The following is a 69,880-nucleotide window of genomic DNA, read 5'->3' on the forward strand; positions in this document are numbered from 1 at the left end:
AGAACTCAAAAATCCAATTCAAAAAATTTCAAAACCTGTATCCTCTATGTCAAAATCTCAGGGTTCTACTTTAGATCCCGTAAATCCAATTCAAACTAAACCAAAAGACATAGATCTATCTCAAATAGATTCTACACAAGAACCTTTAGATCTATCCATAAATCTGCCTCAAACAACCCATACACTACAATCCTCTCATAAACTCTCAGAATCCATAGATCCACCAAAATCAAACTATATAAACCCAGCAGATATAGATCTACCAGATTCTCCCGTAGATCTATCAAACCCAGTAGATTTACCAAACCAAGAGTCTATTAAAACTTCAAAACTCTTGATTTTCGGACAATCAATTGATAATTCTGTTAGTTCTACTAGTATTGATATTAGAAAAGACATAGAAAATTCCTTAGACGTAGGATATTCCTCAATAAATGTCTTAACTAAGAATCAACCTAGTATCAAACCTATAACTGATAAAAATGTTCAAACAAAAATTGATTTCTTCAAATCAATTATAAAACAAGAAACTGCTGAAATTCCCTCTCAACCTTTTTCCAAACCAATGGTTATTAGAAATTCACCAACAAATATTATTTCTTTTAAACAAGAAAACCAGTTAGTTGAAACCCAGTCAATTAAAGATATAATTCAAAATTCTTTACAAATATTTATTTCAAACTTATTCCGTGATTTTAATATCCCTTCCAATAATGAACATATTTTTCGAAAAAATTCAAAGAAAATTCCAGCAAACGATAATCAGGAAGGAATTCCTAAATTATTTATGTATTCTTTTATAACTAACAAACAGTTGCAGCTTGATGAGTTGGAGGTACTTAATATTAAGTACCCGAGTCTCAAGGTGGAATCTTACACAGGGGAGACATGGATCTTCAACAAATTAAAGGAACAACCTCAAAAACAAGGAGTATCTGAAAAATCAGATCTGACAAATCTGGCTAGATCTCGAATCAATATTCCAAGATCCATCAGACCCATCAAATGGAGTCAGAAAATCCAGAAGTTCAAGAAGAAATATATCCAGCCTTTATATTCTTGGAAGAATAGAATTGATCATCCTTCTATTCAAACAAGAAATAAATGGCAACCTATCAGACGAATCAAACGAAAAATTCATACAGGGTCTTCCTCGGCAAAATCAGTTGCCAAACAAGAAATTCAGGCTGAGCCTTCACTGGCAAAATTGGTAATTCATGAGATTGAGATCAGAATTGACCAAGAAACAGCATATGCCAAGAAGATTCTTACAATCTATCCAGAAAAATACCTCTTCAATCTCTTTATCCAATTTATCCCAAAAACTCCTCTTCCAAAACCCTATTTCTCAAACTTACTTTTCAAACCTTTAGAAGACCAAAAATTTTGGATTGAACAAAACTTTCCAATTTCTTTACCCAAACAAGAGTCCAAAATTCAAAAAACCTCCTTGATCAATGCCATACAAAACTTTCAAGGGTCTTCTACCCTAAATAAATCATATTCAAACTCTTTTTTACAAAATTATACTCCTAACCAAAAAAAATCCAAATGATTCATTCTGATATTTTCAGAATAAAACCCAATATCCTTCAACACTCATACAATAAGGGAGACATCTATGAATAGAGCATAGATGAAATGTTCAGATACAATCTTCCTATGACATCTCAACAGATGACAACCACAGCTATGTTTAATCAAACATTACATGGCTGCAATCAACTGATTGCTCATGTCCTATTCATATGATTTATTAGGCAATTCGAAGGATGGTGGGAAGAACATCTCATCATTGAAGACAGAAATATTATTCACGACATTCTAGTCACAACCAACAGGGATGAATCTGATCTACAAGATGGGAACATCCTGCCAGAAACAATGTTATTCAATATCACATCTGATGATGATTTTGGAGTAGTCCAAGAGGATTCATCAAAACTATTCCCAAGCTCCAGAAGATATCAATACATATTCCTGATAAAATCAGACAGAGACAAAGTTCACAACAGAGATTTCTCCAAAAGCCTTATTGGTTCGCAATATATGAACGATAAGCCTTCGGAAGAAACAACTTGTGAACAGGACCAACAAACAGGATGGTTTCCCAGACAACCTGCAGAAAAACAGTCCCAGGAGAGAAATCTTGAACCCCTTTACAAACAGATTGGGCTATCAAGCTACCATACAAGGCCCAATAAAAAGTCCAAACCTATGAGTCTTAAAACCCTTTCTTCTCCCACAAAACAGCTAACCTTATCTATTCCCAAAACTCATCCACCCAGAAACACAACCCAACATTTCCAATACAATCAAAATTCCAATATTTTGAGACTAGCAGCCCAATTGTCAAATCCTCTAATCGAATCAGATATTATCAAATCTGAACGAAAGGAAGATTATGACAATTACATATCAATATCTTCTTTCCCAATCATTAGTGATGAAAATGAAAAAGAAGGACATATGATGACCAAAAATCAGAACCTTCTTTTCAACATCATTAAAGATATTCTTAAACCAAATTTCGAATCATTCTTAAACCAGATTCCGGATCCTTTGAAAGGTCTTTTCTTTGACATTCTAGAAAAAATTCGTAGACAAAATCCTGATGGTTTCCAAGATATTCTTGACAAATTCTTCATTCAACCCATGACCTTACAAAAAGAAACCATTAACCCTGAGAACCTGAATAACAATTCTCAGTTATTTCAGGAATATTCGATCCAAATACGATTACTAATTATTGATAATTATGTAATCGAAACAAAAGCCCTAGTTGATACAGGGTCAGACCAAAACTCTATTTCTGAAAACCTTATTCCAATTCAACTTTTAGAATTCCTTACAATAGCCAATAATCCTAAACTTGATATCAAATTCGAATTCCCAAATATACAAAACCAATTCTCGAATACCTTCTTAGGAGCATCATTTCTCAATCAATTGGCTCCTTTCCAAAATTCCTGTAAAGGAATAATATCCCAACTTTTTAAACATATATTATTTAAACTAACTACTTTCTTGTGCAGAAACATGGCAGGAGAAGGAAGCTCATCATACAATTCAGAAGAGAAAAATACTCTCTTCGATGGATACTCTACTTGGGAACAAACATCCCACGAAGAAATGTCCAGCATTCAAACTAATGAGTGCCAAACATCATCAAATCAAAATCAAGCTAATTGGGAGTGGATCCCCGAGGAATTATCTTCAAACTGGATGCCTGCGGAATCTACTTCAAATTGGGTACCCAATGAAACAATCTCAAATCAATTCCAAGCAATTGATGAGACTTCAACAATAAACTGGATTCAGAAAACTGAAGAAGAAGAAAATCCATTTCTGGAGATCCAACTCAACCTTTTCAAATCAAACTCAGGGATGATGCCTTCTCACATCTCTGGATGGAGTATCATTATCTCGAGAATGAAAGAAAAGAATCCAGAATCAAAAACTTTGATATTATATATTTCAACAGGGATACTGGTGAAAGAATCCCTTGCTACAACATTCACAGGTATAATCACATCGGATCAGTAAACTCAAACTATTCAGTACAATGTTTCATACAAAGGAGAAACATTCAAAGAATGATTCTCAACAAATATCTGCTTGAAAAACAAGGGATCAATGCACGATATTACAAGCAATGGATCAAAGAAGCATCAGAGGAATTATCAGCAATAATTTGCTGAACAAATGCTTCAGAAATATTCAAGCTGGCTCAATCGGATATTCAAGCTGGCTCAAACAAAATAAAATACAGAAAAAAATCATTTTTACTGTAGCACTGGAAACACTATAGCAATCCGACAAGTTACTGTGCAAACACGGCAACAAAAGACAAACGTTGCACTGTAGCGCGCACTGTAGCGGTCTGTAGCGACACTGTAGCAAATCACTATAGCGGGTACTGTAGCACTACGGAAATTTTGCTATAAATACCCCTCAAATCCAACACATTCCACACACCATTTCTACACCATTCTTACACCATTTCTTCAAGACTACTTCTCTCTCTAGTTTGAAGAAACTCTCCTCTCTCTCTCTACAAACTAGTTTTTAGATTTTTAGTTTAGAATCAAACAAAGGAGCTTGAAACTTCATATCCTTGTAAGTCTTCTTTACATTCTGTAATTCTTACATTCAATCAAATGGTTGGCTGAGCCACCTACATTCATATTCATTTACTTTGTTTTTATTTGTTTTGATTATACTAACCATACATGGCTGGTTATACCGTCTGATCTAACACTCTAACTTGTTTTTACATTTTATTTACATTCTGTTTATACATGGCTGGTTCAACCGCCTATACTAACTAGTGGCAGTCCGGCTGCGACCCACTTCATAACTTTTATGCTTTCCTCCTCTTAATTCTTTACTTGTTCCTGGTTTAAGGGGCTAACCCCTCGTCCAATTTTTCTTTCCAATAGGCCTTGTTGCCATTCGTCATATATATATATATATATATATATATATATATATATATATATATATACATATTAAAAAAAATGCTGGCAGCCCGACAGCATCATGAGAAAGTAAAAAAAAAAAAGGTAGGGTCAGATTCTAACTTTGATTGGAATCTTTTCCAGAATCTCATAAATAAATGTGGCTTTGGAATCTAGCAGTTGAAATGATTTGACCTTGTGTGGAACCCAAGTTTTTTGCCAAGTTTGTCTGCTACAAATTTTTTAAAAACTTTAGCTACAATAACCTCAAATTTTTTTTTAAAGTTTTTAAACTATACATTTCAAAATATTCAAAAATCTACACATTTCAAAAATTTTTTAAAAATTTCTACAATAAGCTACAGTAAAGTTTTAGACAAACTCCCAAAGAACTCACATTCCAAACAGGTTTCACCAAAACTTTATTCTCGTCTATATAAACAGGCGGTGAGCATTTTTAATGGAGTAAATAAAGTCATTTATGAGTATTTTTGTTAACAAAAAGTGCAAAAGTGTAGTTTATCTCCTATAGATTTTTTGTGAAATTTTTTGGATTGTACAATAACTTGTTTAATTCTGCCATGATAACTTGTTTTCTTTTACTTGGCTTGCTGCAAGTTTCTGATCACTTGACCAAGCCAGAGCCAGAAAAAGGCAGGCAAGCTAAATTACAATTTTTCTCATCAATTTCTCTACTACTTCTACCATGATCAAATAATGTAGAAAATAGGAATTGGCATATAAGCAAATTAGTTTCTAATATCTTTTCTCTTTAAAGTGTTCTGATTCATTCGACCAGGTTAGAGTCAGATAAAATACAAAAAACCAGGCATTCACCAAGCTATAGTTTCTTTTTTGTTTGATCATTTTTCTGTTTACTTTTACGATGATGGAATGATCGAGTAGGAAGTAGAAGGGTGCACATGACGGTGTAATCTATGCTTGTATCACATGGGATTTTTAAAATATTCATGAAAATATCTAAAAGTCACATATGGAAGTGTATAAAATATAAGAATAAAGGGATTGAATAACATAAATTTAGAAAAATTAACATGATTAAGGTCCTGTTTGATAATCCAATTCAATATTTAAATTTAATAGGTTCAGATTTTAATATGTTTAGATGTGTTTGATAGTGAAAAATAGAACGTTATTAGTTAAGTAGATTTGAATTATTTAGGCAAAATTTACTTAAAATAATGAGTAATAAGGTATTCACTTATTACCTAATACAGAGTACTCTCGAATGTTAAAATTTTAGTACTTAATAATTCGGTAATTTAGCATATTCAGATTTGAGTTTTTATCAAACTCTCGTTTTTATAATTTTTTAAAAGTCTAAAAAGTTGTTATCATTTTTGAATAAATAATAAAAACATCTTCAATTTTTATATTGTTTTTAGACCCAAAGATTAGATCCAATTTCGTTCCGGTCTTATTGAACCAAAACATTAGCTAAAAAGAAATCTTGTTTAAGAGTTGCAACAATGAGATCAACTTCTAAAACGTGCAATTACAATGAGCACATTTATTCAACAAAAGTTTTTTTAAATATCTTTTTAATTGTATCACATACACAGACTAAAAATTGAATAATTATATGTCAATAATCAATTTATCACTATTTAACACCAAATTAGATGAAGATTAAATTTATACCTGCAATCTAATAATATTTAAACCTGATCATTTGGTGTTTGATTAACTTTGACAATTACTCTTGAAAATTCTACAGAAACCAAACTAGAATGGTCTAGTGGATAGGGCCAGGGTTGGTTTTGTCTTTCGGCCCATTTTAATGAGTAAAACGAGCCAGCAAAATCCAGTGGGTCCTCTGTCCACATTACATCAACACGTGTCCCATGGCCCCACAAAGATTTTTTATTTAATAATAAAACAACCACATTATCCACTAGACGTGCGCAATGAGCACCCTGCGCACGTTAGCAACAACCCTACCTTACTATATATAGTGAGTCCCTTTCTTCTCCGCTGCTACACTCGCGCTGCCGCCCACTCCTGTTTTTCAATAATGGGAAAAAAATATTTTTTATTCCATTGCACAAATTAAAAAAAAAATTAAGATTAAGAATTTTCGTGTGTGAGTGCGTGAGAGAGAGAGAGAGAGAGTTGAGGATGGTTGTGGAGCGGTGGGTTGAAACGGCCGTCGGCGATGTGTTGAAGGACGGCGCTCGGATGCTACAGATTAAGTTGAAAAACCGGTTCAGAGTCGCCGTCGATCACCATCGGAGAATGGCGGGTTTCTACTCCACCGACGGCGATGGATACTTCTCGTCGACAATGCAGCGGTTGATTCAGCGATTCAGCGAGTTCCGTAGGGATTCTCTGCCTTCGTCCACTATGTTCTACCGCAAACGAGGTTAATCTCTTATAATAGAACTCTTTTCCTTTTTTTTAAGTATATGCTGTTTTGACGTTATAAATAATATCTACATCTTTTTGTGCATTTTCTGGTTAGTTTTTAATTTAATGCTATTGAGTTTTGTTATGGATGGTGGTGAGGTGGACTTTTTCTTACATTAGGAGTTCCGGGAGTTGATTAAGATCGAGCTGCTTATAATTTGTATTCATGATCGCTAATGAAGTTTGAGACTTGGCTGTCGTAAAATTGGTGATTGTTTTTTGAAGTCTGAATTTTATGGAATGTAAGTTGTTGAAGCGTGCATTTTTGACTCATTGAAATATGGATATTAATTGAGGATTTGGTTGAATTTTTTGCATGGCAGTGGCAGTATCCCTTTTGGAGAAATGTGTTGATAGCTTATAAGTGGACAAAAATAAGTTAGAAGGATGAGAAATCATACTCCATAGATACCCAGGAAGAAACGCGAAAGTTCATGTTGAAGTCTAGCTATTTACACTAATCTGGGATAAAGACTTGATCAGGGAGTAAACTAGCCCAAGACTTGAAATTTAACAGGATGGGAAAAGGCCAAATTGTTTCGGCTTAATGAACCGGAATCTTCGCACAAATTTAATATGGATGCTCACTAACTCCTAGTGTCATTAAATGATTTATTCTTCTCATCATTATCTGTAAATGCTCTGAACAGGACAACTTATTCAATTAGATCAAGATTGTAGGTAATGATTAAACTTTAAGTATTGAAATTCTGATCTTCAATTTTATTGAAGTTTTCCTGAATTTTTCTTTTCTCTACTTTCTTTGTAAGAACCTGTATGTGGAAAAAGTCCTAGGTTTTCCCTTAGTATTGGAAAACAAAGCTTAAACTTTCCAGTATGAATTAAACCTTGATGCATATTTCTTGTGCTTCCACTTTCGTCAAATAGGATTCGGAATTTATGGTTGACACTCTGGATTTGATTCGTGACTAGTCATTTATTGCAAAATAACAATATAAGAATGACATGGAGGAAGTATCTTGATGTAATTTCATGTTATGGAATTGAGAAATGATGAACTTGGAATCTTCAGTTCTAGTAAGCAATTAATTTTTCAGACCTATTGTTTCTCAATTTTTTTTAGGGGGTGAAAGGGGTAGCAGAAAGATCTAGTATGGCAGAGTCGACATTGTGATCCTAACTTGTTTCTCTAATTGCTTTGGAAAATAACCATACAGATTCTACAATAATTGGGATTGAAGTTCTGTTCATTTATCTGAAAGAGATGTCAATTCGTGTTTTTTTTTCTTTAAACAATGTCCTTTTCATCCCAAAGAGGAAATGATATAAAAAAAAACTTGGTTAACTTTATTGATTTCAACTCATATGTGTGTGAAACGGCAAGCCAATAGTTGTATGAGTTGCTTGATTTCAAAGATCTTTGATGAAAGCAACTTGTAAAATGAACTACATTTCACTTGAGTCTTGCTAAATAGTAAAATGAAAAACAGACAAGTAGCATTCTCACTATACCTGCAAAGGATATTATGCTTTATATTTCTGGGAGCTGATGCTCATTTCTGGGTGAAGATGACAATACCCTGAGATTTAAAAGGAACTACTTCTGAAAATTTTCCTTTTTTTTTTTTTGAGATTTTATTTGCATTTTTACTGTCATTGGATCAAATATTGGTGGATCATATTAAAAGTCAGTACTGAAATAATTTTATCATTGAGCTGTATACCTCTGGCCTTCTGCAAAGCAAATTTATTTTATCATCTCCAGACCTAGTTGATTAAACAAACTGAGACAAAAATATTGGAGATAGACTTAATTGTTCCAGGAATTCAACTCTGTCTTCAAAGGGAATTGTTTCCTTCTGTCTGTCTATTTTTTATCTTAAGGGTTAAATTGTAGATAGAGTCGTTCTGCGCTGTATGGAATCATCTTCTTTTAGAGCTGATTTTCCACATAAGATGATTTGCTTATGTACAGAGAAGAGTTTTTGCTTCTCAATTCTACTACTCTTCCCTCTATCCTCATCTTTTTGTACATGTACTCCGTGTCTCCTTAAGAAACTATTTCTAAGAAGAGGGGATGTGGTAGAGTACGTAGGGATGGGAAGCAGGCATGAATCGTAGCTGGCAGTTTATCAACTAACTCCACTAGCTAATGTGATCTGAAAGTTATTTAGAGACTTTGAGAAATTTTTCTAGTTGTATTAGTTGGATTTATAATATGTGAACTTTATAATTGCAGTTAGTAAAGACATTGATCTCGAAGCAGATTCAGTCCTGACCCGAGCGCTTCAGGCTGTGGCTGTTCCTGTTTTTGGAAATGTTTGTCATGTTTTCATGCATGGCCTGAATCGAGTGCAGGCATGAAAATTTTTTCTGGTGATACAATTTAATATTCTCTCTCTCTGTGTTTTTGGCATGTTACAAACAATTAAATGACTTGCATCACAGATATATGGTGCAGAAAAACTTCACCAGGCTGTCTTAGGTAGACCAGAAAATAAGCCCTTAGTTACAGTAAGTACACCAATTCATTGTTGTATTTTAGTAATATCAATTGGTTTACATTTTCCCTTGCCCATAAAAATAATCATCTGATTGCGCTAAGCTGTTTAAATCATATGTAGGTTAGCAACCATGTTGCTGCCGTAGATGACCCCTTTGTTCTTGCTGCCTTACTTCCCCGAAATGTTCTGTTAGATGCTCATAACTTGAGGTGGACACTTTGTGCAACTGATCGATGCTTTCGTAACCCTTTGACATCTGCATTCTTTAAATATGTGAAAGTGCTTCCAGTTTCTCGTGGTGATGGTATTTATCAGAAGGTACTTCATTGTTTGAACTTGCAACTTTTTTAAAGATATTATGTATACATGGGATCATATTTTCATCTCCACTTTTCAGACTTCATTTCTTTAAGGTGTAAAACTATGTGCTTAGTGAGCTTGTGCTAAGGAAGCAGATATTTTGTTTAATTATCCAAACTCTGTGTAGCTGTCAAGTTTTCAGATGCTTTAATTTGGGCTCAATTGAGGGTGCTCTCGTTTTTAAACTGTGGCTGATATTAAAGCTGGTGCAGCTTCTCCTAAGGACCTTTAATTCTTTGTAATTTTTATTTGCCTGTTCTGGTCTCAAGATGCTAATTTTGTCAACTAATCTGTAATAAAAATAGGTTAATTTAAAATTATTTCGGCATTCTTTTAATGCCTCGCTTTCAATTCGAACTTGTGAAAATAGTTTTCTCTTCCCCCTGTATTCGACCATTTGTCACTTCATAGGTCAAGCAATTGAACATGGTGAACATTTGTCAGTGGTGTAGCTTGTAGCGTACATGCAACTGTTTTTTCTTCACAGCTTAATAGCTTGAATGTCATCTATCTCTGCAAATTTCTCTACAATCTGATCATTTCAAAGTTGGCTTAATTTCTTCTTCATAACTTGATTCAGGGAATGGATGTTGCTATATCCAAATTGAATCGTGGTGAGTGGGTTCACATATTCCCCGAAGGCAGCCGTTCTCGAGATGGAGGGAAAACCATAGGTCCTATTAAGAGAGGTGTCGGCAGGTGAGAAATCTCTTAAGCAATCTTGTTCGTGAATGAAATTCATCCCCTTTTAAAAGGTTAAAGAATTGTGGTTTATTCCTATATGCTTTTTGGTACATGGTTTGCTGATTCAAGCCTAGTGACTTTCCCCCCGCCCCCAAACACCCCCCCCCCAACACAAAAAAAACCATTGTTTTCCTGTTGGAGGGTGGCCTCGGGGGGACTGGGCTAAGTTACTGAGGGAAATTGGCAAAACAATTGTCCTTTTATTTAGATGTTGCTTCTTGATTATGGGATGAGATTGACTGAGCAAGGTGGACAAGATTGTATTGCAACATGATGTCTGTCTTTTCTTTAATGTCTCAATTATTGTGACATTGTGAGGATTTGAAATTGTGCAAATTATCTAAATGACTTTTGATATGATAGTGATAACTTCTTACAGTACCATATTTGTCCCCGTTTCTGCAAACGAGATGAGCTGTGAAACTATTCACATAAGCTTTTATAGCTTGAATAAGCTGTCAAAAAAAGTCTTTATTCTGCAATTGGTTCTACTTGCTTTTGCAGTAAGAACTAAAAGCTGTTACCAGGCTAGAAAATGCATCAGGTGATATGTCTTGTATATATTTTTCAATCTGGCCTGTAAGTAGATATGTGTTATGATCTGTTTAGAACTAAGTACTGCAGCTCAGAGTGAACCAAGAGCTCAATAACTTGAGAGGAACGCAATCTAGTTTAGACACCATGACAAAGTATTTTGAGTAGGTTCTTTTTTATATGCATCTGTTATGGTTATTATGCTTGATGGAGGGGATGGGTGTCTAGTTATCTGATATGGTAGTTTATAGTTGACGTTGCATTTGTTTTGCTTAATGTTGCACCCTGGATTTTTCATGCTTTGTGCCAAATTTATCCTATTGACTGGATCATGTCTGCACTTTGACAATAACTGTAACAGGTTGATCTTAGATGCTGACAATGTACCAATAGTTCTCCCATTTGTGCACACTGGCATGCAAGATATAATGCCAATAGGAGCCAAGCTTCCCAGGATTGGTAAGACGGTAAGTACTTTTTGTTTCACCAAGTGGTGCTATTTATTTTGGAAAGTTGTGATAGTTTCAAAGCATCATCTTGAGCTTTCTGTTTTCGGATAGTCAATTTTGGAACACTCATCCGATAAGCTATCTTTCTGTGATCTGGCCTGATCGATCATCAACTACAGGTTACTGTACTTATCGGTGACCCCATTCAATTTGATGATATACTCAATTTGGAAGAAAACCAGAATATGTCCAGAGGGAAGCTGTATGATGCCGTGATTGCTAGAATACGCGATCGACTGCAGAGGTTAAAAGCTCAAGTTGAAAGATTAGTGATTGAACAATCACTTCAACTTCAGAATTACCCTACAAAGGTCACTGAACAATCAGCTGGAATTTTGCGCCAGGTTGATTGGGGTTCGCTTGGCAAGGAAACTTATACACGACTTGAAGACCATCTATCCCCGAGGAAAAATTTAACAACTGAAAAAGTAGAAGTAGACCAAACCCAGTTACAAGAAAGAAGCTTACAGAGTCGGAATTCTAAAATGTGTTTGTTCTGGGAAGGTGGAATTGGCTCTAGGAATCATGGTTACATGGAATCCGCCGAGTTAATGGGTTTTGCAGCTAGAGTTTTATTAATGAATAATACTCCTCGGGTTAATGACGGCTTTGTTGATAGTCAAGGAGTTAATCCATTGAAGGCTTTGAATGACTTTAGGAAATCAATGTATGAAAGCTTCTATAGTCCTGCTAACCCCAGTTTTTGCTGACAACTGTGTAATTTAAGGTTAAAATAGATTTTTTTTAAAAAACAATTTTCTGTTTTCTTGTCTTGTCTAGCCAATTGGAGTCATTAGCACCTGGAGTAGATTGATTTCTGGGAAACAACTAATAAACCTTTATTAAAGTTATGGTCTGTCTAACGAGTGCTTTTTTGGCATTCGTTAAAATATATTTTAGGTGTTAAATTTTTAAAAATATAAGATTAATTTAAAAAAAAAAGTATACAAATGTAAAAAGAATAATTAGAAAAAATGTATAAATGTAAAAGAAAATAATAATTGTTAATATGTGTATATATATATATATAAGTGATAGGTTAAATGGAATTTAGAAAAAGATCCTTAAAGCTGTATCTGAAATTTGAACTTTTACCCTGTGAGTTGCACATGACTAAAAGGCACAAAGCAGGGGTCTCATTTGCATCTTCTGTATGATCATCGGGAATCAAACCATTTGGATATGAAGTAATCTGCCAAAATTTTTTTGATTGTATCATGATGCACTTCTTAATTGTTGTTTTATATTTTAATCACTTTTTAAAAATCTCACATACATTATTTATTGTTCCGAAAATCATTTTCAAATAACTCTTGTGCAAACATGCAGTATTTGTCATTTCTAATTCTCATAGTGGACGCAAAGTGGATTTCAAATGGTCTCCACACCAACCATTTGAGTCCAAAGAAGTATGATTAGTTAAAGCTGAAATGGTGCTTGAGAATTAGCCAAAATAATAATAATAATAATTCAATTTCTGCCGGCCCTATTGGCATATCGGAGCATTGTATTCCCCCCCCCCTTTTCTTTGCTACGTGAAATATCTAAACTTGATCAGTTATTAATCGAGTTGATTTGGAATAATAATAAGTCAAAAAACGCAATGATATTAATCTGAAAATTATCTTATCAATATATTTCCTCTTTGTAAGATTTGAAATTTCCAATGTATTATCGTCAGGGTGATTAACAAGATTATATTTAATTGTTAATATTTGCTACAATTCAATTTTTTTTTAAAAACTAAATGAGTTTCGATACATGATATGTAACTTATATTTAAACCGGAAATAAAGTGCAGGGTAAAAAGAATGAATTCAGAAAATTAAAATTACTGTGATACTTACCTATTTACAGCAAAAGTGGAGATAAAAAAAATATCACATTTCCATTTAAAATAAAATGAGAAACAAAACGGAAACCGTAACCCCACGGCACGGCAGGTCTAGTTACAGTACAGATCATCACAAAATATTAGAATCTGGTAATAAATTCGGGATCTGCACACACAGTGGAAGGTGTGACTGTGTGTGAAAATTTACTACCCGAAAAAAAAGAAAGAAACAAAAATGTCAGACGACGATGAAGAAACGAGTACAGAGCCGGAAGAGCTGAGTCACAAGCAAAAACTAGAAATTGCAAAATGGTTCCTCATCAATTCTCCCCCTGGCGAAATCCAATACGTAGCCAAAGGTATGTTTATTTATTTTGGGTACAATAATCTAATCGCCTAACAACTTTGTGGTTTTTTTTTTTTTTTGGGGAATTTTTGTTGACAATTATCATGTTTGGGGGGGCCGCCGGCTGCAGATGTTAAAGCGGTTTTGAAAGATGAAAATGTATATGAAGCAGCGGCAGCGGAGGCATTTCCTCTGTACAACAAATCTCACATGATTTGCCTACAACTTCCTGACCGAAGTGGCGATGTAATTTTCGCTTCCTTCCTTTTTCCAATGCCGTTTTCTATTTTGTTTTGAATTTTTTTTCCGGCCAGTATTGTGTTGGATTTTTAGGCTGAATCATTTTTTGGACTACTGAAATAAATGCTTCTATAATTTATGCACAGTTATTGGCATGCGAGTTTAATAATTCTCTTTCTATTGAAGTCCTGCAAGTTTAAGAATTTTACCATTAAATGCATACTTCTTAATTTGCCATTGCATTTGTCAGTTTTCTTAATTTAACTTGAACTTCTCCAAGAAACTGACAATCCCCATTTAATTAATGCTTACTGGGCAGCTGGTGGATAAACCCCACTTATAAACATAAGGTTATAGCCTTCTTTAGGAAGAGATAGTCAGTGCATCCTGTGTACCCTGTCTTGATGGAGCAGCAACCCGATTATGAGTAAAGAGATAGGTTTTATATATCCACTGCCTCATAATTTTTAGCCGAGTTTTAGGAGCTTTATCGGTCAGTATACTTGGAGGAGGAGGAGCTTAATTGGTTAGCTAAACACTGGACTTCCAGTTCTCACGTTGATCAGTTCAAAAGGCTGGTTTTTGCTGCTATGGTACGTGAATTGTGCAGAGCTAGGGATGGAGGTGTTTTTTAGTGTAGGCATGTTTCTGCTGGTAGTGTATTTCTGCTATCGTGGAGAGCGTGGTTTATGTTGTGCTTGCCTGGGGGAACTTTCCTACAACTAGAGAGACATTTGCATGGGCAGTTGATCTTGTTAGAAGTTTTTGTTTATTTAGGTTCCTTAATTTTTGAAATTTATGGTGTTAGGTTCATGTGATTAGTTTACTCCTGTATATAAAAATCAAATTTTTTTTCCTTTAGGAAGGATTTATTGTTCCTAAAATTTGGAATTGCTTGTAGTGTTGTACATGAAGTATTGAGTGTTTTAATTTTGCTTTGATGTTATATGTACAGGTGATGGTGACATCGTTTAGTGAGATTACTGAAGATGAATATCTTGATCCTAGGACTGCCCAAGTGGCTGTGGTTAACCATGTTAAGCAAGTAATTTGCTCTTTATCATCCAGTTCATTATGGATTTGAATTATTCTCTGCTCTTCCTTTGGATTAATTTATGGTTTGTTTTCTTTTCGTGATGAAACGCATAATGATCAAGAAGCGCCACTAGAGGATGAAAGAGTTGGTCTAGTAGGAAACACTTGTGCTTTTTACCAGTCAAATTTGCTATTTTAATACACGTAGTATAAAGTTTTTTTCCATTTATCAGCCCAACTGATATTGACTTTTTGAAAAAAAAAATTTGGCTATATGTGCCCGTGATTTTGCCCCATCAAGCTGAAAAAGCAAGCAATAAAGTTAAGATGCTGACGAGGTGGAAGCAAGGGTACCTGTTTGGTTTGTCTTGAACTAATGGGAAGGTCCAATAGAATATGCTTTCTGAGGCCTTTTATATTGTTTAGAGATGCAATGTAGCCTTAATGTCAATAAGGGAAATTCTATTACAGGTATTCACTCGTCCCCCCTCAGCTACAAGACTGAGTAAATTGCTCTTCATTTCCTCATTCCAGGGATCATTAAGTGGGATTGCATTAGGTTTTGTAGGTTTGCTAAGTGAACTCTGTCGATTGAAAAACTTAGTGTGTTAGAGCCCTAATTTTGCTAATTTGGTAAGGTGTCTGTTTATTTTGTACTGCCTTGAGTCTTGGAGTCTGTAAATGAGATACCTGAATACGTCTTGACAATGAACTTAGGCTTTTCTACTGCTGTTTCCTTTCAGCAGGTGTACCTTAGTTTTTCACTTTTTTGAGAAATAAGCTTATTGGCTTGTGTATTCTTAGATATGACAAAGTGCACTGCTTATTCAGGCTTGCACAGAAGTTAGACCGGCAAGTGATGAAGAACTGCCATCTGCATATGTAGAGGAATATCGGTATGTTTTTGGATCTCTTTTTGGTAAAAAAACTTCATGCTAATTTTTTTCTAAGAACATGTTACATTGGTTTAGGTGCTTGTAAGTGCTTCTATATAGGACAGTTTACCACCTCAAATGTTCTTGAAGTTTATTTAGGAGGGTTGAACTTATTATTTGGCTATCATCTGCAGGATTGAAGTAGTTGGTTCGTTTTTTTTAAAACATCCTAGAGGCTTGGAAAAACTTTTGAGTTACATATGTTTAATAGAAACACAAATGAGGGTTCTCTGTAATGATTAAGCAGGCATATAAGTACGAGGACTAATTGCTTAAAGTTTGTTTGTGTTTACCTGAGTGAGTAATAGCATATGGAGGATGTGAGGGACATATAGCATTCTCAAACATTGATTTATTTGGAGGTTAACATTTCATTATATGTTGAGCAACAGTGAAAGCTGCATTATAGTTACCTTGCAGCATAAATGTTCTTCTATTGGTCTATTCTCCAAAGACCCTAATTCTTGAGCATCTGTGTTAATTGTGGTGCATTTTGTCAGTGTACACACTGTTTTGGTTATATGACTGCAATGAGCTAATTATTTTCAGCTCAGTCACAGAATTTTGATATTACTTCATGAAGTGCTGTTCTTTTGCTAAGTTACTGCTTTCCACGATTTCTAGCATGTTCCTTTTGATGGTGTTACTTTTCAGGTGCGCGGTGGATGCAGAAATTAGCAAGTATGTTGGCGAAGCTTATCCGAAAGGTGTATGCTCAGTCTACTCTACCAAAGGAAAGCATGTGGAAGAACCTGGATCTAATTTTGAGCTTGTTGTGGTGATTTTAGCTTCTAGACATAGTCCTCAAAATTTCTGGTATGCCAATGCCCATGTGCTGTGATTTCTCGGAATTAAGTAAGGAACTTTGAAATGGTTTAGGAAACTACCAATTAGAAGCTAATGCTTGTCTTTTGCTAGACAAAAACCAAAAATAGCTGTGTCATTCCAAATTTGAACTTGAGACTCCATCAAGGCATTTTAGTTTACTTTCCTATGTATTTTATGTGTTGCATAGTCTCGTCATTGTGGGGTATCCCAAACCTTTAATTTGCTATTTCTTATGAAATCTTGCAAGTGAGGCTACACTTTTGTGGTATTACTTCAAGAAAAAAATTTAATTACGCTTTCCTATGCCATGGAATGATGGACGTTTGGAAAGAAATTAATTACTGGTGAATTGCAATCTTTTCTGCATGGTTTATCATGAGTTGCTCCAAAGTTACAAAGAAAAGTATCACTACTTTTATTTGCATTTGAGCTTGGCCAAAGGAAGGTTCTGCAAAATTGTTTCAATGTCCTATATAGGCTTGAACATCTGCTATCATATGTGCATAATTATTGTGGTAAAGGATATCTATAATTTCTGAAATTATTGTGGTAAAAGATATCAAAATTGTTTCAATGGAGTTGATTCTCTCTCCCTCTCGTCCCCCACCTCCCCACCCACAAAAAAAAAAAAAACCTTGAACTGTCTGTGCATGGAATTCCAAGATAAAACAGTGGGAGGGGAATGCATAAATACAGAAAGTCTTGATCATCTTCAAGCCTCACTTTTCTGTTAAGAACTTGATGTCTGTGCCGGTTTTTCCATGTAATATGCACCTTGAGTGCTACAAGCATCCTATATGGTCGAATGCATTTGGAAAGAATTTATAACTTGATATTGGTGTCTGATTTCAGTCTGAAAGTGGAGAGTTTCGTTACCCTACTTTCAGTCTAAAAATGGACGATTGTACAATAAATAGTGTGAAAGACAAGGCCATGGTTGCCAGCACTCCTTATTGATGACAACATTGTGAAAATTTAAGAACTTATAAAATGAAATCTTGATGCTGAGACCTAGGAGTTGTTGCATTCACCAGATATGGTTAGCTATAATTAAGAGGAGTAAGATACAGCATTCTTCTATTTATGTTTTGCTGCTTAAATAGTTGTCTCGTTGTGTAATGGTGCAGCAATGGAAGTTGGCGGTCAATATGGAATGTTGTGTTTGAGGATGAGCTACAAATTGTGGAACTGAGAGGCAGAATGGAGGTGTGATTTGTTATTTTGTATTATGAGTGTCCAGTAAGATTTCTTTTGTTGAAGTTTTCTCCTTGTTTTACCTTGTACTGTTTACTATCCAAGATTATGTATACTCATGCCGAGAAAGATGTGTGTAATGTGGTAACATTTTATGTTTTCCTGTTAAGGTAGGGGCCCACTATTTTGAAGAGGGAAATGTCCAATTAGATGCAAAACATGAATGCAAGGATTCAACTGCATTTCAGGTCAAGAGTATGCTAATGTTTGTCCTGAAATTTCTTTATTATATCTAGTATAATTGTTGCATGTTTTAAATCTTCTTCTCTGTACATTTTGTTCTGGAATGGAATTATGTTTCTTTCTTTAGTTCACAAATCATGAACACTTCTATAGCTTATTCGGTGTTGCAGAATGGTACCTGAGATATAGATTCATAAGCAAAGTTTGGATGTCTAACATGATCACGTGTCTTGGATAGCTTTCTGTGACACTTAAAAGAATATGGGATAATAACTTTAGCAACCTTCTAAACTTTCTGGTAAAGTAAAATTCATTCGAGTGGTTTAGACTCAACATTTTTGGTGAATCGAAATCTTTTTAGGGGTTCAGAATTCCGGACTCTCTCTCTCTCTCTCTCAAATGAATTATGCGCTAATATGGGTTGTAAAAGATCTGATTCCAACAGTTATCTTCAATCATTATACTGGATATAGCTGCCTATTTCTTTTACGTATGACAAATGCTTTTTTTTTTTTTTAACGAGTTGCAATAACACTTCTGGAAGAAGAACTTTGGAGTCTGATAGGGCACTATAACAAGATATTATATACGTGTTGTGGAGGATTCTGAAGGTTAAGAGCAACTGTTGGTGTGATATTTTTATGTGTTTATTTATCTATTTAATCATGTACTTAGTTTTCGTAGGGGAGCGTTGAGCCCGTGGGTTTGGCTTATGGGGCTTTGAAAGTTCTGAATGATCAAAAAAACAGATTATTTGAATCTCTATCTGACATGTATGTTACATATCTTCAGTCGCCTGATGATTGTGCTGCTTCTGTGGTGAATATAATTCGCCATCATGAGACGGAGTACCTCAATTCTCTTCAGGTTCAGTACTCCTCCAAATCTTAATTTCTGATTTTTTTCCGAAGTGTTTGTACTTAGTAGTTTATGACTGACATTTGTTTATTGACAGACATCTTATTTGAATCTGCCTGATACAACTTTCAAGGTAAATCTAGGCTCTCATTTGGTCTGGGATCATCTTCATGAAATGAAGTTTCTGGTGGATCTGGTTTCTCTTTGTGCCTATTATGTGAATTTTATTCTATGCTCAGTAGTGTAGTGACATTTTGATAACTTGCTCTGCTGGTATTTGTTGTAAGCCTTAAGAGGACCTGTGTCTGTCAATTGTTCCGCCTGTCAGTTCTTGCACCACTATGTTTCTAACCATTTATATGTGATGCTTTTGAGATGGAGTGTTGGTCTAATTCTACCAGCAAGTGTAGGGGTTATATATGCTAGTAATATGTTTCACCCTCAATTCTCATGCTGATTTAGAGATGTTCACAAGGTTTCTTCTGCTTTCCTTTGCCTGCTGCAGGACCTTCGAAGAAAGCTTCCAGTTACTCGGACACTATTCCCGTGGCACAACACTATGCAGTTCAGCTTGACCAGAGATATATCAAAAGAACTTGGCATTGGAAAATAGGATATGGTATAATCAGCATCTATTTTTGAGATTTCATCCAGCAGTGTTTTTGCTCTGCGTATGTAGATCCAAAAATTTTCGTCCGAGACTGCATACAACATTCTTTATTCCGTTTTTACAACCTTCTAAAAATTTGAGATTATTGTGAGGATTTAAGGAAAGGGTGCGGGGGCAGAAATGCTGAAGAGCTAAATACAGTTATAGTTCCTTGAGCTGCAATGGAAAAATGCTGGAACCAGTCTGTTCTTCTTCCTGCAAAATCATCTTTGTCACATGGTGCTCGTAAATTTTTCTGCTTGTGTCTGATCGTACCTAATTCCAAATGATGATGGGCATCTTGTTGCCTCGAGTTTGTTTATGTTTTTTCTTCTGTGATGTGATGGAAGTGAAAATGGAACCATCTCTCATTTCTAGTTCTTTTTTTCTCTTGCCTGTTTGGGGGCACGGATGTGGTGAGAAAAGAGAGGGCTAAGAAAGAAAGTGAAATCTTTCTGGCATTTGGGAATTTTACCAGGAAAGAAATTGAAAGAAAAGGAGGGAGGGATTCCACACTCCTTTCACACTACAAAAATCGTCAGGCCAAAATTGGGTGGAAAGCGTGAGTTAAGTAAATGTTTTAATATATCAATTTTGCCCTTTCGAAGATTATAATATAATTGGAAAGTTTGGATTGTAAGTTATTTGCCCAAATATTTTTGCTTACATCACCATTACAATTTCCAATACACCTTCTTATCTTTTCAATTACCTTTTTATCTCACATACATCACATCACAAAAAGTGCTACAGTAAAAATATCTCAAATAACTTACAATCCAAACACATGTTTTTCTATGTTATGTGAATTTCAAGTTTCAAGGGTGCTTATGTAAAATTAAATCTTTTCCTTTCAATGCCCTTTACTCCCAAATAAAGAAAAATCTTTTCATTGTCTCTCTCCAAAAACTCCCAAGCAACATGAAGAGATAAAATAACCTCTTCTTGTATTTTATTTTCTTTTCTAACTTAGGCTTTCTCTTCTCTTTTTTTCTTTCCGGAACTCCCAAACTAGCTATAACGTGCTTATTCTTTTTTTTCCTTTTTACTAGTTAATTTGTTATATTTAACTTATGTCCCATTATTATAGTCATAAGTAAAATTCATCGTTGAATGAAGACTGAAGTGTTATTGAACCTTGAATTAAACATTGTAAAATATTTAAATTTAAACTATCAATTTTAATGAGAGATACAAGTCAAGAAAATGGTACCCAAAAGGGATTATAGAATTTTTTATCTTTTAATGGAATCATCTCCTTTCTCTATTGTTCTCTTACGAGGAGCGTGATAAAAAAAAAAGAAAAAAGGAAAGTGCGACATGGTATTTTGTGAGAAAAATCACACCTGTAATTGAGAAATTCGTCGGAAAGCCGAAAAAGATGCATTGCTATTTGCTACAAGATTCCATTGCCGGGATTCGGGCGGGGATTGGCTAAAAAGTGAAGATTCAAAAGAATGTTTGGGCGGGGATTGGCTAAAAAGTGAAGATTCAAAGAATGTTAAAAACATTCCGTTACCGGGAATCGAACCCGGGTCTCCTGGGTGAAAGCCAGACATCCTAACCGCTGGACGATAACGGCTTTTTTTGTTGAGTGCTGCGAGAAATAATCAATTTATCTATAATCACTCGTTATTATCCATGGGTTCAATGGCATTTTTACTGGCAAAATACCAAATCCAGGTTGGGATGTCTCAATTCTCAAATGTGAATTGGGAAACAGAATAGATAAGATAATAGGAAACAAACCGCCTCTAATTATATGTTTCACCAAAAAAAAAGGCTTGACTTACTTGTTTTACCAATTCTAATATACATAGTTAATTGTTCTTGAAAGTAAAATAAAATTATAGGTAAAAATTTGCCTTTTCTCTTATTAATGTCTTTCATTATTTTGTAAAATTATTTTAGAAAGTGGATAAACTCACATTGTACCCAATAACTATGTAAAACTTAAAATAATTGCTCCAAAAAAAAAAACTTAAAACAATTATGTAGACAAAATCAAGCTTGAAGAATATGGTTAAATCCCCATTGTTAAAGAAAAAATATCTCTTTCAATACTAATTTTCTTATTCCTTTTGAAAAATACACTATTAAATTTTGAGTGGAAGAACATTTTGTAGATCAAATCAACTTTTAATTTAACCATTTTCATAATAAACCCTTACGCTGAACACGGGCGAGTCCACTCAAGAATTTTATTGGAAGTTTAACAGCAAGACGGAAACTTGGAGGCAAAGTTGTGAAAAATGAAAACTACGGGGGTTAGATTTGCAAATAAAATAATATTCTACATTTCTACTGCCGACTACCAAATCACAAAACCCTTCTCCAGCCTCGTTTAAAAGTTTTAAAGTTCACTCCGGCCACCAACGAGCTCTGTCCGATCCCTTCTTCTCGTGGGGATCAATTCAAGTAATTCTTCTCTCCTTTTCTTCTATCTCTTTCGTCTTTGATTTCTTTTATTTGTTCAAGATTCCAACATGATTTTCCAAAACTTCTTTTGTTTTTCGTATGCTTAGTATACCAGAGGCTTTGACTCAATGTGCTAGTGTAGTTTAAATTTACGAGCTACCCAGAAACTGTATATTCGTGTTTGTTCAAGTAGTGGAACTTAATTCGGCTTTGATTTTGTTGATTCTTAATTGGGTTTCTTTTTTTATTTCCTCTTTGCAGGTAAATTGTTGTTGTTGTTGTAGGGTTTTTGGCATTGGAAGCAATGGTAAGTTCGGGCATTAGCTTTTAAAATTAGGGTTAAACGACTGCCCCTGGTGTTTCATTGTTCTTTTAGCTGATTTGGGTTTTTCTTTTTGTGACTGTTTTTCGTTGTTTCAGCTGCCACTTTCTCTGCTTAAGACTGCTCAAGGGCATCCCATGGTAACAATTTCATACACGTTATTCTTCTTTCTTTTTTTATTTTCCTTAATTGTTATGCAAGTTTATTTGTAGTGTTGTTGTTTTACGGGGCATTTCGCTATAATAAGTTTGTGTGGAGAGTTCAACTATGGGTGTGTTTGTGGCGTGCTTTTCAGATGTTTCTTGGTAGATTCGTGTTTTTAGAAGAAGTGCTGCAGTCATTCTTAGATTTGTTGTTTTTGTCGAGTGCTTTTTTGATTTTTCTTGATAGGTGAGTATTCTAGGGATTAGGGTTGTGAGTTGCTTAGTGTGCTTAGACTTGTTTTTATGCATTATCAGTGTGAGTTCATTTTGAAAAGTTCAAACATCTCAGAGATCCAAGCATAGGCTTGTTTTCTGTGTGCTTTTTTTAGAGTTTATCGATGAATGTTTTTGGAATTAAGGTTGTAATTTCTTGATTATAGTAATAATGATTGTTTTTATACATAAAACAGTATGAGCTACACTCATGCAGTAAGTACAACAGGAGAAATAAGTCAAAAGCAGTTGTCTCAGAGTGGGAAAGCATAATTAAGAGCTCAATGACACCTAGAAGGTTCTAGTTTGTTTCTGTGTTCTCTGACACATTTTCAGAGGAGCAGCCAGGAAAATTGCTGTAATTTTTTTTGGCTTGAAAATATATTTGGATGATCTGAAGAGCTGATCAATGGCACCTTGTTATTGTTTACGCTGTTTATCTCAAGATGAATGTTGAGATGGTACATGCTCTTGTTTAGTGGATTTGCTTGCTCATGTAAAATTTGTTTTCTTATTACAGTTGGTGGAGCTAAAAAATGGGGAAACATATAATGGACACCTTGTCAATTGTGACACTTGGATGAATATCCATCTTCGTGAAGTCATCTGCACATCAAAGGTGAATTTTTGCTACCATGACTTGTTTATCATCTCTCTGATTGTTATGCATTGGTGTTTCATGTATTACGGGTGTAGCTTAATGAAAAGTAAATGCAGGATGGAGACAGATTTTGGAGAATGCCAGAATGTTATATTCGTGGTAATACAATCAAGTATCTACGAGTTCCAGATGAGGTATGTTCACTTCATAGTCATAATATGCAGATTTGTTGTTTGCTTCAGTTCTCTTCCTTCTCTGTTTTGACATCTATATGCTTCTGCTTCTTCCTGGTTTGTGTTTGGCATCTGCTAACACTAATAAAAGCCAGGATTTTCTTTTAAGCGTATGTGCTATCTGTATTTTGCCACGCTTAGTTAAAACTTGATACCTAAATGTCATCCATCATAGATGAGGCCCTGGCATCACTTCTTTTCTTTATGTTAATGGTCCAATTGGGAAGACATCCACCTTGTTCTAGCTTGGTTTTGGCTGCAATGGTTTATCATTGAGCACATTGATTTTGGCAGACGTAAAATGCTCCTCCAAATGGAATGTTTTACATTCGTTGAATGGCTTTTGATTTTGCACACTGATTTTGGAGGACCACTTGCTAACTTGTTTTATTGGAATGTTTTACCTACTCAGATACAACTGTTTTGTATATAGGTTTATCCATTAAATTAGCTTTAGAGTGAAGCTTTCTGCTGTTTGGTAAGCCCTTAAAATATTGTCATGAGAGTATTCTAGGAACTAGAATTTTTCTTCTTCCTGCAACGAAATTCAAAAGGTATAGTTATACTTTTAGGCGTCAGATGTACACACACACACTCTCTCTCTCTCTCTCTCTCTCCCTCCCTCTCTGGAGTGATGCAGCTTAGCCAAATCAGACATTGATGTGCTCCTTAAAGTGTTTCTTTTGAAGTCTTTAGCAATGGTAATATCTGGAGGCATTTTATTGTTATGCTTCCATGCAGTTGTTTAAACTTTAATTGGGGCACATAAAGTGGAAGTGCATCTATGTGATGACAAAAGTACAGAGATGGGTTCCTTGCTGACCAGAGCCTCTTCTTTATGATCTTTTTCCTTGTCTCTCTCCAATCAACCCTGCCTTTATTTCTTGAACTATTTGTTATAAGATCCTAGGTAGTTGTTTAGCTCAACCATGAGTGAAGATCACATCCTTAAAAACATGATTTATACAACCCCTTGAAGGAACTTTATCACACTGTCAATTTCATCTACAGTTGATAGGGGCAGTAAAGGGTTGAAGAATGTGGCTAATCTGTTTTTCCTTTTTGTAGATTTTTATATGAACCTTGGTATGCTTTGAATCCTTTGATGACTCTTCAAAGATTGGTGATATGTCGACTGTGTTTTCTTTTAAAACTGGATCTTGTTTGGAACTAGGGAATTATAAAAACTAGGAAGTCAAGGTAATACATCATTGGTCTAGTCCCTTTGTATCCTGCAGTTGGCTCATATTTGGTTTGGATCATTAGAATGATGCTTATTTCTTGCATATCCAGTTACTCTATTCCAAGATAGCATCATTCTTTCCTCTATGCTGTGTGGAATTGTTGTCACTTGACATGTTTGGTAAAGACTTTTATGTTTCATTAAACCTTCTACCCCTAATTTAAGTTGGCTGGTCCTTATTCTAATTGTGCTTACATCATTTTCTTCTAACCAGTTCAAAAATGTTTATTGTAACAGAGTAGATTTTTGAAGATGTAGAAATTAGGTTTTGTCACTGTTCACTTCTCAGATTTTATGATGTCACTATTGTTGTAGATGGTCAACTTTGATCTTTTGACTGCAGGATTGAGACCTCTGTTTCCATAGGACAGAGCATTTTAAATGGTTATTTGCTATCTTTGTAATTGGACTGAAAACCTTTGTTTAGGAGTATGCCTGCAAAACAACTGACTGATTATCAATTTGCATAACCTGTTGGGTGGGACTTTATGGCTATACATTACATTGTTGGGTTCCATTGAAAATACATGTCAATTTTTCTTTGCCTTGCACGATATATTGGATTGATGAATTTTGATTTTCTCAGGATACTGATTATTTGTGTATCTTTTGCCTTTATCGTGTCATTCAATTATGTCAATGTGCTTAACTCTTTTAAATTGCTGAATAATTGTGCCTTTTTCAAATATTTTTTTTCCAGGTGATTGATAAGGTTCAAGAAGAAACAAAAACCCGTTCAGGTATTAATTATAGTATTGATTTACTTCTGTATATGATTGAGCCCAAAGAAGGATGTCTTCTGTGGATGCCTTCTCTAAATCATCTGAAATTCACAATAAAATTTGTTTTCTACTTCATTCATTGGATGGCGCACAAGTAATTGTAGGTTCCTCGTGGTATAGAAACTTGTATGTATGGGTTCTTTGATGTAGACAGAAATTTCCCTTTGTTACTTCTGCATCAGTCTTGTATTCTGAGTAAGTAATACATTTCAAAGCGGCAATCAACCAGGAGGAAGTAGCAAATCAGATAAGTACGAACAATCTTGTTGCAATAATTACAGCCTGTCCAAAGACATTTTGCCTTGTATATTACGATGTGTTTGAGAATGAAAGAGTACATTATAGATGTTGGATTGTTCCAAAAGCACAGTAATGCTTGTATAGAAATCATTTTATTGAGGGCAAAAATATCAAGGATAGAAGGAAAGAAAGTAATGGAAAATAGCATTTGAGCGAATGATATATTGTTGTTACCAAGCTATTGTTAAATCTCCAACTTCATTAATGTAATTGAACAGACTAAAGAACAAGAGATTTACTATATGTTTCATTACTTTTTGGAGATGCATTCCAGTATTTCTGATGAATTGAACAGATTAAAGTACAAGAGATGTACTGTATGTTTCATTACTTTTTGGATTCCAATATTTCTGATCAATGTAAAAAAAAAAAGAAGTTAAATAGCTTTTTCTCTGTGTACTGAATGTGGAATTCAGCACATTAAATTAGTTTATGGTCAAAAATGGTTTCTAATCCTGACCACTTTTACATACTTTTCAGATAGAAAGCCACCAGGCGTTGGGCGTGGAAGAGGAAGAGGTAGAGATGACAGTGCTGCTGGGAGACAGGGAAAACCAATTGGGCGTGGCATGGATGATGGAGCTGCCAAAGGTGCAGGCAGGGGCAAGGGAGGACCATCTGGCAGGTCTGGTGGTGGTAAAGGTATGAATTTGCAGTCTAAGTTGTTGGTTATTAAGAAGCAAGCATCAGAGAGCTGTGTCTTAAGAACTTTCAACATAGCATTTCTCATTTTAAGACTTCTGAATGATCCCAGATAAGACTTTTCCTTCACTCCTTACAGTCACAAACAACCTTTGCAAGTTTACACTTGCTTTTTCTCTGCCTCTGTTATGACTTGAATGATGAGGGAACAAAGAGTTGTCTTCTAAATACCTTAAAATTGTTCTCTCATTTTTGTTTGTAGGTCTGTCTAACAGGTGCCCATTGGGTACTCGTTCAGATATATTTCAGGTGTCATATTTTTGAAAATGTAAGATTAATTAGGAAAAGTAAATAAATATAAGGAAGGGTAGGTAAGATTAAATAGGAAAAGTATATAGATGCAAGGGAAGGTAATAATTGTTAGTATGTGTATGTATATGATTAGGTTAGGTGAATTTTAGGTGTGTTGACGAGTGTTCATTAGGCACCCGTTAGAAAAAAAATCCTTTGTTTGTTTATTGAAAGATTTTCCTGGTTGAATGTTGGTGGCAGGTGGTGGGCGTGGACGTGGCTTGTAATTCTTTAGCTAGCTGCAGAATCAACTTCCTTGGAGCAGAGTTGCCGATTTTATATGGCATTTTATAGTCTTTGTTAAGGTACAGGATTGAAGAAAAATGACTGCTTTCTTGTAAAAGGACCGAGGTGTAAGGAAACTGTTTCCGTCCAATCAACAAGCAAGCAATGTATTTTATAGTTCCATACATTATTTTGTTGGTACTTCTTTTGGCTGAACGAAATGTAAGTATTATGGAATCGTTATCTTTTCTTTCTATCTTTAGGAATTTTCAGTTTTTGATTGACTTCTAATCCTTATTAGAAATTACATCGGCAGAACTTCTTGACTGCAATTCTATCAATTACTCAGGTATCACATGGTTAGACTATGCAACAGTGCAAGCCTGCAACTTTCCTCTTGCTGGATTCTGCAGAATCTGGTGAGGTTTTTGCTTTGTGAGTATTCACCCGTTTGGTTTGGCTTTGAATCCTCTGTCCCCAAAGTAGTCTCTGTCCCCGCTGTCCCTTATTTGTACAGTTGTCACATATTTCTAGTCTTTTGTTAATCCAATCTCAAATAAAATTACAAGTTTACTCAAAATCAATTAAAACAGATAACTTAAAACTTTTTTTTATTTTATTTTTAACAAAAAGGAGTCTTGTTAGGGTTTAAGAAAAAGATTATTTGGAGTAAAAAATAAAGAAGAGTTTTAGTTGATTTCTATGTTTATGATCAACAAGACTCTTTTTTGTTAAAAAGAAAATAAAATAAAGTGTTGAGTTATCTATTTTAATTGATTTTGAGTAAACTTGTAATTTTATTTGAGTTTGGGTTAATAAAAGGCTAAAGACACGTGGTAGCTGTACAAATAAGGGATAGAGGGGGCAGAGGCTACTTTGGAGACAGAGGATTCGAAGCGGTTTGGTTTGGTTTGGACTCGGGAATGGCAATGGCACTGAGTATAAAAAGATCCTCGATGGTAATAGGTTCTGGCGAATCCTTTTCACTTGTTTGGTAGCAGGCTGAAATGGGAATCGATTGGATATTTTTTTGAATTACAACAAATAATTTCTTCTTCTTTTTTTTTTCCTTGTTTCCTAAAATGGCAGATCCTAGCTGCAAAACCGCCCCAATATCCAGCCCTACGAACCAATTGTCCCCAAAACATCAAAGTTTCATCTCAAACTCTTCAAATCCATTTTGCATGAAAAAGCAAAAATTCAATTGAATTTGAACAAAGTACTCTGCTTTGGATTTGTATAAAGCTAGAAGCCCACCACCAAGTGCTAGTCAAAGAATCAATTCATCATAAGCACCCAAGTCAGCCCAAAAAAAAAATCAGAAAAACCTCAACTATCCTATATGGATACAGTCATCAACCACCAAAAAGGGAAAAAAATTTTTAAGGGTTTTGGAGGAGGGCCGATGGGATAGCAAAGAGTGTAGGCCTTGATGTAGAATAAGGGAGAGATGGGTGGCAAGGATGGAGATGGAGCTGGGAAGCGTGGGTGGAGAGACAGTCGTGCAAACAAGTTGAAGGATTTCTTTTTCTATTTTTGTTGTGATTTGGTGGTAATCAAGCAAAGTGCCCAATTTACTCTAAAATGATGATTGAAGAGACTTTTTGGACTTCCATTGTCATTGAAGAGTACCAAATAATATCAAACACAATCATTAATGGTCATATTCATTCTCTATTTCCTAAACCCTCTAACCAAACCGGCGGTATTCTAGTATATATTGGGGGATCTCGAAAAACCCTCCTCGACTCTAGGATGTCAAGGAGTTTCTCCTCCAACTCTTTCTCTTTTTTGCAATTCGAAAAGTCAAATCTCTCCATAGTCTGGATGTGACGTTATAAAATTGACGAGATAAAAATCACTCGACGTGATTTTTTGCAGGCCTATTTGACATCCGTCGCCCTATAAGGATAGGTCGGCTCGCGTTAGGGGGTTCAGATACCAATGAACCTTATCATCTTTCCTCCTATAAATACTTCCATTCCATCGTTTGAAGGTAACTGAATAAGTCTAAAACTTGCTATTTGTTCACTGCCGAACCCCTTACATTCTATTTGGATTGCTAACTTAAGCATCAGATTTACAATGAGGGAATGTTGCCACGGCGTTTGCACCGGCTTAGGAAGGGCCGATCCCTGCCCGCACAAGTATTATACCAATTGAGAGCCGATTGAAAAGTGAAAACATCATCCCAAAATCATCTCGTTGAGCAGCAACCTAAATGGGCATATCCAAATAAAACAAACTCCTCTTTCGAGCTGCTCAAGCAAGTAGGTTAGTCTCTTTTAGTAATAGCGGGTCCAGATTCCAATTTGTCCAGGTTAGCAGTCGAATCCGACAAATGTCCACTTGCAAAGTTGCAATCAATCTGTTATTGTTTGTCGTTGCAACTTTTTGTAAATTCTCAAATAGCGATAGCTTAAAAAAAAAAAAAGCTAAATAACGAGAATTTTGCAATAACATGTTTTTTTTTCATTATTGGGTGGAGATGCTTGAAAAAATGCCGCCGAATTTAGAAAATTTTGGATTGCCATTTTTTGAATATTTTGTAGAAAAATGTCCTGCAGTGATTTGATGTATGTGAGATAAAAAAGTAATTAAAAATTTTGTTCACAGAAGACGTAGAAATTTATGATTTTTTTCTTTGTGCAAAAAAACATGCTTGTGAATCCACTTCATTGCAAGCAAATTGCATATTTGAACAATAAGCATATAACTATAAAAGATACGTGTAAAAATGTTCGAGAGTTATATGTTTCTCTTGTTATAGTCCCTATAGTAGTAATAAATAACAGTACACAGCGTATCAACGTTTGAAGAACTTTCAATGGCAGATATTGAAGAAGAAAGCAGTCAATCAATTACTCCTAGAGTAGCTAGCCATCAAAAAAATTTTAAGACTCTATTTGAGTAGAGGTCAAAGAATCAAATCTCTTATCGTGCATTCTAAAAATTCCAGAGCGGACAATTTCAGAGGCCTCACTGTTGGAGTATATTTCCTCGTCACTCTTCAATTTTTACTTGTCTTGTACGTTATAGGTACCGTCTTGTAATGTTTACTTCCTCAGCAATCAACGAGTTCCCATGAGTCAACTCGAAAGATTTGCGAATCAATTATACTTTCCAGGACAGATTTGAGGTGCAACAGGAAGTGTTTTCCTAACTTCAATGATTAAACAAAATACTGTAAAAAAATTGGAATGTCCACATCCAATTTTCGATGGTGCTAAAGAGTGTTGTTAATAAAATAATGCAAGCAGCTCAACATAAAATAATTGGATTTTCTTATTGTATTTGATCAATTGAAAAGGAGGTGTATTGTCAATTATTAGTGGTTTCTTGATGTATAAAGATGTATTATAACTCGCAACAACCAATAGTGGTGACGTGAAAGAATTTCCTATGTAATGCGATTGTGTTGGTGATCTTCCAGCGTCAGAATGTTGAAAAAAAGTCACAATATGGTTGCTGAACGTATCTGGATACTAATAAACAAAGCCCTCCTTTCAAAGTTTAAATCCCGAAGAAGTAGGCTAGCAAATCAACTAGGTAGTTGCTAGGGCAGTAAATTGAGTCGAGTCGATTCGAATTTTGATATAATCTAGTCGAGTCTCAAATTAAATTTACCAAACTCGAGTTCGAACTCTCAATATAAAGTTCGGCTTCGAACTCCACCTCGAATTCAAGTCGAATTAAGCTCGAGCTTGAGTTTAAAAAAAATAATTATTTACTTTTTAAAAATAAATAAAATAATAAATTTTTAATAAATAATAAAATATTAGGAATATATATGTAATTTCACTATTAAAATAAAAATAAAAATACATATATATAAAGTCGAACCGGCTCGCGAGCTAACGAGTTGAGTATTTTTGAATTTGAATTTGAACTCGAGCTCGACTCAAGTTTGGTGTTGATCAAGTTCGAGTCGAGTTTTGATTCAAACTGTCCACAATTAATTCGTAATTGGTTTGTGAACGGCTCGATTCGTACGTAACCCTAGTCATCAACCACAAGGCAACTATAGAATGCATTTCTTGATGGCATCTCTCTAGGATAGAAGTGAATTTCTTTCCCAGTAACCCTCTGCTGCATTTGAGGGATCGATCTTCTAGTATAAATTAACGTAAAAATAGTGTAAATTTTGCTGATTGATAAAGAAATAAATTCCGAAAAAAGGGCTAGTTTATTTTACTTTCAGTGGGTCCAGATTCCATTTTCTCCAAGTAAAAGAACAAAATAGCATTCAAATTTGACAATTATCTACTTGTGATGGATCAATCTGGTAATAACTAATCATTTTATGGATCAGTTTTTCTGGTACTTTATTAATCTATTAAACTCAGTGCTTCATCTCTGAAGTGTAAATGGAAACAAACAAAGAAAAAAATAGAGAAAGAAAAAAAGAAAGAAAAAAAAGAGGATAAACTATAAAGAAGAAGCATTTTCTTGGAATTGAGAAGAGGGATCTTGAAACAGAAAGTAAACTAAAGCAAGAAAAACTTTCTTAGTATTTTGTAGTGTAAGTTGTGTACTTCATTTGTTGTTCTTGCACGCTTACTTGGAACTTAGTTGTGAAACTAGTTATGATTACTTCAATAGATAAGGACACTCTTTTTTCTTTTTTTTTAAGGAAATACTTGAGGGCACTCTTGAATGGCATTTTTTATTAGGACTGAAATGCCACATTATAGTACTGAATACTAACCCAATCAAATGATTCATGAAACAAATGGTTGTATTAGTCAATTTCATAATGCTGGAAAACAGCCAAAGCAGCCAAACTGTTTTCATGGTACCACCTCATTGTGAAGTATTATTCACATCTTGTGTTGGCTACTAGCATTAGCATTAGGATTAACTGAATCTCTATCTTTCATATCTTCTTCTCTTTTGGTGGTAGTAGACTAGTAGAGTTGAAATACAGTAAATAGAACTTTGGTTTTCTGTAAATTGGCTTCAAATGGCAGACACCAAAGAAGGTATGACTCAAGAACAGCACCATGTCACCATAGAAGCTCCTCAAGCACTGCAAGACAAGGGAGAAGAAGTAAAAGAAGTTGAAGAGAAGCCTCAGAACAAGACAAAGACTAAACGAGTGGCTTCCTTGGATATTTTCAGAGGCCTCACTGTTGCGGTGCATATTTTTTCCATAATCCCTTTTCTCTCTAACTATTGAATTCGGATACTGTATTCTTTATGTATGCTAAAGGTATCTGAAACCTTGATATTTTGTTATCAGAGTTGCTAGAAAAAATCAGAGTTGTGAAGGAACTTCTTTTATCTGGTTGTTGAATACTTTTGCTTCCTCACTGGAAAGTTTTCGAAACTCTACTGGGAAGCTTTTAGGATTAATAATTTTCAGGAAAATCTTAGGTGCATTAACAAGTGTTTTCTTATGGTGCTTCATGAGCATACAAAACAAATTCTATTCCTTTATAAGCAGCTGCTGAACTTGGAACCGTTGGGTTTTCTTATTTATTGAAGGAAAGGTATGAGCTGAAAAAATATGAGCATATGATAAAATATAAATAAAGTGGTAATTCTATTCTAATAAGAATTACGTACAATAGGAATTACTTTGACAAGTTGCCTAATTTGAGTGCTAAAATGAAATTACAAATTTGCCTCTGAGTTCAGTATTGAATCTGTAGTTGACAGTGCATTCCACTCCTATAAACCAACTATTCATAAGTTACAGATGGTTGATATTTTCAAAAACGCAATATCAGAACTATGGTAACCTTACTAGTATCTGCAGTGGAATTCCTTCTTTATGACTGTTGTGACTGTATAAGAGTTTCTAAGTGCAAATACCTGTGGACAGTTGATGGTACTGGTTGATGATGCTGGAGGAGAATGGCCGGTAATTGGGCATGCACCATGGAATGGTTGCAATCTTGCTGATTTTGTGATGCCATTTTTTCTATTTATTGTTGGAGTGGCAATTGCACTTGCTCTCAAGGTTGATTTTCTGCCTTTGATAGAATGTATGCTTGGCTGAGACCAATATTGCATTGCTTTCTGATTAGTTCTACTGTTTCATCTGTAGAGAATACCAAAAAGGTTAATGGCTATTAGAAAGGTAATTTGGAGAACTATCAAACTTCTCTTCTGGGGTCTTCTTTTACAAGGTTTGTTTTACTGTTTTCTTCCCATTTAATGGATGTGTACTGCTTTGTTGGGGACCATGTCATTTAGTAATATAGTAGCACTTAAATTTAAGTGGTAGAAACTCGAGTTCATTTCAGAATCAATATTCAATAAGTAATTCTTGCAAAAGGATTATAGCTTTCTTTTATTGGCCTTTTGTGGTTAATGGTGGCCAAAAAGTATTGAACTCTACGAAACTTATTTATATGCTATTATAGATATTTGTAGCCTGACCCCCTTTTGAGTCCCACTAAGATATGTATATATGTATATATGTATATATATACATATATGTGTGTGTGTGTGCGTGTGTGAACCGAGTTGATACTGGAAGATTGCAGGGGGTGGCTTTGTCAAAATTTAACGTATTTATGTTGCTAAGACAATGACTTTGCAAGAAGATACTCACATGATTTGGAATTGTGTAAAAAGCATTTGAGTTTCAAGGGTGATATGGCAGCCATACTTTCAATGGATTAAGGTTTCCTTCAAGGTGGTAATCTTTCAATAGTTGGCCATATACTGACTCACCCCTTTTAACATTTGAAGGTGGTTACTCTCATGCACCAGATAAACTTACATATGGTGTCGATATGAAAAGAATAAGATGGTGTGGCATTCTCCAGGTGACCCAAATTACATTTTTCTTATTTGTTGAAGTTGACAAGTTTTTTTCTTAGTTCAACAAACTGTACACTGAGCCAATTTTGGTTTGCATTTCTAGAGAATTGCTCTTGCTTATCTGGTAGTGGCATTGTTTGAAATCTCAACAAGAAATGCTCAAGTTAAGGATCTTTCACATCAATGGTTCTCTATATTCAAGATGTATATTTGGCATTGGTTTGTACTCCACTCTTCTTCTGATCTTGTACAATCAATCATATTGTAAAGTATTCTGATTCTGGTATATTCTTCAGGGTGTTAGGAGCATCTGTTTTAATTATTTACCTGGCTGTGTTATACGGAACTCGTGTTCCTGATTGGCACTTCATCGTCCACAATGAAGATAGCACACTTTTGGGCAAGATGTTAACTGTATGTTCTTTGCTTCTGCCATATAAAGAATACAGTTACCGGGATGCACTGTTTTACAGTTGTAGATGTCATTGATGTTATGTTTACTTTTGCTGGAGATTCAGAAGCAGGGAAAAATAAGCTTTAGCTACTTAGTCGATGTTGGCCATTCATTCTAAGGACATTTAAGAAAATCTGAATTGTCTATGACCAGCTTCATATCCCCTAATTATAATACTTCACAAGATGAACATAATTCATTCATTCAATGCAATCTAAGCATATCATGCAAGTGTAATTGTTGCATTTCTCAACAAAGATCAATGTGCTTCTTAATCATTCTTGTGGTTGTCAAGTGGTGTTTGTTTCCCACTCGCTTCTTTCTCTCTGAGCACCTTCAGTCGAATAGGTAAAGATGCTTTGGTACTTGTATATGCATTCTAATTGGTTGATTGTGCAGGTAACCTGCAATGTCAGAGGAAAATTGGATCCTCCTTGTAATGCAGTGGGTTATGTTGACAGAAAAGTGCTTGGTATTAATCACATGTATCAACATCCAGCTTGGAAGAGATCCAAGGTCTGCAGGGCTGTTTTTGAATGCAAAAGTTCTTATCAATCACTACGTACATTGTTTGCTTCTGCTTTACGGCCCTCGGAAACTTTTCATGGGAATTCTGTCCTGCAGGCTTGCACTTACAGTTCTCCTCATGAGGGACCTTTTCGGGATGATGCTCCAGCATGGTGCGTAGCACCTTTTGAACCAGAAGGAATTCTGAGGTATGTATCATTAGTTCATTTCAATTTGAGAACTGGCACTAGTTTTAGTTGAAATATTAGCCTGGTCCTAGTTAACATGTTCCAACAGCTAACTAAATGTATAGCTAAGCCAAAATAGATGATGCTCAATGCGCCTCTTTCTTTTTATTATCTATGTTCAGGATACAGTTTGGAAATTCTAAACAAAAGTCTTTTGACTGCAGCTCAATTTCTGCAATCCTCTCTACAATCATTGGAGTTCATTTTGGACATGTTCTTATACATATGAAGGTTTGATAGATATATATATATATATCTTATGTTTGGGACAACTGTTATTCACTGAATGTCACTAAAAGTCCTTAGTTCCTGAATTTCAGGATCACTCATCCAGACTTTGGCACTGGACTGTCATGGGTTCAGCTCTTTTGATTTTTGGAATTACTCTTCATTTTACACATGGTGAGCTCTACTATTCTCTGTTTCCCTATGAGCAAATCAGGCAGCAAATCGTATTTCAAATCCTCGGACTTGGTTTTATTTGACATTAGGCAGCATCTGTAGAGCATGAGATGAAAAAATTACATCTCTCGCTCGTCTGGTCATATACATCAATTTACTCACTGATTTGGTTGGATGCAGCTATTCCCTTAAATAAGCAACTGTATACTCTCAGCTATGTTTGTGTAACGGCAGGAGCAGCAGCTCTAGTGTTCTCAGCATTCTATGTCCTGGTATGCTACTCGCAGAATAATCTTCTGGCCTGCATACATTCTAGTCACACTGGTTCCTTAGTGAAAGCTACAAAACTATGCTTTCTTGATTGTGCACCTGCCTGGTTTGACTTGGCACATAATGAGTTTATCTTCCTCTAGTGCTGACCCTAAAATGCCCTTGGCATTTCAAATGACATACTTTACTGAAACTACATGTCTTGTTTGAGACTTGTACCTCAACAGCTAAGGGTGCGTTTGATAAAACTGAAGTCTGAAGTCTGAAATCTGAAGTCTGAATCTATTAAATTATTGAATTGTTAAGTATTAAATCTATTAGATTTGAGTGCATATCATATTCAGTGATAAGTGAATAGCTTATCACTTAATTTTGAGAGCAAGTTTTGCCTAGGAATTTAGTGCCACTTAATTAATTTAGATGTTCAATTTTTGATTATCAAACAGTCTGTATATGTTAAGATTTGAATCCATTAAATTAAGTACCGAAATTTTATGTTTTCAAGCATAGGCATTGGTTGCACTCAGTATAAAATGAGTCTGACTTCCTGTGCTAGATAGACATACTCTTAAACTGAACTTAGATGAGAATTGCAGAAACATGGAAAAAAATGATTACCATGCCACCAGTGAACACACTGTCAAGTTTGCAAGAGAAATTATCATTTCAAACAAGATAATTAGAGCAGGCTTCAGGTAACAAAGGAGGCCATCTTTACATGCAATGGACAATCAAATGAAGCAAAAGAAAATTTCAAAGTTTTGGGTCTAGCGCCATTCTCTTGCACAAATCAAAACAGAAACTGGTAAATATCAAAGCTTCCTAAAGGCATACAATGACACAAATTCCATGTGCCCTTATTATCTGCATAGATGAATCTTCGAGCCCTCGTGGATACTAACTTAATAATGAATAGTATATCATTGGGGGTATCTGAAATGAGCAAACTCATACTTTTGCTTACTCAATCTTGATCTAATCAAGTATTTCTCACTCCATTCCAGGTTGACATTTGGAAATTGAGGTATCTGTTTCTGCCACTTGAATGGATTGGTATGAACGCCATGCTTGTATATGTCATGGCAGCTGCAGACATTTTCGCAGGATTCATTAACGGGTGGTATTACGACAACCCTCATAACACACTGGTATTCCACTCCTTTTAGCTGCCAAATATTCAGCCTTAATATGTTTATTTTTCACTGCTCAATAATTGCAATACTTGATGAGTGTCTGACTGTCAAAACATTCTCTATAGGTACATTGGATTCAGAAGCACATATTCATTGACGTTTGGCATTCAACAAAAGTAGGGATTCTACTTTATGTCATCTTCGCAGAGATACTGTTCTGGGCTATTGTTGCTGGCATTTTCCACCGGTTGGGAATTTACTGGAAGCTTTAAGTTTCTGTGCTTGATGCATTTCAGGCCTTTTCTAGCTTTGTTAATTATAGCACCATATTTCATCATAACTGATACCTTCTGCTACCTGTGTAAGGTTTTATAAGCTGATTTGTTACTGAACTCAACATTTTCAGTAGGTCTCCAAATCAGAAAAATGGGGCTTAAGATGCTCACTCGAATTAGCTGGGGTCCAATGCAGTCACTAGACATTAAGGAATTTACACTAAAAAAAAAAAAAACAGAGTTCCAACCAAAAATTAATTTCATAGGAATGAGGAATCCATATAATATTGTCTTCAAGAACATGTTGGGCTCTTATCAGTTTTTTTTCCCATTAATTGTGGTAGGACAAAATTACATTATCATATAGGAAGCAAAGTGTGCAAGAACGTCCACTGCAAAACTGATTGGTATCTTTTATTCGCCAAAAGTATATGAATTTGGCAAATAAACGTTTTTCATTTTTGTTGACTTGTTTTGCGTAGGGGGGAAACAAGAGAAAGAAGAAGAAGACAGAGAAAAAACTTGATTGTATATATTACCTTAAAAAGAAATTACTAAAAGCTATCACAATATCTGACTTTGTCTTCAATGTTCCTAAATTTTCAAATAGGTGCAAGGTAATGCCAGGCTATCAGATTTAGATTAGGGAGAACAAAGAGTAAAACGGAGCTTCCTTGTTTGGATTGAAGTTTTTCAAAGAAAAATGTTTATATTTTCCGTGATCATATTTTTCAATCATCTTTTTATCTCACATACATTAAATTATTACAGTATATTTTTCTACAGAAAATCCAAAAAATAGCAATCCCAGCGACCTATTTTTCCAAAAAAATAGCAATCGCTATATTTTTCCAAGAAAACTATTATCTTACTTATAGATACAACTAATATCCTGTGATTGCATTCTATTTTATATCTCTAGCTTATTTATAGTTTGCATACAATTTGAATTATTTCAAGTCAAATGACAAACATGTATAATAAGCTAAATACACAAAAAGAGTGCGCAACGTACTATTTTGAGGTAAATGAATATCTTTCCTTATTTCAATTAGGTCTCTTTTACAATTTTTTGTTTGTTGTGCTATGTGGTCATTTCCGTGCATCGCCTTTTTTTTTTCTTTTTGAATTGCTTTGATTAAAAGTAGCTCATTTATTTTAACAATTCTAAAAAAAATATAATTCAAGCGTGCTACATTGGTCCTCCTAAACTATTGTATACTTTAAAATAAAAAACAAAGGTTGGGATTTTCCTAATAGGTATCTATTGAGCACTCGTTAACACACATAGATTTCACCTAAATTATTATGTATATATATATATATATATACTAATAATTATTAATCTCCCGTACATTTAAACACTTTTCATAATTAATTTCATCTTTAAAAAATTTAATACCTGAGATATATTTTAACGAGTTTTCTATAGGTTACACAAACCAAAAAAAAAAAAAGGGTCAAAAAGCGTTCTATTCACCTTTTATAGGCAACCAATTCCCAAATGGGCTAGTCTAGACAAAAACTCAGTTAACTGTATAGGCAACCAATTCCCAAATGGGCTAGTCTAGACAAAAACTCCGTTAACTGTTACGGTTCCTGAATCTATATCTTCATTATGGGCTCGGAATCCAATATCTCCATTAATCCTCGGGAAAAAGCTTCTATCTCCCCTTTCATTTTCTTGAAGAAGAAGTTTTTCTCATTTATTCTCGTGAAAAGTCGGAGCTCACAAGTCTCTTTACTCTCTCAGAACAGATCCCTTTCTCTCTCACACACAACACACACGAGAGACACACACACAATCTGGGGACGGTGAATTGATCGGAGAACATTATGGCGGCGCCGATGGTAGAAGACAGCAACTTCGAAGACGACCAGCTCAACTCCATGTCCACTGACGACATTGTTAGGGCTTCTCGCCTTCTCGATAACGAGATTCGGATCCTCAAGGTTTTTTTTTTGCATAAATTATTAGTAATATGATTTTGGACTTCGTTTGTTTGCTATGAGAAGTTGATTTTTTTGGGGAAAATGATAAAATTAAATTATTGATGTTGATGGTGCAATTTTGGTGAAATTCAGGAAGAGTTGCAGAGAACGAATCTAGAATTGGATTCCTTCAAGGAGAAGATTAAGGAGAATCAAGAGAAAATTAAGCTCAATAAGCAGCTTCCTTACTTGGTCGGCAATATAGTAGAGGTGATTTTTACTTTTAGGGTATTTTAGTTTCAATGTTTCGTTTCTGACCTTTTATGCTGTAAATTTCACTTATAATTTTAGACCAAAAGGAAAGTTTTTTTTTTATGTTTTTGTGCATGTTGAGAGAAACTTTGCGTATAAGTTTATTTGATGGGCATTTCCATCGTTCATGCTTTTGACCATGGTTTTTTCATTTTGAACTTCTGAAACTTATTGGGATAAATAAAATTAAAAGAGAACGCTAATTGTGTGAAGGTTTCTGTGGTTCAGGATGCTAATTTGATAAAAGAAAACCTAAACTTTATCCAGATTTTCCCTGAGACATTCAGAGGAGAAAGAAGATAGGAGAAGAATTTAGTACCGCTTAAAATTTACTGTGAGATTTATAACTATTTTTCTGTATCCAAAATCTTTTAATCGTCTTCCATTAGCTTAAAGTTTTGGGTTGTTGGTGGAATCAGCATCAGCCTACACACCTATTACTGGCGCTTTTGATGTGGAGGGCCCTTTAATTGTATGCATTATTGCTTTTTTAGTTACTTCTTGCTTTTCTTTAACTTGAAACGTTTTGGCTTGAGCCTTGTTCTCTATTTTTACCCCCCCTCAGTGAATGCATTTGGTTTCATTTGACTTGGGTGGGGAAAACAAAATTAGGACCATAAGTCAAATTCGTTCTGGATTTTGTTGTGTTTCAATTTCTCTGGCAGTTATCTTCCATTATACTTTTGCTGGAGAGTCCATGCTGAGGTTCTAGGTGAAGGAGCAGGTGTTTTTCAAAGGATTTATTTTTCATCATGTGATTCCATGTTCTCATCAAAAGCCTCCTTTGGGGTCAGCATATCATATAATGTATGTTATTTATTTTTCTGGTGATTGCTATATTAGCTAATATGACTTTGCACTTTTCAGATTTTGGAAATGAACCCAGAGGAAGAGGCTGAGGAAGATGGTGCAAATATTGACCTTGACTCTCAAAGGAAGGGCAAATGTGTTGTATTGAAAACTTCCACTCGCCAAGTAAGTTGCCTTATAGAAAGCTTTAATGATTGTTTATGAGCTCACGCTTCTAGAATCATGTCTAGTTCATCATAAAGTCCATACATTTTTTGGTTTTTCTAAACATTTTGTATTTTGATTGTAGACAATTTTCCTTCCTGTTGTTGGCCTTGTTGACCCTGATAAATTAAAGCCTGGGGATTTGGTTGGAGTAAATAAAGATAGTTACTTGATCTTGGACACACTACCGTCTGAGTATGATTCTCGAGTCAAGGCGATGGAAGTTGATGAAAAACCAACTGAAGATTATAATGACATTGGTGGTCTGGAGAAACAGGTAAAGTTCTTACTTTTGGAATGCTTTCTGTTGTGGCATTCTTGGATTTACTTATTTAGTTGGCCATGCTTATGGAATTGTGTTCATTGTCATAGATCCAAGAACTTGTTGAAGCCATTGTTTTGCCTATGACCCACAAAGAACGGTTTCAGAAGTTGGGAATTCGTCCACCAAAAGGGGTCCTTTTGTACGGACCTCCTGGAACAGGGAAGACATTAATGGCTCGTGCATGTGCTGCCCAAACAAATGCTACTTTCCTTAAGCTGGCTGGACCCCAGCTTGTACAGGTGATTATGATCCCCATAGATATCCTGGATAATTTGTCAAGTGGTCCTCTAATTGTCATTTTTGGTCTCTTCTAAGTCTGTTTATTGGAACTTCCTGTGGTTTCTTCTGGGATACTCTATGGTGTAATTTCTAATGAAGCATGTCACATATTCACTCGTTTGTCTGCTAGTAGGAGTTTAGGTTGGATGCTCTGCTTGGAGTTTCTAGCAAAAATTATCTTTTTGCTTTCAAACTTAGGATACTCTTTCCATTCAACGTGCCTTTTTTTCAAATTTTTTTTTCGGTTAATGAGCATTAGCGAATGCCAGAGAACTAGTTACAAATTTGACTTTTAAGGGGCAAATAGAAGTCTCATCTTTATTTTTGAAGAATTACTAGTGTTTTCACTAATCAAAACAGAGGCTTAATTGCTGCACCTTATCATGGATTTTGGAGCACCATAAGAATTCAATAATTTGCCTAATCTTTAAATTTTAGGCCTTTTTGGAGGAAGTATTCAGATTTCTCTTTGGTGCTTTTGTTGCTAGATGGTTTTAACTTTTCCCTTCTATCCATATTCTTAATATGAGATTTAATTTATTCTTAAAAGAGAGGGTTGTGGTTAGCTTAGTTTTCCAGGTGACAAATGATTCTGCAATGTGGTGCATGAGCGCTGTAATTTGGTGTTCTTTAATAAAGTTGACAGGCAATTTGTATATAATATAACTAAATATACTTTGATGCAGATGTTCATTGGAGATGGAGCAAAGCTTGTCCGTGATGCTTTCCAGCTTGCAAAGGAAAAATCTCCTTGTATAATCTTTATTGATGAGATTGATGCCATTGGTACAAAGCGTTTTGATAGGTAAGCAAATCGCTTGGGGTACTGCTTGATTTTATTCAGCCTGGGGTTTTTTGTGCTTAATGGATTCTCATGGTTTATAAGACGTAATTTATTAAAAATTGGAAAGAAAAAAAGAGTAAAGCATTGCATAGCCCTATACAGATTGTGGCAGGTGTCCATCCTTCTCTGATCAAGTTATACTTTCATTTTGCAGTGAAGTCAGTGGGGATAGGGAGGTCCAGAGAACTATGTTAGAACTGCTTAATCAGCTTGATGGTTTTAGCAGCGATGATCGGATAAAGGTTTCTTTTTTTATTTTTTTTCACACCCCTTTTCCTTGTTCTCGTTTTGTTGGCATATGATTTTTGCGGTTAACTTGGGATAGGTTTTGACACACACGCAGTAGATGTTCTTCCTAGTGTAGTGCTATTTTGGTGCTTTTTGCAATGATATTAGATTTTAGTCATTTATGTTACTTAGTGGGCTTCTATGAAATTATGTCTAGTTTCTGACAGTTTTGTGCTTGTGTATCTTGGTTAGGTTGTTCTTATTTTTCTTTTGCTTTGGTAAAACATCTGCAGGTGATAGCGGCGACAAATCGAGCTGACATTCTAGACCCTGCCTTGATGAGATCTGGTCGACTTGATCGCAAAATCGAGTTCCCCCATCCGTCTGAGGAGGCCAGGGCTCGGATCTTGCAGGTACATCTCTTAACTTAGATTATCCTTTTCTTGCTGCTTAATCATCATGCTTTAGTATTGTCCATACCTTTCTGGGGTTTACTTATCATTTTTAATCATTTTATCTTGATGTGGTGGTATTGCAGATACACTCCAGAAAGATGAATGTTCACCCTGATGTGAACTTTGAGGAGCTGGCTCGTTCAACAGATGATTTCAATGGGGCACAACTGAAAGCCGTCTGCGTAGAAGCAGGCATGCTAGCACTGCGGCGCGATGCCACTGATGTCTGTCTCTCTCTCCGCATTGTTTTTTTCTTAATATTTTTTTTTTCCTGTTCCCGACGTCTTGGTTAGACACAATTTGTGAAAGTTATTTGCACATTTAGATACCAAAAGCAGGGATAGGGGTAGAAGATGGGGATTCAAAATAGTCGTCCTTGTTTTTTAAGAATATTTTGGGGATTACGTATTCTGCTGGGATTAATATGAGAAATTGATTAAGAAGCTGCACATGGAAGTTGGAATGTTTTTTCATGGAGGGGGTTTCAGACATCTGAGCTCATTTTTTAAAACAACTCTTTTCTTTTTCCAGGTGAACCATGAAGACTTTAATGAAGGTATCATCCAAGTTCAAGCAAAGAAGAAAGCCAGCTTAAATTACTATGCATAGAGATCATGTGGGTTCGGTGATTTCAAGCATTGTGGACGGCAAACGTAGGCTCACGTCATAACTCCATTTACTTGGCTGTGCTGCCATTCTCGTACCCACACTCATATTTTTTTCCCTTGGGAAAATCAAAAGAGAGAGAAAAGTGGAGGAAAGAAAAGAGTGTTCTAAAACTAAATCAGGAAAACAAGTTTCAGGCGGTAGATCTTTTTCTTGTACCAACACTAAGCCGTACTGGTTGACATTTTGATTTGTATGTATTTGAATGCACAACGCAGTGGAATATTTGGGTCGCTGGTGTAACTTCTTTGCTTGTCCCTCCAAGATTTTGAACCCGGCTTTTAATATTGTTCGACGCATTACTGGGTTGGACTTTCTTTGGTTGTGAATGTGCACTGTAGGATGTTTTAGCAACTAGCGTGAAGACAGTGTACTTAGATCTACCAAATTGCTTAGTTCCTCTTTTTATCTTTTTCGTCAGTTTCATATGATCATGTAGATGCACTCTTTTCTATAATTACTGTTTACTAGCAAAAGATAGGAAGCGGGTGCTACCAGCGTCGCACAATTACTGTGAAATTCAAATTGCCGCTGAGGAACGAATGTGAGTAGGTGCTATCATGAAGCAGACTTACGTGTCGTTATTGCTGGAGGTATACTGGTTCCGCATAATCTGCTGTAATGGGCATGGCAGCAACGGATTGCTGCTCTGATTAGCAGCAGCTACTGAAATGTCAAAGTCCCATGTTGACATGCAACGTTTACCACGTTGCTGTGTCTTATGGATTAATTCCAGAGCAAGTCTTTAAGAAGAAACGAAATTGTGTGATAGATGGTTTTTATGGTTACTTGGCATAGCACCTACTTCTGTTTCTTCTTGATTGCCACCTGAACATGGCATGAGGAAAAGTTTTGATTTTGCATACAGGGGAACAATGCCCAAGCTTGGTTTATGCAGGATACTAATCTGAGAAGGCATCCACTTCATGCAACTCAATGAACCAAAAATAACAACTCAAAACTACACTGATGTAAGTTGTTGGCAAAGTCATTAGGGAACTCATATTATTCTCAAAATCCTCTGTTAAAACATATAAGCATGTAAGAAAATGTAGCTATCAAAATTTAAAACGCCAAGGCAAGGCGTGTTCTACTGCCAAATACTAGCACAACTTGAACTTAATAAAGACCACTACACAAAACAGCTTCCTGATTATTGCACGCTTTATTTCTAGCATTTGACCTCCTTCAGCCCAGGTGCAAGGTAAAGAAAAGTTGGATCGGTGGCACCTTCTTTGTAGTATGCAAACACGATTGAGCCCTCATCATGCATGCTCTCACCAACAAAGCTGCAGAACACATAAAAAGATTCAGACAATCAATGAATGTTTTCATCCAAAAATTTCAAATGCGGAAGTAGAGAAAGAATCCTGTTTCATCAAATAGGGTCGACACAGAGACAGGGAAAAGATCGAGTGGACTTACAACTGAAGGTCGCTCAGCTTTGACAGGAGGTATTTAGTTGCTCCTTCAATGTTCTTTTTGAAGGCATCCAACTTCTCAGGCTCCAACTTTGGACTTAAATTCTTGATATATTTCTTGATGTATGCAACAAACTGCTTTTTGTCGAAAGGGGGTTGCTCCTACAAAGAGGCAAGATGCTCTTTATTGAATAACAAGAAAGAATAAAAGAGGAGGTCCAATTTGGAGTAGTTTTGCAGCAAAAGTATACCAACCTGAAGTCTGAAAGTATCAACAATATCGACAACCTTGACTGCTTGGTCGTCAACTCCTTCATCTTCTTCTCCACCTTCAGCAGAAGGATTGGCCCCAATATTCACCTCCACAGCACCTTGAACGACCCACTGATTGAACATTCCAATAATTGATGTCAAATTTGACTTGTCACAAATAAATTTTTCATGCTAATATGTGAAGCATGGCCTAAAATGTCTCTTTCCCTCCTGATACAGAACAATTCTACAAAACAAAAAATAGTTGAAATAAAAAAAAAGGGACGAAAGCCTTTACCTTCCCTTCTACTTCCCACAGCATTCCATTCTCAATTTCCTTATAGGGGAATGAGTCGGATAGAAGCTCATCGCCTGGAAATAATAAAAAATATCATAGTATTACTTTCTTGAAGCAATAAATAAAGACTAAAAGGAGGAGTTGATGCAGTTGACAGCTAAAAAAGGACCAGTACCCGATCACACAGGAAAGAGATTGCCACAAATCACAGCTTAAAAAAAGCTATCCGTGAGAAATAGTATAAAGTTTCAATCTTTACATTAGAAGGAAAACATAATTGCAAGAAACTCTGCAAGAATGCTACGATGAATCTGGTAGCCACAGAAGCAACTGCTAAGCTTATGTAAAAGGTATACCAATTAGCCATCTTTAAATATTTTTAGATCCCAATTAATCAGTATCAACAAACTTTTACTGACAATTTGGCAACTAGTGTACACCATAAAACTCAACATGCTCTGAGATTAGAAGATTCCCCAGCAACACAGGCAGTGCACTTGTGCTTTCTTAAATAATAGTGGCAATTAACAAGTCAATTGCTCCTAAATTGAAATTAAACATGCTTGATATCATTTTCCGACCAAGTTTCCCTTGAAGGGTTATCTAGAATTCCTTAGTTTTGTGCTCCTAAAATAATCTTCAGGGTAAACTCTAATCATTCTGGTATCAACGAAGGACAGAAGTAAAGACTCTGCACCGATACTATTCTCTTCCTTGAATTGAAATACATAACCGAAGAAACACACAGGTAGATCAGCCCCAACGTTAAACACGTAATTGGTATCCAATTATAGAAACCAAATAAATAACAAGTTTACATCCAACAATACAATCTAAAGGGTTTTTCTTCTTCTTTTCTTTTTCATGGTTTTCACACGTATGAACTCATGCGAGAAGACAACCAAAAAAAAAAGTACAAAAGAATTAAATTAAACTCTTAAGCAAACAAAACATAGGAACTGTTACAAGAAAAAGCAGCTAAGGTTGTATCATGCAACAAAGTTTTCAGACAGAAAAGGTTAAGAAAAGAAGTGTACCAGAAAGAAGATCCTGGTAAACCAACATGTTTGCAGACTTGAAGTTTCTTTGGTTGTCAGATTTTTTCTTTCTGCAGGCACTATGGAAGACGTACTATGCTATAATTGTACAGTAAGAGGTAACGAAAGAAAAGGTAGTCCTCCTAATAAAGCCGGGGTGGTGAGCTTTTATAGTGGAGAATTTGACGGTGTCCCTTCAGGAATAGGAAAATCCTAATTAAGAAAACCACTTCATATTAGGATTTACTTTCAAATTTAAATAATCTTTTGATTTGTTTTTAGGAAAAGAAAATCCTAATTTCAGAAACCTCCCCTAAGGTTTCTGACAATTTTATTGAGTTCTCTTGAGATTTAAAAAATTACACATACCTCCCTTGTCATTTAAAATAACAATTTTACCCTTAAATATTTTAATGAAATTCCCTTATTTGGTATGTTTATATTTAGAATGAGTTTTAAAATTATTTTTTCATTCTTTTTCCTTCTTATTCCTTTTTTTTAATTATTTACCAATAAAACTGTAGAATTATTACTATTGCTTCTAGTTTCTATTGTAACCAAACGTCGAACTAGTGTTTTTTTTGATGAATTAATTTTATATGTAATTCAATGTTTTTGCTGATTTTTGTTTTCTATTTTTTGGTACTAAAATTAACAATAACTAAAAAAAGGACCCAAAATCATTACCAAATTATGATAATTCCACTACCCGAAAAATTCATAAACTCTAAATAAATTATTTCAACATTTTCTTTTCTATTTTATAAATCTAAGTCCATAATAAAATACCATCAAAAGTACCCTATCATAATGATAAAATTATTATTATAGTTATTTATTAATAGTAGATATGGACACGAAAAATTTGACACATTTTCCTTATAATTATACTAGATAATCTTTTAATTATATAGAAAAATAAATTAAAACTCATTACACAAGGGCATTTTTGAGTATTCATTTAAAAAATTGACCAAGTCAATATCATTTTAAGATTTTGTTACTAAAACTATTAAATCAAGGGAGGTAAGTATAATTTTTCAAACTTTAGGAGCTTAGTGAAATTATCAAAAATTTCAGGGGAGGTTTCTGAAATTATCTCAAAGAAACTTGCAAATTAATGGGATTTTGGGAATTAGATTCTCCTCCTCTTTTGACTGATGGCCGACATGGGCCTTTCTTCTCCGGCCGGTTGTTTTCTTGACTAGTAGTGCCATTTGTACACTTCTATTCTACCTCACTAGACAAGTGGGATGCAAGTGATATACACTTATGTATGTTGTGTATGTCTGCTGGCGGTGCATTGAATTTGGATTGCCATCATTTACTTCTTCTGACTTTGGATCAACCCCAATAAAGATTGATATTATTATCAATTTCCGGAAAAAATATTATTTTAAAAAAATATAGAAGGGTCACTTTATGGTTCAAAATGAAAAAACGAGATAATAAGTGAAACCATAAAAAGGGCAGAGAATATCTGCTTTGAGTACGGTTACATGGTAAATGGTAAATCTTACTATTTTTTTTTCTTTTTTTTTTCTGACGGAGTGGGTGTCCGGACACGATAACCACGAAACTCGGATCCTTGCAGGCACTGAACACCAGCTCCTAAGGAGGTTTGCTGAGACCAACCGAGCTGCCCATGAGGGGCAGGCAATTTGGTGAGAGGCAAGGGTTGAACCCCTAACCTCCCACCCCACCAAGACAGGTGGTGGCCACTGAGCTAGAGCTCTATGGTTGGTAAATCTTACTATTAACTTGGTGGTATTGTAGTATTATCATAGACTTGTGAATTTTCTCATTAGTTAGTTGAAATATCAAATTTACCATTTTGGTTAGAATATATTGATTTTGAATTAGTTAAACTGAAGTGATGAGAGTTGGATATTACTCACAGACACTTAAAGAATGATAACTTCAATCAATAAGCCAACTCTTGCTATCGTTGGTTCACTCAAATTGGGTGAAAATTATTACATAGGGATGGCAACTATTAGACTAAAAATCTATGTTCACGAGAATTGAGTTAAATAAATAAATGATAATGATTAATAAGATTATGGATTATTCATTAAGTTTAGTTTTGATGATGGACTATCAACAGGTGATCCCATAAGTTTTATTTATGAAGGGTAATTGGGTAACCCAATAAGTTTGGTTTATTAAGGGTATCATTTGTTGGGTTTATTTCTTTCTCACTATTTAGACACCATCTTTGGTGCGATTCTTTTGTTTCAATTTGTATGTGATTGATTGTTGAGCAATGACTGTTTTTATTTTGATGTGCTAAACTGTTGGTTTAATAAAAGTTAAATTAGAGAGTTTTTAAACCATTTAGATGCATGTAATTTGGGGTTGTTTGGCAAATGAATTTTGCCAATTTTTTTTTAACAATTTTAACTACATTAATATATATAAAAAAAAACTCCCTAAAATTTTTAAAATTTACACCTCAAAATACCAAAAACACACGCAAAATTTTTTTTCTTTCATTCCTTTTTTTTTCTTCCTTCCCCCACCACAGCCTTCGCCGCAAATCAATACCAACTGACACCTCTGTTGATGTTAGCACCGATTTTCTTTTTTTCTTTCTTTCTCTTCTCCCTTTCCTCCTTCCTTCTCCTTTCTCCCTCCCTCTCCTCCTCCCATCCCCTCTTCCCTACCACTTCCTCTTGTTCTCTCCTTCTCCTCCTCTCGTCCTCTCTCCCTTTCCCATGTACAATCTAGTCGTGTGACCAGATCGCTAGTCATAGTGACTAGATCACGCGAAAGGGGAGGGGAAAGGTGGTGAAGAGAGGGAGAGGAGAGGGGAGGAGGGAGAAGGAGAAGGATGGGAGAGGAGTGAAAAGAAAGGAAAAGAAGGAGAGAGAGAAAAAAATATATTTAAAAAAAAAACTTCATCTATTGTCGGTGCTGGTCATCTGTCGAGGTTTTGGCAACCGGCAGTAGGGAGGGAATAAGATCAGTGGTGAGTGAGGGAGATGAAGAGGAGAGGAAAGAAAACGAAAACGAAAAGAAAAAAGAAAAAAATTTACTCACCCCAAAAAGTTTTTCTACAAATTTTATAATAAATTACAGTAAAATTTTAAACAAATACCCAAAAAACTCAACCAACTACCTCTGGAGTAGTTGGCCACCAGGGAGAGGTATAAGACTCTCCTTGAGTGTAGGTCAAATCTCTTGGCCTGCATTCTTTTTCAAGATTTTCAGAAAAAATTTATCAGCGGGTGCAAAGGTATCCATCTAATCCGATAGCAGTTGACCCCCTTGGATCCACCCCTTCCTCTTAGTGTAAAGTAAGAGTAGGAGTAGGTATAAAATTTATTCTGTCAAAAAAAAAGCCCAAAAAACTCATTTGGTTTCATGAAGAATTGGACTAATTCCACAATACACCCCCAAACTTGTACATTTTTCCACTTTGCGTCTTAAAATTTTGATTTTAGATACTTTGCACTTTAAACTCCTAGTTTTGAATATTTTGCACCTTAAACTCTCAAACTTGTCCAATTTAAGTCCAATCGATGACTACATTTGCAAAATTAATGAGATAAAGAGCGGTGAAAATCAATGACAATATACTGTTTTATTCTAACTATGATCTCTTAACTTTTTTGACTACTTTTAATACATTATCATTGATTTATAAGGTCCCAATTATTTATATTATTAATAAAATTTACGAGATAAAAAATGACACAAATTAACAACAATATATTGTTTTATTTTTGTCATGACATGTGGCACCTTTTGACAACTTTCAACATATTATCATTGATTTGTTGGGTCCTCTATATCATTAATTTTACTAAAGTTGTTATTGATTGAAATTAAATAGAACAAATTTATGGTGCAAAGTATTCAAAATTAAAGTTTAGGATGCAGAGTGAGAAAGTGTACAATTTCAAGAGTGCAAAATAGATTAGTACTAAAGAATTTGATAGGGTTAATCACGTTTAACAAGCGACTTAAGATGTGTCTGATAAAATTAAAGTCTAAAAACTGAATTTGAAATCGAAGTCTGAATTTATTAAGTTATTGAATGATTAAGTATTAAGACTCCGTTTGATAAACCTGAATCTAAATTCTGAAATCTAAATACCAAGTAATTTGCTGAATTTTAAATATTAAAAAGAAATATATGAATGTCTGAATCTTAATGTTGAACCTATTTATACTTTTTGATAAACATTTATAACTGAATACTTAATAAGCTAAATTGTACAATTTTGCTCTTCTATCTTTTCATCCAAAAAAGAAATAAAATGTATGATTTAATTAACTTAAAATTGTTAGGTACGAAACTGATAATATTTATTTTAAAATCAAATTAATATAAAAGATGAAATATATTATGGAAAACATTAAAAGAAACATTACAATCCAATAATTCATATAACATCTAATATTTTAAATAGAAAATTTATAATTAGATAAGGATTTTGAATAGAGAATATTAGATTGTTTAATTAGATAAGGATTTTAAATAGAGAATATCAGGTTGTTTAATTAGATAAGAATTTTGAACGTAATTAACAAACAAGAGTAGATTTAGTAGATAAAATAAGGTAGTTGAAGTAAATATGTTGATTCTTATCAGAATTAAGCATTCAGTTATGATTCTTATACTGAAAAAAAAAAAACACAAATTCAGCACCACTTAACAAATTTAGCAGATAAATTTTTATTTATCAAACAACCAAAACTTCTGAATGTCTGAAAAAGTTCAATTTTAGCACTTTTTTTTATGTTATCAAACAAATTCTAAATATAATATATATAAGTGTATATCATATAAAGTGACAAGTGAATAGTTTATAATTTATTTTTGAAAGTAGTTTTGGTTAGAAAATTCAGTGTATTTAGGTCCTGTTTGATAACCTAATTTAGCATTTAAATTTAATGGATTCAGATCTTAACATGTTCAGACATGTTTGATAATCAAATATTGAACATCTGAATTAATTAAATGGCACTGAATTTTCTAGGTAAAACTTGGTCTAAAAAATAAATGACAAGTTATTCACTTATCACTGAATGTGATATACGCTCAAATGTATTACATTTAATACTTAACAATTCAATAATTTAATGGATTCAGACTTTAGATTTCATATTTCAAATTTTAGTTTTATCAAACGCACCTTTAATTAATTCAGATGTAACATATTTTATTATCAAATACATCTAAATATGTTAAGCTTTCAATCCATTAAATTTACGTGCTGAATTGAATTATCAAATAGAACCTTACTTTGTCAACCTAAGTACCTAACCCGTGAGCAAATAGGTTTAGTAGACTTATCTAAGAAGTAATGAGCTTTTTCTTTAAATAAAATATTATAATTTTATTAAATCTTCACTCGCATCTAGTGGTATCCACATATACCAACAGATGTTAAATATGAAAGAATGGATGCTAAAAATTAATAAAAAATAAAAATAAAAATTGTGCCTTGAAATTTAGATATATTCAAGGGTAAATTATAAAAAAGTCCCCTGTGAAAAACTTAATACACAAAAAAGTCCTCTGTGGTTTTAAAATATACAACACGACACCTTGTACTTTGAACTAAATTGTAAAGGTGACGGAATCCGTTAAACTTAACGGAAATGACTTATTGAAACCTAAAAAAAAATTATACCTAATTTTTAACAAATATACTTGTTTTACCCCTTAACCCTCAATTCTCTCTATCTAAAGAATAAAACAAATGATTTTTTTGAACTGTCTTTTGCTTAATTATATCAAGGCATTTTGATCATTTCCTCCATTTCCGTTAAGTTTAACGGATTCCGTCACCTTTACAATTGAGTTCAAAGTACGGGGTGTCGTGTTGTATATTTTGAAATCACGAGAAATTTTTCTGTATATTAGGTTTACCACAGGGAGCTTTTTTATTTTTTACCCTATATATTCAAAGATAAAACAGTATAGGCTCGATATGTATTTTCAACCGCCTATGCCACATATGCTAATTAACTGCTTCAAACTCCGAATGTCATATCTGATAACTAAACTTAATAAAACTCAAAGCTAACAAAAGCAATTAAAAAACTAAAAACTCTTACTAAAAATCTCTCCATGGGAGAATAAAATTCTCATTAGAAAAGTTTAAAAGAGAAGAAACTCTCACTATGTAGTTTTATAAGAGAAGAAACTCTTATTAGATAACCTTAAGAGATACTTACTACACAAAAAGGAAAATAAAAATAATCATGAAGGAGAAGAAGACTACTCGAGATTGATACCCCTCTACCATATCTATCCTACAGTATATCTTTTAGATTCAACATCAACCATGCTTGATTAATTCAATATGAGTTGATTTCAAATAATAATTAAGAGAAAAAAAAAAAAAACCTTGTCACAGGTAATAAATAGGTGACTAGTAGAAACTCAATCTTAATTAAACAACCAAGTAGTCGCACGTGTCATGAATTAAAAGAAAAGGATAATGTAAATCATGTCAAGCAATTGCGACTAATTAAATAATAATAATAATATATATAAGCCATGATACCGACATGATAAAATAGGTATGTAAGCATAACTAGCATTACACATTTCAGGTTATAGTGTTCTCATGTGTAGGTGATAGGTGCATCTTGATGTAGTTGGGGTGATGTCTCTTGTTTAGGTGGTTCAACTAATCAAGAGGTGATGTTCTCAATAGTTTTGCTTTTTGTTATTTGCTTTTTTTTTTTATATAAAGTTCAAAAAAAAGAAAAGAGAGAAAATTTACCCCTAGAAACTTCCCTACTGACAAAGAAAATGTCACTAAGTTATATTATTTATATCCAAAACTTAGAAAAGGGAAAAAAAAAAAGAAAAAGAGGTGAAATAGTCAAGGGCAAGTTTTTTTTTTATAGATTATCAGTGTAAATTTTTTTTTTTACATTAGCAGATCTATATTGTATTACATAATATGAATTCGAATTTGAAATTCAAATCACGCATACGTATTATAAATTCATAGTTGTTAATATAAAAAAAAAATCACAACATTGCCGGTGATTAAAATTTAATCTAATATTTACAAATGGAGACTATGAAGAGGCATATGGTCCACATCTGCTGGTGTTAAAAGATTTGAAAGTATGGCACCCTTTACATGTACCTCATATGCGGCAAATAATGGACCGATGATGAATATGAGAATGTGATTAGATTGTAAGGTTTATAACGACAAAAGTAGATAACACTTTTTCTGTATGGCAGGAGAAGACATAAAAGGAGAGAATATTCGAAGGTGGGAGGGGAGCTATACATATTCGTTGGCTCGGAGCATAATTGGACGAAAAGCAAAGAATTCCCTGCTATGACGCTATAGGTTTTGAATGTCTTGGAGTAGATTTTTCTTTCAAGGAAGTCAATCTAGAGCAGCCGGCCGACCCAGCCATGCTTTTCTATTTTTAATTGGAGAAAATCATTCAAAACGTTTTTATCCTTTATTTTTAAAATAGTAACTTTTATTTTTTTTGTAAAATTAAGTCGATAAAATTTAGATTCAATTTTTATTTTTAATCACTTTTTATCCTGAATCCATCACGTAACCGTATATGGTCAGTTTTTTGAGGTAAAAAAGTTGTAGTATTTCAATTTAGGATTAATCTTTCCTATACTGATAACGTTGGATGAATGATAAATATGCAAAATTTGAATTTAAAATTCAACTTTTGCACATATGTCATAGATCCAACGGTAGTAATATATACACTATCAATGTATATAAAATTTACTTTTTGGTTTATAGATAAAAAAAAATGGCACGATTCATATTTATTTCTATCCTTAAAAAAATAAGATATGACTCGAATTACATTCTTTTTTTTTTTAAAGTGGATTTGATTCGATTCATATTCATTTTTAAAGTATGATGCAGATAGGTTTTGAATCTCAAGAGTAGATTTTCCTTTCAAGGAAGTCAAACTAAAACACCCGGCCGACCTAGCCTGGCTGTTCTATTTTTAATTTCCTAAGGGATACTTTGTACTTCGTCTTGTTTTTACTCTTCACGCAGAGCATATGATTTATGACCAATATTTCTAGCTCCAACCAAATTCTTGCTAGTCGAAATGAGTTAGTGTTCAAAATTAATATTTTAGGACAAATTCCACTTTGAACCCTTGAACTTATATCACTTTTTATTTTACACTCTAAACTTCAATTTTGAATACTTTACACCATAAACTCTTGATTTTAAACATTTTGCGTCATAAACTCTCAAGCTTATCGTATTTAAGTCCAATCAATGACAACTTTAGTAAAATTAACAACATAGAGGACCAAACAAATCAAATACTGATGTGTCAAAAGCAATCGAAAAATGCCAAAGTATCACAGCAAAAATAAAACAATACATTTTATCATTCATTTGTACTATCTTTTATCTTGTTAATTTTACTAATAATATTAGTAATTGAGACCTTATAAATCAATGACAATGTACTAAAAGTGGTCAAAAAGTTAAAAAAATTGTAGTTAAAATAAAACGGTACATTGTCACTAATTTTCACTGTTCTTTATCTCATTAATTTTGAGAATGTAGTCATTGATTGGACTTAATTAAATTGGACAAACTTAAAAGTTTAGAGTGTAAAATGTTCAAAATTAAGAGTTTAGGGTGCAAAGTATCCAAAATTGAAGCCTAGAAAAGTAATATAAATTCAGGGATGAAAGCAGAATTAATCCATTATTTCGTTACTACAAAGAGGCCTGGCTATGGAGACATCTTCATCCACAGTTCTATTCAGTTCAGAGATATATATATATGATAAAGCTGATTATGCAGGCCAACTTGGCCTGCAAGTTGTTAATGGAGGAATTTAAAATAGAAAATCACAAGAGCTGGCAAGGATTTGGACCAAATGCACATCCCATTTCCCAAAGGACGAGATAAAGGTTTTAATGAACCTAGTTTTCTACTCCAATATTGGTGAAAGAAAATTTGATTTTGAACTATGTCAAGATAATCTACGAAGGTCACTGTGTCTAATCATGAAACGTCCACTATTTTAATTAGATACAAGAGAGACAAGTGACAAATATCTGAATAGACAACTAGTCTAGAGGAGAATCCAACGAGCAAAAGATTTGGTGCACCTCTTGCTTTTGTCTCTGAATTACGAGGATTGACACAATGACAAACAATTTTCTTGGTTGGCCTAATTATGAGTATTTGGCATTTTACTTAACATATTTCGATTCCCCGTTACAAGCATTTTTGGTTCTTCATTTTCTCCTTCACCCTCTAAAATCATTAACCTGCATGGTAATGGATAGCTCGGCCACTTCGACCTAGAGGATATCTTGGCCGGTCTAACCCAGGAGGTACCTCGACCGATATTGAGCCTTCGTAAAGACTTGTCTTGGCATAGCTTACTTATATGGGGTCATCAGAAGCCTCAGCCCACCCTCGTACTCATATTGATTGATGATTGATATGATTGATGTGACAGTCAATCACCCTATTATTCAGTTTTACTATTGACACTGTCATCGTGTCTTATCCTATCCTACGAGATCAGACTACCTGCAGACTTCACCATTTTGCTTTCTAAGTCATCTAGTATAAATATTGATTCTTTACCCACTCAAAAGGTACGCGCTCCAACTCACCCGATATAACTTCCAACAATTACTGACTTAAATATCAAAATGACTCCGCGGGATTTAGTCCCAGCCACTTCCTGCTTTTGCAAGTGAGCTCGTCTTGTGTTTGACCTCAGCTCGACTTGATAGACCTCGCCTGCACACATGGCATGCAATATCTCCTTCTGCCATCACTTACTTACTCAATGGGTGGGCATAAACAAGTTTGTTTGCTCAATTCGAGGTCAAGTTGACGATTCTTTTAACTAGCATGAGCTTGATTGTATAAGCTTAAAATTTTGAAGGGTATTGAGTAATTGCTGCGGTAGAGCTTGAGTAAATACGGAATTATGACTTTGAGCTTCTTTAAAAAGGAAAAGCATTATGTGTATATGCATACAATTAATAGTCAATCAAACTCAGCAAGTTTTATTCGAATTCCTAATCAATATCTCAAACTTGAGTTATATTCAAGGAGCTGGTTCATTCATTTACATCTCTAAATCACTCGATTTCTTGACAACATTGTTCAATTGCAACGGAGCCGCTCGGTTTTTTGATGATTAATGTTTAGAATTTCAACATCTAATCTTCACCAATTTTGGAAATTTTAAGAAAGATTAAGAATTATAGCAGTGTGAAAATTTTATGTATGCGTAGAAAAGCTTGACCATGTAGTACGCCTTTGACTGCGTATGTTGGTTAGGACAACATATTATGTGCACGTGTTCAGGTGCATTTGACATGTGCGTCAATGGCTTCGACCCGTTGACTGGCCCTTGATATCGTTAACAAAATACAAATCTAATTTTGTGACAAGAGTTCTTTTTTTTTTCTTTCTTTTCAAAAAAAAAAAGTTCTTTTTTTTCCCTCCTATTATGCAATTCTCTAAAACTGGTTAGTTGGATGAGTACTTCAAAATGTGCATTTTTTTGTTTTTACCTAGTGTTGTCTAAAATCTAAATTACGTGAAGTTCATAGAAGTAATAAACAAATTGTGCGAATTTACTATTCTTTAACAGAATTTGATATTTTTTAAGTACAAATAATATCCTTGAAAGTTCAATTTGGCTCAACAACTTAAAAGGCCAGTATTGTTTGCATTTTTCATAAATCTAACCCTTGTTATATTTTTTCAAAGGAAACATTAGCTTCTTTTTTTTTAGTATAAGCGGGATGGTTCGAATTCAAAATCTGTCATTTACACTCCCTTCCACCAAACCATCCAACCTATTTTTTCCCCATATTAACTGTTATTTGAATTGACATATGTAAAAAATATTTATTTTTTTTCTACATTGACAGTATATGCAATAGTACGTGCAAATGTATAATAACTAATTACAATTTGGATTAAAACTTGAAATTTTGTATATGTGATATGCAAACACCCTGCTAGTACGTAAAATTTGCTCGTATACACATATACAACAGATTAATCCTTTAAACAATGTCTCGAAGATTCATCCTTTAAACCTTGTCTCTCATATACATTAATCACCTGGATCTACGAATGCCACTCGTTAAATGCGTGTATTATTTCTAGGTAAATTACAGCCTTCATCCTAGGTTTAAGGCCTTTATCCCACGTCTTTAACTTTCAACTCCTACAACTTAATTATATGTAAAAGTTCATTATTAAAAAAAAATTATATGTAAAAGTTTCATCCTACTCATTTTTCACGTAGATTATTACATTTATGAGTTACATCTCATACGACTGTTTTTGCCAATTGCCCGTTAAAATTCTATGCTAGCCTTCCACTTTCGCCAAATCGATAATAAATGTTTTGTGGTGAATTTACAAATTAATCAAAATTAGTAAAAAAGATCTGTTATATCAAAGTTTATAATACAGTAATATGCAGGACACGTAACATATGTATGTGCGAGTTTTCCTAAATGGGAATCTTATATGGTAAAATTCAGATCTTAAACAATAAAATAAGACGATTATTTTACTGATTTTGTTCTACCATTATCTTTTCTTAATATCATACTAGCTGGCAATTATTTGTTTTTGACTATATAATGCCGTGTGATACCGTTATTAGAAGTAGAAATCACTCGAATCAAACTTGAATAGTGCATCTTGAGTAGGGCTGCAAATGAGTAGACTCGAGTTGAACTTTAGTCTAATCGAGCCGAGTCTTAACTTAATTTTATCGAACTCGAATTCGAACTCAAATTCAACGAGCTGTCAATTTAAAATTCGAACTCAAAAAAAAAAAAAATAATTATTTTTAAAAATATATATATAATATAATATTTTTTTAATAAATAATAAAATATTAGGGATATTTATGTAATTTTATTATTAAAATAAAAAATAAAAAATATATATATACTCCAGCACGCGACGAACTTAATATTTTTGAACTTGAGTTCGATTTGACCATCTCGATCTCAAGTCGAGTTTTGACTCGATCCACTCGCGAACAGTTCAATTCATTTGCAGCCCTAATCTTGAGTTCGATTGTGGTTGATTCTAGCTAATATACTGGAGTTCGAGTTTAATTTGGTTTTAGCTTACTCGAACTACGTTTTGAGCTTGATTGTATATTAGCTAAACTTAAGTGATATAAATCAATATTTTTATATTATTATAAACAATGGATATGATAGATGTTTCACACTAAACAATATAAAAATTTACAATATATAATTATAATTGAAGATCGATTGAACTTGATTAAGGTCTACAAGCTTTCAAGTATCAAATACAAGGCTTAAACTCGAGTTTGTCAAGCAATTCGAATTGGTTGAAGTTAGCTCGAACCGGCCAATGTGAGCTTTGACCGAATAAACTCGTTAGTAGTTTGATTAAACTTGACTCATGTGCACCACCAACCATAACACATACTTATTTAGAAAGTAGCCTTTGAAAATATCTAAGCTTTAAAGCTATGTTTGCATTGAAAGATTTGATAAAAGATTTGAAATTCTCTTAAATAGGTCGTGTGGATGACTCAAGAGGTATCTAAATTTGTAATCTATCAACTTTAGGCATTGTTTATTATGAGTAAATGGGAGGGAAAGGAAAGGAAATAAAGGGACAAGATTTTTATTGTTTGGATTAGTTTTTGAGGAAGGAAAGAAAGGATTAGAAAGGAAAGGGAGGGATAGATTTAGTTATTTTTTTTAGTCAACTTTCTGTCCAAAAGTGGGTGGAAATGAAGGGAAAGGACATCAAGATTAATGAAAATTTTGAAATTTTCTAAAAACATATTAGGTGTTTACAAACTAGACTTTTAAAATGATGGATAAAAATGTAATTAATTCATAATAGTTTCCTTTCCTTCAGTAATTCAAATAAGACAAATGAACTCAAGTTTTCTCTACTCTACTTTCTTTTCTTTTTTAGTAGAATCCTCTCTTTTCCTCACCTTGCCATTCCTTCAATCCAAACGACGCCTTAGTTTATAAATAATTGGTAGATTATAAACAGAAATACCTCGCAAAATATCCAAACAACTCGAGGAATGTGAGAGATTTTCAAATCATTCAATCCAAATGCAAATCAATATTGTTTTTTTTTTTTTCTAATATTTGGCGAGAGCATAGAAAGAAAGAAGTATTGGAAATGGAAAATAGGATAAAAAGAAATCTGGGAACCTTCACTGTAAGATGAGTGATCAAGTTCCCTAAATGCAAGAGATTTTTTATTTAAAAAAAATATTTTTCAAGGCGACTCAAAAGACAATCTTTTTAATGCATCTAATATATATCTAATTTTTTTTATTATAAGTGTATACATTTATCTTCATCATTTTTATTACATTTACACGTCTTCAAACCCTTCTGACGCGTGTCCATTAGATTTCTTGTCAAACAGACTCATAAATTCAGTCTCAATCTAACAATCACGTGTTTCATTTCCCATTTTTCTGGTAAAGTATCGAAACACATGAGATGTAGTTAATCTGAGCATGTGCATTTATATACTAGTAAAAGTTTGGTGTAATTTAGATATACTAATGTTAAAAAAAAATTCTATTTTTTCTACTAAAAGATTGTGCAAACACGTTGTATTAAGATTAATACTCACCTAAATGTGATGTGCTCCAACTACAAATGTATTACAAGGGATAATTTCAAAAATCTCCCTTGAGGTTTCTGAAAAGTTCACCAAATACTTTTGAAATTTTAAATATTATACTTACCTTCTTTGACCCGATAAGATGATCATAATAACCTTAAAAATATTAATATTTTGCATGCAATCAAGCAATTCGCTCATAATCTCGTGCATATGAATGCATCGCACAATTAGTCATTTAATGGAAACAAAAACAAGATTCTCTCGTGAAATAACTAATTATGTCCTAAATATAATCTTAACGTAATACAAATTAATTTTGACTTTGCTTGGGGAATCTAAAGATGAATAGAAGAGGATGTAAGGTGAAGGAAAAAGAATGGCGCTAGTGTTGGTACTCCAACATTTAAGGAATATGATGTTATTAGTGAAATTTTTGAGTTTAACAGCGTTGATTTGCTTTTTTTTTTTTTTTTTTTTAACTTAGATTGAGGTTTAAAAATTTAGGGATTGATAGTGGTGGTGGTCATGGTGAAAATGGTATTAATTTAGGATGTGGGAGTATGAAAGATTTAAAATAGTAGAGATAAGAGTCAAAAATTTATTTGAGATTTTGTGCATGTTCCATATTTTTTAAAGAATTGCATAAGAAGGTAAAACGAAATTTTATAATTTCATGACAGCATTTTGGGTTTTTGACTATTAAATAGCTTTTATCACCAAAACGATAAACTCAAGAAAGGTATATATAATTTTTAAAACTTAAAAAGAACTAAGTGAAATTGTCATAAACTTCAAGGAGGTTTCTGAAATTATCAGATTAATACAACAGCAGTAGGAGTTCCCAACTTACCATCAGTAGTCCATCACATACGGCGGTTTGGTTTGGTCCCACCCCTTCTTTCTGCTTCTGTCTGCATAGTTACCAAATCCAACGGCCCCAAAACAGGCGGTGTCCCTGACTCCTTGCTGACGCCAAAAATTACACTACTACCACTACTACCCAATTGCCCCCATCCCAAAAAAAAAAAAAAAGAGAGAGCGAGAAAACACGTTTCGCCCAACCAATCCTCCCCTCACATGTTTTTTCTTCTTCACATCGTAAAAGCTCTCGTCTTCCCGTCTTTTCCCCTATCCATCTCTCTCTTACAAGCTATCTTTATCTATATCTATATCTACACCGACATATCCATAAGCAATCGGCTCTGAATTTTGACTTTAATTTTGGGGGAAAGAAGGAAAGGAAGAAAGATCAAGGAAAAGGCCCAAAAAGATATAAAGGGATTAGACTTGGAGATTGAATGCTTGCTCTGTTTTTTTTTGGGGGGGTTCTGCTTGAGGGAATTGAGGGGATTTCTGGGATTTGGTTAATTTGGGTGAATTGTTAATTTAATTGGAGGAATCGAGGTGGGATAATTTAGGGTTTTGGTGGTGGTTGATTAATTTATTTAATTTAATTTGATTGGAGATGGGATTGGACGGTGGGGATATTCTAGATGACGGCGATGGAGTTGGAGGAGGAGGAGGAGGAGAGGGAGAAGGGGAAGCATTGGTCACCGTTCCGTGTTCGATTTGTTTGGATGCTGTGACTGATAATGGGGATAGATCTTGGGCTAAGCTTCAATGCGGTCACCAATTCCACCTCGGTGAGTTATGATTTTTTTTTTCATTTGCTTTGTTCTCGCGGTTTTAGTTATTTTGATTGTATAATTTCCCTTGTAATTTTTGAGATCTGATTCTTTAATTTTAGATAACTGCAAAATGATCGAGAAAGAGTGGTCAATTGAGTTTAATTTACTAAGTTGGGGTGGATTGAAGTTTGTATTTTTGTGGTTTTGGATTATTCCAATTTGATCGGTTTTTGCTATTTTATTTCTCAATTTTTGCTGAATTATGTGCTTGGTGAGGTGGGCAAGTGTGTTTATACATGCATGAAAGCTGTAGAAATATTTACTAGTATTATTTGTTTTGAAAATAATGTTGAATTGACGATCTAATAGTGGCAGGGAAGGGTTATAGTGAGTTGGGTTGATTAAAGTTTGACCTTTAGGATTTGGCTACTTCCACCACTACAGGTTGTTAGTGTTTTCCACAACATCTAGATAAATTGTGGCTTGATCGTTTGTAAAAGCTTAATTTTCTTGGGTTTTGGTCAAGTCATGGTTTGTTGGTTGCAGCACTGGTATTTGTGGAAAATGCGTTTGAGAAAAGATGATAATTTTTGTGTGTGTGTGTGTGTTTTTTTATGGATGTGGGCGGATGTATTTTAAGAACTTCCCAAGAGATTGTATTGATTTATCTCTCAAGTGTAATTATATTGGAATAGAAATGATGGCTGTGGATCCACTCAAATAGATATACCGTCACATTTGCACAACTTTCATTAATACAAGGCATTAGTACTTTCTCTTAGCTGTAAAATCTGATAAAAACGAAGCAGAAGGACAACCTTACATCTGATTCTTTTGCTTCCCTTGAGTGTATTGAACAGTGAGCTGATATTTCGTAACCTGTATTGGATAATTCAGTAGGTGGTGCACTCATTTCTTGAATTTTGGAGCAATCAATTGATCTTGCTAGACTTTGTGTTTCTGTTGTGCTCAATTGATGGATTACCGCTTTCCCTTGGACTTAAGAGCCTGAGGTTATTACTTCCCAGTTGACTTTGTGAAAGAAGGGCTAACTATTTAGATTCCAATCTTAGTAAAGGCAAGAAGGATTGCATTAGTCAAATGCTCATAAAAAATGATGGCACATTTTAAGACTAGGAGAGAGTTATCCATCATTCATACCAAAAAAAGTATTTGATATATGGGAATGATTGCTGGCCGTTATTTTTCAAGAATGGAAAAAAGACCCTTTAAGTTTGAAAGTTATTAAATGCCATCTGCTTGCCCATTCATTCTTTGCTCCTTGTATTGTTCCTTTTAAGAGCTGAAGATATCATATAATTTCCCAAGGATTTGGCTAGTTACTATTTATAATCATATTGCATTTTTCTCGAGTCTTGATGATTGTGTGAAGGTTTCTTTATATTTAGGTCTGAATTTTTAGTAAGAATTTTGACAGTGTTCTGGTGTACTAAAAGATTGACTTTCTTTGCAATCTGCTACTAACGAAGAAAAGAAATGGTTTGAAGGTTTCCTTGGGTTTAGGTCTGAATTTTTAGTGAGAATTTTGACAGTGTTCCGGTGTACTAAAAGATGACTTTCTTTGCAATCTGCTAGTAATGAAGAAAAGAAATGGTTTGAAGACTGAGATTTGTGTGGCAACTTTTGGAATCAAAACCGCTGGCTGGACATTTGTAATCTAAGTAGTTAGTAGCCAACAGCCAGAAGCCTTATATACTATTGCACAATGTTCATACACCTAATATGGGCTCAAATTCTGGGGTAACAGCACCTGTTGATCACATGAAAACCTCACCATGGTTAACCATGGCACGCCTGTCTTTCACCATGCCATATTGCATGTGGCTGCTCTGCAGGTGTAACTATCCAGTTGTCTAAACTAACAATCATCTGAGTCTGAACCATTGCCCAGCACCCAATTCTTATGTACTTGTATATAATAAACTTATAGTACCCGGTTTGATTCTTATTGAGGGTTATATTATGCGCTAGATTCTTCAATTTGATTCAGTTGACACCTTTTAAAAAAGATTCTGTAGTGAATATTAGTATCCGATAAAATTCTGGATAACATGATGTGACAAAAATGCTAAATTTGATATGACCTTTTGATCTTCTTTGTCCTTTTCTGAGATTTCTGCTTTCTTTACGCAATAGGCTTATGTTTTGGCTGTGATTGCTCTCTGTTGCTGAAACTATTGCTTTATGCTTCATGAACTCTGATTTTCTATTTGGGAATGTCACTACATAAAAGCAAATCATCTAAAAAGGAACAGTATTGTACAATTCAGAAATTTGGTCCCATTTCACCAGAAAATATATAGTCAACTCAATATATGTTCCCTTTTGCCATTAATATTGCCGCTTTGATTGTGGTTCAGGATGCTGGGGCTTTTTTCAGCCTATTCAGAATTTGTCATTTGTGAAGTGGAATATGATAGACATATAATATGGGAATGTTGAATTTTGCTGGCTAACAGTCGATTCTATTGACCTATTGCTTCGGTTTTATTAGGGAATATTTGCGTTGGATGAATTTTTGAAGTACAATGCCAGGGATGGGAAATTGTGATAGACTATTGTCCTTGCTGAGGTATTATTGAGGGATAAAGATTTAATGATTTCCTTTTTTTTAAGAAGTAGAAAAGATATGTATTAGTAGGTCCTCTAATGACTTGAGGAACTTATGTGGTTTTAACTACAACTTTTAAGGATGTTTGAACAAGTTGGTACAGGAGTTCATTAAGAAAGGAAGCAAAAAAAATTGAAGTGCAAGGAGAGTTTTCAACCTTTGTTTTATTGTGCTGAATACTGAGTTGAGGAGGCATATATATATATTTTCAAAGCTGTATGGCCTCTTGAAACTCCTGATGTTATGTCCTCTTTTTGAGGACACCTGCTTGGGAGGCAATGTTAGGAGTTGGTTATCTAGGGGATACGAGGATAGGCTTAGCCCTTATTAGGAAAGAAGCTGGCAGGTTGCATAAATTGAGCACCTGTTTGTTATTGTAGCAATCTTTTCAGAATTTCTAGAGGTTCATGGGTATCAATATTAAAGTTGACAGCGTGCTTCCTCTCCCTTTCCCTTTCCATGTCATGTGGTGCATTTTGAAGGAGAGTGGTCGGTGGTCATCTGATACTTCATACAGTATTAATATTTTCACCTGCACAATATTCTTCATAACCTTCTTGAGTCCTAAAGAAATCAATCAATCAGAAAGCAGTTGAAAAGGGGTGAGCCTATCTCCCAACCTATCTCCCAACCAGCAGATGAGAGTGCCCTTTTTATGTCTTTATGTTCTACTGTGCCCCTATCCATTTTAGGATGACAAATGAAGAATTACTTCAGATGGGTTAGCATGTGCTACTTCTGTGAATGGATATGAAATCGAAACTTTCATTGAATTAACAGTTTGGTATTGCTTCTGGTTCATCGAATCTTCAGTTTGATTATTGGAACTATTATGATCTTGAATGATAGGTTGTGCTGTCATATATTTTTGCCAAGGATGTTCCTGTCTTGCATTGATTTCCTACTAGTCATTATGGAACATATTAAGCATAAGAGGTTTGAATTTTGGCCAATGTAATCAGCAAAATTAATGTCTTTAATGAATTCTATGGGAGCCATCTTTTTCTGTGCTCAAACAAACTTCACTGTGATTTGACGATGACTGACCGTTCCCATTTCTCCTATGGGTATGTCTCTCGTTCTCATGCAGATTGCATTGGTTCTGCGTTTAATGCTAAGGGTGCAATGCAGTGTCCCAATTGTCGAAAGATTGAGAAAGGCCAGTGGCTGTATGCAACTGGCTGTCGACAGCTACCTGAGTTCAACATGGATGAATTTGCTCATGATGAAGATCTTTATGACCTTAGCTACTCTGAAATGGTAATATATCTTGTTGATCCTCTGTTAAGAGTTTTTCTATGTTTTGGCTTCTGTGGTTTTCTATTTTTCTCATATTCTATGACTATGGTAGCTTGCTGATAGTCTGTGATTGGAAAAGAGTGTCACATTGACACACGCACAAGCATATATAAATAGCTTTGAGTTTGTAGAAAGAAGCGTTGTGCTGTCTGAGTTTGCTGACCTGATGTATTGCCACTTTGATTTTCCTACTGGCTCTAGTTTGGCTGCTAGTAATTACGTGTTAAATGTCAAGATGGAACAAGAACGAAATCACATTATGAAGAATGTAAGTGGACCATTAATAATCTTGGCCATCTTCTTCATTGAGAATCTGCATCTGGAGTTTGTGCTAATAATCTATATGCAGTTTGTTCCCCAGCATCTGTTAAAAAAAGAAAATAGAAAGAATAAAAAAACTGACTGCAAGCAATGGACGTTTCATACGATCTTTTGTATTTTGTTCCTTCTCTCTCATGCTGGTTGTCGCTATACATAAGATTAGTGAAGAGCTTTCCTTATTAAAGGTTGTGTGCTGAAGGAGTATTTTAGCTAATGAAAAGAAGTATCACCAAATTAGTATATTTTTACTTGTACATTGTCAATTGTTGTTGTTTTTCTGAGCTAGAAGTGTCTTAGGCTCTAGGAATTAAGTTCACACTTTTCTGTAATGAATGTGGCTCAGGGTTCTGGGCAAGAACTGGTTGTTTAATCTGTTGGTTGTAAGTTTGAGAAGACAACACTGAGTATAGCTGTGGACCACATACACAGTCATTATGGAAGGAGATGCGTCTACATGTTTACACGTGTTAAAGGACTTCAGGTTTCATTTTATTGATAACTGCCAACTATAGAGAAGTTACTTGATCTATCAGCACAAGAGTTAACTGCATTCCTGCAATTGCTCGAAGATAGAAACTGGAATTGTTTGTACATTTCTTTCATGTCCCGAATATCAGTTCCTTAAACTTTTTTCTTGATTAGCGTGTGATGTTTTGAAGTATGAACCAATATGCTTAAGTATAATCTACACACACTTATGCTCTTCAGGTTTGGATAATCATTTAGTATGCAGCAATGGTATATCTTGCTATGAAATTGGTTTCATATGGTGGCTATGTTACTGCACTTGATTGTGTTACTTTTTACTGGTAACTGAAGCTATGAGTTATGGTGTGCATTTTGTCTTGTGTTTTTTCCCGGATCTGCTGCACCTCTTTCAGAATGTGGACTACTATACTTGTAAAAACATGTTTTAGAATTCAACTTGTGGAATAATGTGCTCATACTTTTGTTTGCAACCACGTATGTAAATTATTAGAGTAGAGAATACTTCTTGTTCTATGTTTTCAATATTTATGACAACTCAAGTTTCTTACATATTAGCAGTTTTTGCAGTCTATTGGAGTTCATTGGTGTCCATTTAGCGGATTGACTCGGCTACCTTCATCTTTTGAGTGAGTACAACCACAATATACTTTCTAAATGAATTTGACTTTCGTTTCATGATGCATTCTTTTGTGAACTTTTGAATGCTACAGCTAATCTCTCAGTTTTCTATGTTTTTGAATTCTCACCTTGAGGTGGATTTGGTTTCTGCAACTGAATATCACATCCAAGATGCCATTTGTGTTTCATTAGTTGTTACCTCTGAGAAGGGGCTGAGCTAGAATGTGATTCAGTGGCGGCAAACTTAACATGTGAAATTCTACTACTAACGGTATCAAAAGATATATGTTTAACTAACAATGTAATCAATACATGCCAAAAGTTATGTACATAGTCAATTCAAAATTGAGCAAAAAAAAATAAAGTATCTCTCAAATGTCAAGTTCCTAATAAAGGAGTTTTCTTCTCTTCTAATAAAATTTCTCTAGATTTCTTGTTAAGATGAAAAAAAAAAAGAATGAGCACTTAGAGAGCTCCACTGCGCAAGTGAAAAACTTTTCAAATGGGTTTGTCTGCTGGAGCACGTTGGAAAAGACTGAGAAAGAGAATAAATGGAAAATTGAGTCTCTCTCTCTCTGTTTAGACAAGGTGTTATTTTCTATTTTTTTTTTAATTTTTAAGTGTGTTGACTTATTTGGACGTAGGGACATAAAAAGTGTGAAACACCAATAAACTTTTTTTGAAGGACAGTGGGGCAATTTCCTTTAAGTGTGGGTTAAACCTATAACTTTTTACCTATATATCGAGATTTTTTACCTATATATAATTGCCCCTACTTTACCTGCATCTCTGTCTCTAATCCAAAAAAAATTGCTCTTCCATACAGCTGTGTTTTGCTTTGTTTTTTCCCACTAAACTCTTCTAAACAAAAGATATTCAAATGTGATAGCAAGGGCTCGCAGTAAAGAAAGTATTAAGGACCATGTGGTGGAGCACAACTGTGGTGTTCTTACATCATTGAATGATTTCTACTATCCATTGGGGGGAAATACTGAAAAGGATTTTTCTTAAGTGCATGATATCATGAGTTTTTTGGGGTGGTGGGATTTGAGATCCTGATTTTATAATTCCCAGCTGTGAGCTGCATTTTTTACTAAAGCACTCTCGTCTGTTTTTGTTCAAATATGTGTTTAATAATGTATTGAGAATTTAGAACTACTACTTGTTGCAGAGTAGATTTAAAGTATAGGATCAGTCTGCCTCCCACTCCAATCATCTATTCTCTCTCCTCTTGTTATTTGTGTAGAGCATTATATGCTCCTAGAATAGTAGGAACACACAGAAAAGTCATTTGGAGAAAGTTTAATCATTGTAGTGCTAAGCTTAAAGCTGAAAGGCAAATATTTTATTCAAGCTAAGAGAAACACAAAAATAGGGGAGAAGCTCCTATCTTGTTCAATCACCAGATCCAAGAGCTTGACTCTTTGATATAGAAAATGAAGCGTTCGTGGATTAAAGAATTTAAGCTTCATGATTTTTGATGCCTGTTGCCTGTAAATGCCAATAGGAAGAGAAGAAATTGGATATGTTTTCTGCATAAGGAGAAGTTCAAGGTCATCCAGTCCATTTCTACTTTGTGACTACTTAAATAGAGTTCTAAATCCATTCCAGTAAGGAAACCCACTCAGTTTTCAGTTAGATGGGAAGGGATATACGAGGTCCAGTGGTAGCCTAACACACAGCACTGCAGAAAGCTTTTAAGGCGTGCCAGAATTTTGGTGTTTGGTTAAGTGCGGGAATTGCTAGTTTTTGCACATAATACTTGTCTAAGTGGCTTATGGAGACTCTGGTTTTCTGGATGAGATGTAAATTTAAAGTTCCTAGATTTCCTATTCAACATTGTATTGATTATTTTTGTTAAAAATACAAGAATTGTTCACATTAACAAGGTTTGTTGTCTTCAAGCTTTGATCCATTAGTTATTGCCTTTTTTGAAAAAGGTCTGTTTCAGTATAATTGGCCATTGTGGAGGTGAGGGAATGGTTAAGGACTGCAATCCAAGGTGACAGGCCAACCTAGTCGGCCCTTGATACCTTGAACTGAAGATTTTAGGTTGGAAGTTTGGGTTTGAGAACTTGGTGAAGGTTGACCATTCGTTATCAACATTAGAATGGGCTGTACTGATTATTTTTCTGTAACCCTTGCTCAACCACCAGCAAGTCACTATTCTGTTAATGTACTTGTACTGGATGTTTCATGTTTATTTATGGCATTTTGTTTTTTTGATTAAGGCGACAATTGATGTCACATTAAGGTTGTCTTGCTTTGATTTGGTCATGGTGTTGTCACATTGCATTTTGAAGTTTAGAGTTACTTTGTTTCTTTCCCATTTACAGTGTTTTGACATGTTATCTTTTTAAACTTTGCAGAGAAGGAGAATACTCATCTACTGCATGTAAGGTCTTTTCTTCTGACTTAAAGCTGCAAGTCTTGTGAAGCTTGGTAATTGATAGGGCATTTCCTATTTTGCAGATCATGAAATTTTTGGACAACACGCTATCCTTGCTGAGCATACAGCTATATCATCTGCGAGTCATCCATGCCCATATATTGCCTACTTTGGACCAGTCCATCCCTCATCATCAAATTCAAATGCTAGCGTTTCCGATGGTTCTAATTTTAATAATCATTGGAATGGTGCATCTGTACCAAATGAGATACCTGCATCTTATGCTTTCCCTGGCATGGATGTTCATTATCACAGTTGGGATCACCATTCCTCCCCTTTCCCTACGACAAGCAGTCGCATTGGTGGTGCTGATCAACCCTCAATCCCATCCGCGGCTCAAAGAGCAGCTAGAACGAATTCTGATGTTCCGAGATCGGGATCCTTTGTGCATCCTTTCATTGTTGGTCACAGGTTGGTATTTGTTCATCAGTAATCCGATATGCATTTACTGGATTAGGCGTCACAACTTCTTTTGTAAGTAGTGTTG

At 34.5% G+C, this 69,880-nt stretch overlaps 7 protein-coding genes and 2 non-coding genes across 11 annotated transcripts in view; 7 read left to right on the forward strand and 2 right to left on the reverse strand.

Moving 5' to 3' along the window:
• Positions 1-6,444: 6,444 nt before the first annotated feature.
• LOC113732879 (uncharacterized) lies at positions 6,445-12,254 on the forward strand. Its single transcript, XM_027258897.2, has 7 exons — positions 6,445-6,843; positions 9,088-9,206; positions 9,297-9,362; positions 9,473-9,670; positions 10,293-10,411; positions 11,352-11,457; positions 11,619-12,254. The coding sequence occupies exons 1-7, from the start codon at positions 6,600-6,602 to the stop codon at positions 12,207-12,209; spliced, it is 1,443 nt and encodes a 480-aa protein (XP_027114698.1). The 5' UTR covers positions 6,445-6,599; the 3' UTR covers positions 12,210-12,254.
• A 1,180-nt stretch (positions 12,255-13,434) lies between these two features.
• LOC113732880 (F-actin-capping protein subunit alpha) lies at positions 13,435-19,983 on the forward strand. 2 transcript variants are annotated; one of them, XR_003458896.2, is made up of 10 exons: positions 13,435-13,692; positions 13,810-13,925; positions 14,875-14,964; positions 15,786-15,850; positions 16,544-16,705; positions 17,845-17,923; positions 18,082-18,176; positions 18,947-19,021; positions 19,110-19,145; positions 19,518-19,622. XR_003458896.2 is itself a non-coding variant. In XM_027258898.2 (10 exons), exons 1-10 carry the CDS (start codon positions 13,569-13,571, stop codon positions 19,623-19,625), a joined length of 933 nt encoding a protein of 310 aa, XP_027114699.1. In that variant the 5' UTR covers positions 13,436-13,568; the 3' UTR covers positions 19,626-19,983. The 2 variants fall into 2 exon arrangements, 1 of the variants encoding a protein (XP_027114699.1); XM_027258898.2 differs by having other exon boundaries at positions 13,436-13,692; positions 18,082-18,159; positions 19,518-19,983.
• A 1,188-nt stretch (positions 19,984-21,171) lies between these two features.
• On the reverse strand, positions 21,172-21,243 carry TRNAE-UUC (transfer RNA glutamic acid (anticodon UUC)). Its single transcript has one exon. It is a non-coding gene; the product is annotated as a tRNA-Glu (tRNA).
• Positions 21,244-21,965: 722 nt separating this feature from the next.
• Positions 21,966-27,448, forward strand: LOC113732881 (sm-like protein LSM4). The gene is made up of 8 exons (XM_027258900.2): positions 21,966-22,079; positions 22,341-22,386; positions 22,500-22,541; positions 23,338-23,436; positions 23,535-23,612; positions 25,595-25,634; positions 26,457-26,618; positions 27,171-27,448. Exons 2-8 carry the CDS (start codon positions 22,384-22,386, stop codon positions 27,194-27,196), a joined length of 450 nt encoding a protein of 149 aa, XP_027114701.1. The 5' UTR covers positions 21,966-22,079; positions 22,341-22,383; the 3' UTR covers positions 27,197-27,448.
• Positions 24,278-24,364, forward strand: LOC113733556 (small nucleolar RNA snoR127). Its single transcript, XR_003459065.1, has one exon. It is a non-coding gene; the product is annotated as a small nucleolar RNA snoR127 (small nucleolar RNA).
• A 4,469-nt stretch (positions 27,449-31,917) lies between the features above and the next one.
• LOC113732882 (uncharacterized) lies at positions 31,918-37,374 on the forward strand. The gene is made up of 13 exons (XM_027258901.2): positions 31,918-32,331; positions 33,022-33,159; positions 33,247-33,328; positions 33,897-33,973; positions 34,072-34,187; positions 34,265-34,382; positions 34,822-34,938; positions 35,047-35,138; positions 35,342-35,408; positions 35,498-35,579; positions 35,760-35,851; positions 36,854-36,997; positions 37,108-37,374. The coding sequence occupies exons 1-13, from the start codon at positions 32,158-32,160 to the stop codon at positions 37,252-37,254; spliced, it is 1,446 nt and encodes a 481-aa protein (XP_027114702.2). The 5' UTR covers positions 31,918-32,157; the 3' UTR covers positions 37,255-37,374.
• A 1,431-nt stretch (positions 37,375-38,805) lies between these two features.
• Positions 38,806-43,555, forward strand: LOC113732883 (26S proteasome regulatory subunit 6A homolog). The gene is made up of 10 exons (XM_027258902.2): positions 38,806-39,210; positions 39,343-39,459; positions 40,369-40,476; positions 40,601-40,792; positions 40,888-41,079; positions 41,806-41,924; positions 42,118-42,205; positions 42,485-42,604; positions 42,730-42,870; positions 43,178-43,555. Exons 1-10 carry the CDS (start codon positions 39,094-39,096, stop codon positions 43,253-43,255), a joined length of 1,272 nt encoding a protein of 423 aa, XP_027114703.1. The 5' UTR covers positions 38,806-39,093; the 3' UTR covers positions 43,256-43,555.
• Positions 43,556-44,288: 733 nt separating this feature from the next.
• Positions 44,289-46,480, reverse strand: LOC113732884 (translationally-controlled tumor protein homolog). Its single transcript, XM_027258903.2, has 5 exons — positions 46,321-46,480; positions 45,284-45,357; positions 44,989-45,117; positions 44,738-44,895; positions 44,289-44,601 (listed from the first exon to the last, which is right to left on the reverse strand). Exons 1-5 carry the CDS (start codon positions 46,346-46,348, stop codon positions 44,484-44,486), a joined length of 507 nt encoding a protein of 168 aa, XP_027114704.1. The 5' UTR covers positions 46,349-46,480; the 3' UTR covers positions 44,289-44,483.
• A 14,489-nt stretch (positions 46,481-60,969) lies between these two features.
• The window catches only part of LOC113732885 (E3 ubiquitin-protein ligase RFI2-like), a 10,060-nt gene continuing 1,149 nt past the window's right edge, over positions 60,970-69,880 (forward strand). Inside the window, exons 1-5 of one of the 2 annotated variants that reach the window (XM_027258907.2) lie at positions 60,970-61,600; positions 65,308-65,477; positions 66,894-66,952; positions 69,314-69,339; positions 69,417-69,804. In XM_027258907.2, coding sequence (XP_027114708.1) covers positions 61,423-61,600; positions 65,308-65,477; positions 66,894-66,952; positions 69,314-69,339; positions 69,417-69,804 — 821 coding nt within the window. In that variant the 5' untranslated portion in view covers positions 60,970-61,422. Of the gene's footprint in view, positions 61,601-65,307; positions 65,478-66,884; positions 66,953-69,313; positions 69,340-69,416; positions 69,805-69,880 lie in introns of both variants that reach the window. The other variant, XM_027258906.2, reaches the window with a different exon arrangement.

Source organism: Coffea arabica, chromosome 2e, assembly GCF_036785885.1.
Source record: "Coffea arabica cultivar ET-39 chromosome 2e, Coffea Arabica ET-39 HiFi, whole genome shotgun sequence".
Taxonomy (NCBI): domain Eukaryota; kingdom Viridiplantae; phylum Streptophyta; class Magnoliopsida; order Gentianales; family Rubiaceae; genus Coffea; species Coffea arabica.

Bases quoted from the DNA above. Each gene is read 5' to 3' on its own strand.
- LOC113732879 (XM_027258897.2), top strand. From the start codon at position 6,600: ATGGTTGTGGAGCGGTGGGTTGAAACGGCCGTCGGCGATGTGTTGAAG. The intron at 9,207-9,296 runs GCATGAAAATTT...CTTGCATCACAG, and splicing joins ATGGCCTGAATCGAGTGCAG to ATATATGGTGCAGAAAAACT. The intron at 9,363-9,472 runs GTAAGTACACCA...AATCATATGTAG, and splicing joins AAAATAAGCCCTTAGTTACA to GTTAGCAACCATGTTGCTGC.
- LOC113732882 (XM_027258901.2), top strand. From the start codon at position 32,158: ATGGCAGACACCAAAGAAGGTATGACTCAAGAACAGCACCATGTCACC. The intron at 33,974-34,071 runs GTGACCCAAATT...TTGCATTTCTAG, and splicing joins GATGGTGTGGCATTCTCCAG to AGAATTGCTCTTGCTTATCT. The intron at 35,139-35,341 runs GTATGTATCATT...TTTTGACTGCAG, and splicing joins GAACCAGAAGGAATTCTGAG to CTCAATTTCTGCAATCCTCT.
- LOC113732883 (XM_027258902.2), top strand. From the start codon at position 39,094: ATGGCGGCGCCGATGGTAGAAGACAGCAACTTCGAAGACGACCAGCTC. The intron at 39,211-39,342 runs GTTTTTTTTTTG...GGTGAAATTCAG, and splicing joins ACGAGATTCGGATCCTCAAG to GAAGAGTTGCAGAGAACGAA. The intron at 42,605-42,729 runs GTACATCTCTTA...GTGGTATTGCAG, and splicing joins CCAGGGCTCGGATCTTGCAG to ATACACTCCAGAAAGATGAA.
- LOC113732880 (XM_027258898.2), top strand. From the start codon at position 13,569: ATGTCAGACGACGATGAAGAAACGAGTACAGAGCCGGAAGAGCTGAGT. The intron at 15,851-16,543 runs GTATGTTTTTGG...GTTACTTTTCAG, and splicing joins GCATATGTAGAGGAATATCG to GTGCGCGGTGGATGCAGAAA. The intron at 19,022-19,109 runs GTTCAGTACTCC...GTTTATTGACAG, and splicing joins AGTACCTCAATTCTCTTCAG to ACATCTTATTTGAATCTGCC.
- LOC113732881 (XM_027258900.2), top strand. The intron at 23,437-23,534 runs GTGAATTTTTGC...AAGTAAATGCAG, and splicing joins AAGTCATCTGCACATCAAAG to GATGGAGACAGATTTTGGAG. The intron at 25,635-26,456 runs GTATTAATTATA...CATACTTTTCAG, and splicing joins AGAAACAAAAACCCGTTCAG to ATAGAAAGCCACCAGGCGTT.
- LOC113732884 (XM_027258903.2), bottom strand. From the start codon at position 46,348: ATGTTGGTTTACCAGGATCTTCTTTCTG. The intron at 45,358-46,320 runs GTACACTTCTTT...TATTATTTCCAG, and splicing joins TTACCAGGATCTTCTTTCTG to GCGATGAGCTTCTATCCGAC. The intron at 44,602-44,737 runs GTAAGTCCACTC...TGTGTTCTGCAG, and splicing joins AAGCTGAGCGACCTTCAGTT to CTTTGTTGGTGAGAGCATGC.